At 32.4% G+C, this 72,089-nt stretch overlaps 2 long non-coding RNA genes and 1 other non-coding gene across 3 annotated transcripts; all 3 read right to left on the minus strand.

Annotated features, from left to right (window-relative positions):
- Window positions 1–17,681: 17,681 nt before the first annotated feature.
- LOC133182787 (uncharacterized) lies at window positions 17,682–18,413 on the minus strand. Its single transcript, XR_009720559.1, has 3 exons — window positions 18,334–18,413; window positions 17,977–18,081; window positions 17,682–17,756 (listed from the first exon to the last, which is right to left on the minus strand). It is a non-coding gene; the product is annotated as an uncharacterized LOC133182787 (long non-coding RNA).
- Window positions 18,414–27,298: 8,885 nt separating this feature from the next.
- On the minus strand, window positions 27,299–27,371 carry Trnas-gga (transfer RNA serine (anticodon GGA)). Its single transcript has one exon. It is a non-coding gene; the product is annotated as a tRNA-Ser (tRNA).
- A 38,908-nt stretch (window positions 27,372–66,279) lies between these two features.
- On the minus strand, window positions 66,280–67,066 carry LOC133182854 (uncharacterized). Its single transcript, XR_009720561.1, has 3 exons — window positions 66,935–67,066; window positions 66,588–66,720; window positions 66,280–66,322 (listed from the first exon to the last, which is right to left on the minus strand). It is a non-coding gene; the product is annotated as an uncharacterized LOC133182854 (long non-coding RNA).
- Between the last annotated feature and the right edge of the window lie 5,023 nt (window positions 67,067–72,089).

Consider the following 72,089-nt stretch of genomic DNA (forward strand, 5'->3'; position numbering starts at 1 on the left):
GAATAACACAATTGCAAGGTGAGTAGATAATGCTATTTTATCGAAATTATCGGGAAATTACGTAGTAAAGTAATTTGTTTTAAGGTGTCCTTGTATAATTATATAAAAATGTTGTTTAAACTAAGTTGTGATGAGGTATACGTATCAGCTGTTGTACACTGTTGTATAGCATGCCAAATTTGTTCTGGACGACATTTTATGATTCCACTTAAGTTGAATTAGCTAAATTAATATCACAACAGAAAGAAAAAGTATTCATTTAATCTAGCACTGTACTTTTATTCTGTAAATTTTAGCGTAAATAATACGTATTGTTTGAGAAAGAAATCATTCGAATTTTTTGACAGTTGTCATGGTTATTATGGTAATTTGCTTCGTAAAACGTGAATTGGGAGCATTAAGAATGTGTTTTTATTCTCCATATGTCATAGGGAGCCATAATCAAACTTTTACACTTTTATTTTTATTTAATTTCAATGTGTTTTATTTTCTTTAATTTCATATGGAAACTTCGTTCGAATTTCCTCGAAACGAAATTATTGTTCAAACCTTCAAGGACAGCATTGCATAGGTAGATAAAAGTTTTCACCAAATATTACACATGTATATTAGAATACATTCAAATCACAGTTGGATTTCCACAAGTGTAAGGTTAAGGTTTTACTTTATAACTTATTAATAAACATTTAATTTTTACTTTCACTTTGATTTGATCAACTTAGGACAGAAGTCACAGAATTAAAGAATCTTTTTTTTTTAATTAAATTTTAAAGAGTATAAAAATATTTTAAAAACAACTACTATATGTACATGTACCTAAAGAATTGTAGTTGATATAGAATAAAAGGAAACTTGTGTCATTTAAGCTGAGTAATAAGCTAACACAAATGAGAAGCAAACATTGTCAATTTTGTGCAAATAGAAACACTAATCATGTTAATAGTATAAATTCATTTTATTTAAGTAATCTCTTTTTTTTCTATAAATTTATTCTATAATTAAGAATATCGGGGGTAAAACTTATTACAAATAAATGTTTGAAAATGCCCATTTAGATTTTACATGGTTAACAGTTATATATACTACCATATTAATTTTTGTTTATACATTTGCATACTTATTTTTTATTTTAAATTTCATTGAGTTTCTAAAGCTGAAAATTAGAAGGAAAAAGTTTGATTTACAATTCAAAATTAAAACATTTTTAAGGGGAAAAAAATTAAGCAATTGAAGCCCTAATAATGATTAACTTTTGATTTCTGTTTTTATGATTATTAATTTTCCTTATACAATATTTTAGAGTGATAGCTTGTACCATACTCTACTTTGATCTTATTAGTATCGAGTGGTTAAGTTCCAATCACTTGTTCACCCCCCCCCCCCCCCCCCCCCCGTGGAAACAGCCTAAGTGGTTTCGTCCCACACAACGCACAGGTATATGGTTGCTGTCTTACGAGAACAAATGACTTTAGATACATTGTCAATATGTAATTTTCATGTATGCATATAGTCATTAGCATGATCAGTGAAGAACTTTCTTAAAAAAATTATTTTATTTTCTTGACATCATTGATTTGAAAAAAATGTGAATTAATTTTTTTTCGTAAGATTGAGATTGAGCTTGCACTATTTGTTTGGAAAGAATTTATTACAATGAACAGACGTGAGAACTAGGATTGTAAAGAATAATTAGATTAAAAATAAAAGAAAATAAAATAAATTGACAATTACAGCCCTCTTTAAAGATAAAATGAATTCTTCATTATAGAAACTGGATTTCTCTACAATAACATTAATATGTAGAGTATAAACATTATTGTTCTAAATTAAAATTGCATACTCTGGAATCATCATTGTTAGTGCGGGACCAATGTACTTGGATTTCGTGGGTCACCTAGCTAACACGAATTTGCATCCCCATGAACAATTATTTTCTCAATATATATATTCTTTGAGTCATTTGAATATAGGAGTTATCCACGAAATTCTGTCCCCAGAACCAACAAAATTTTACTTACCCACAACCCCACAAATTAAAATGATTCTACAATACATTAAAATATTTTATAATTATTTAATATGAGAGACATAAACAACATAATGTAACAAAATGTAATGTCTCTGATAAAAGTTCATACGTTAAAATGAAATATCCTGTGAAGACAAAAAATTTACGATTATTTTAAAGTTATTTATTCTATTCGAAATAAAACCACTCAGTTGAACAGGTATTTGGAGCAATAACCACTCTTGACGAACACCTACATTGGAATGTTACCACCAGTATTCATCATATTCAATAATATTGTTAGCAAAATGTGGCAATATTGTAAAGACATGTACAGATTTATTTATAAGACGAGTCTTTAAGTCTTGTATAGACTTTGATATCATATTGATCTATTGTAGGATAATAATGTAGTACAATCAGGAGCCGTGCACGTGAATATGTATGTACAGTGGCGCCTCGTTAATCCGGACACCTCCGTCCCCAACGAAATCGTCCGGATAAATGAATCATCCGGATAAGTGAATCACTTCTTAAAAGACGTGTCCTCTTAAAGCATGTACATTTGAACATAGTGGTATCAAATGTCAAGGCAAAGAAAACACCTTTACTTTACCTTGACTTATTGATTTTATTTTCATAGTTTTAAAAGAAATGAGAAATATTTAAAAAAGAAAATAATTAAAATGTAATTTACACGATGAAAAATGGATAGACAGTTTTATGTTGAGACTTCCTTTTCTATCACAGGAAACTTTACTCGCCTTCTGTTTGACGTGTAGTTACATGGGCTGACCAATTTTGATCTGTTACTGTTTTATTTCGGCACCTTTTTTTTTTTTTATATTTATTCAAACTTATATTAAGTAGAACTGTTCATTATCACCATTGAAAATGTTCAAATGACTAACAGCGTATATTCACTACAAAGGGAATTAAGTAACTAAATACTGTAATCAGTGTACGTATTGCAAACATTCAACGTAAACACCAGCCAGGATTATCAGTTCTTTTTCTATAAACTCTAAGTTATATATCTTGAAAAGACGTGATCGGCATCTATAACTAACGCCAGTTACGTATTTCTTAGTGCATTAATAGAAATATATTTTCTTGAATTATGTATCATAATAAATTGCCTTATGAAAAGAAAAAAAAACGTTTCAAATAATGTACGATCGTATTTTGATAAACTTACGCAACTCGATACAACAACGAAATCTCGTGATTTTATTATTCAGTAAAAATTTTATTTACAACTTCCAAAATTCTCATAAATTTATATGCCGTTAGCAATAATTAATGCACAGTATAAGCTAAATTCTTCGGGCTTTATAATATAAAAGACGTGTGTTTTATCTGAGGTAAACACAAGCTAATTATAGACGCTATTGTTTAGAGGTCACAGGTAACCGCCTTCAAACTGACTCCACGGACAATGTTTTTACAATAATTATCACTACTGCAAGAAAGGTGTGAAAAGTCGTTCCTCAAAAAATTACCGTCCGGATAAACGAGTCATTTTTCAATAAAATATTGCGTTTTGTAGTAGAAATTGAGCGTCCGGATCCGGAACGCGAATTTCCGGATTAATGAGACAAAATAACGTGGAAAAAAATCGGTTCCCAAAAAATATCGTCCGGAAGGTGAAACGTCCGGACTATTGGCGTCCGGATTACCGCGGCGCCACTGTATTCCGGCCTTTAAATTCCTAGTGTCTACCAAAATTTGTGCCAAAATTGGTAAGAGTACCAAATAAAACTTATTTCACCTTATTACCAAACTAACGTTTTAAGACATTTTTTTTAAAAAAAGAAGGTTTGTTTGCCCTTTCGCAGCTCAGAAAAAAAATGGGTTGGTAGGTAATTAGGTAGTAAATTTTAATTTAGGAGAAAAATTCAATATCTATGCTGAATTATCTAAGTTTATTGAAATTAAAGATGTTAATAAAATTAAAGTAGTTGTTAACAGGATGAGAAAATTCCAGAATGAATGAAAAAAATGACAATTTCCTACAGTTATTTTAAAAAAGTTTTGAATGGGGCCATTTTTAGTCTGTCAGTGGGGAGAGGGCAAACAGAATTTTTTTTAAAGATGGCCTAATATGTATTACTATTTTTTTTTTTTCGATTACAAAAAAGAAAAAAAATGATTATAGACAATGTATCCAAAGTGTTCAATTCTTGTTCTTAATTTTTATTTGTTGTTTTGAATAACGTTACCTATCATTATAATCACTGATACAAAGACAATTGTGAAAGATTTTTTATGAAATGTTTTGACTGCAACAGATGGAAATGGTGTATGCTGCATATTTCCAATTTTGCCAGTTAATGTTCCGCGGTCTTAATGCCGAGCAACTGATATTGACTGCTGACAATAGCAGTCTTGCTTCGGATGCTGCGTTTTCCTTCATTATCAGCAAAAGTGACCATTTAGGTGCTTAGCTTTTTTCGTAACTTTAACAAGCATTTTGAGAGTATTGCATATGCAATGCTAGCAAAAAAATGAAATGCCCGTAATTCCGTCAAAGCTCTTGAAAGCGGAAATTAAAACTTGATCTGTAACTTAGTAAAGGTAGACTCACATACCAAACATCAGTTCAATATTTGCAAGCTGTAGAAAAAGGGCGGAAAACCAAGTGCCATGGGACAGACTTACAGAGGGACAGACAGGCAGACAGTTGAGGAAAGAACCGTTTTTACCAGTAGGGGACTAGTTTTTAGCTTAACGAATCTTGCACAGATGTTACATGGAAAGAAAAGATACAACAAGACATGCTTTGGATACTGCTTGAAATACATTTTCTGAATGAGTGAGAGCATCAAATCAGTTATTCCTCTCCAGTGGCGTAGCGCCCTTTACGCAACAACGCAAATGAATACACAAATTTTCAACAACAAATGATTTCGAAAGCTCAATTATCGATAAAAATAAAAAAATACATGAAATTTGGAAAGAAAAAGACTTAGGCTTTTACAGATTTATTTTATTCATACATATTAACCATAAAATTTTCAGCTTTTTAATGGATTTTTGATACAGTTTCCTTCTCGTTTTATCTAATTTATTTATTTTTATTATTATCTTTTTTTTTGAATATCAAGGACATTTTTTTTAATAAAAACTTAAATTTAAAGCAATTATATAAACTTTTCATTCCCCTGGTATTTTAAAGTACAAATTTACTGCGTTGCACGAGTACGTCATTTTAAAAACAATCAATAATTGAAAATGTAATGGCATTTTAAATGGATATTCGATGTTTGTAGTTGGATATCGCACTCCTGAAATTATAAATATTAAAAAAAAAACTCTCTTGTGAAATATATTCGATTTTTCTGTTTATAATTTTTTATTTATTTTTTCTATTCTCTACTATAACTGTCTCTCTATTAATATTCAAAACAATATTGCGATGAAGGTAAGGTGCATTTGAAATGAAAAAATAAAATAAAATGAAATAAAGGGCTCAGTAAATTTGAACAAATAGCCAATTAATTAAAATTGAACTTTAATGGTATTTTGAACGTTAAAATATGACAGATTTGATATTTTTTTGTACATTGATTTTTAAAAAGGCGAACTTGTGCTGCCACGTAGCACTTTGCATTTCTGATTGTAAAAATAATACCTGGGAAAATATCAGTTTTATTCAACAGATGATACAAGTATGATCTGCAGTATTTCACTGATGAAAATGAAATGCCTTCATCCTAACGGAAATGCTTTTGAAGAAACAGATTTTGTGGATGTCAAAACTCAGCTTTTTTCTTCATACATAGTAAAATTACGATAATAAAAAATAGAAAACCATTATATTACAGGAGCTTCCGGGGGCTTCGCCCCCTGGGCCCCCAACCAGGGCCCTGCTTGCCCTGGACACGCTGAGGGCCTCAAGTCGGACCCAGACCCCTTGCCTTTTTTTTTAATACAGTAATTTACTCGCAAGAATCAATTTAGAGATTGTCTTAAAAAAAAGATTTTTTTTTTCAATTCTTTCATTAAACGAAAGTATCGTTCATTCCATTATTAATAATAAAAAATTAATTGATGATGTCCTTGATTATTAAAAGATATCTTCAATTATCGACTCTGAGATAAATGTTAATTAGAGTTTATGTTAGACCGGCGCTGTACATGCTGTATACATGCATATGTCAACATGGGAACACATTTTTGCCGTATATCCAATCTTTTCCTTTGATCTTATGTACTGCCTTGTACATACATACACCATTTAATTATACCAGTAAATAAAATAAAATAAACGGTGCAATTAAATGATTAAACATGATCACTAGCTGTAGCGATTTTCCTGTGTGTTTATAACCTTGTAGTGAATTGACGGTTGAATTAGCTGTACTGATTTGCACGTGTGTGTTCAATAAGTGTAAAAATGTAGTGAGATTCATGTCGAATTTCAATATACTTAAAGTAAAAGATATCAAAAATTCCTGTAGATACAGAGAAATCCCAAGGTTAACCTCGGTATATTCTGGTCTTACTTTCTCTTTTTCAAGCCTCTAAATCAGTGAAGCGAGATGAAGGTAAAATTTCAAATGTAGTCAGTTGGCTGGATTTACAAACAAGGGTGTGTGTGTGAATGTGTGGTTATGCGAGAGCATAAAATTATCTGATTGCATATTTGACTTATTCATCTAAATCTTTTAAATTATAATTGTTCTTCCACCTCAAACTATCATATAGAACAAAAGTATGCTCTGTAGCAATTTAGATGTGGACTAATTCTTAATAATTTTTTTCCCGATGTCCATCTACACTGAAATAGAAAAGGGGGGGGGGGGGCTCAGTAGTGAGCTTAAGCCAATTATGTGTTATTTTCGGTACGGATTTTCACTTCAATCTAAAGGCTGTAGCACTCATCCTCACAGATTCCGTTAAACTTTGTAAAGTATAATTTTTTTTAAAAAGTTTTTTTTTTTCAAAAAGATTTTCAGGAAATCTGTGAAGTCATGGATCAATTTTGCCATGAAAACGGGGCTTAAATTTGGAAAATTCAAAACTGTGTAAATTCTTAACTCGCAAAACATATTTTTGAGGCAAACATTGCAAACAATGATGTTTAAGGTCAATATCTTGTAAATGAAAGGTGCCTTAAGATTTCTCTAATTTAAAAATTAAATTCTTTTAATGATCCTTTACAAATGCATGTATAGCATGGAAAAATAAGGTGTACATAGATATCTGAACCACTTGTTTAATTTGCTGAATCGATTTATTACTTATAGAAAGACACAGTGGTGAACTGGGGGAGGTTTAGGGGACGGGGGTATCACAATTCAGAAGGGAGTGGGTTTCACGTCATTAACTGTGCTTTAAGCATTCTGTAGTTTACTGTAATTTCAATTTGAGATAAAAAAAAAAATACAATTATTGAAGAGATCGGTAGAATCAATGAGCACCTAATTTTCCTGCGTGGTACAGTTCTGTATCTTCTCGGAGCGCGGCCTTTCCGGAAAACTCGGAAAACATATCCGAGGTTGTTTTTTCTCGAGCTTGACGTAAAACCCACTCCCTTCTGAATTGTGATACCCCAAATTTAAGCCCCGTTTTCATGGCAAAATTGATCCATGACTTCACAGATTTCCTGAAAATCTTTTTGAAAAAAAAAAAAACTTTTTAAAAAAAATTTATACTTTACAAAGTTTAACGGAATCTGTGAGGATGAGTGCTACAGCCTTTAGGTTGAAGTGCAAATCCGTACCGAAAATAACACATAATTGGCTTAAGCTTACTACTGAGCCCCCCCCCCCCCCCTTTCTATTTCAGTGTAGATGGACATCGGGAAAAAAATTATTAAGAATTAGTCCACATCTAAATTGCTACAGAGCATACTTTTGTTTTATATGATAGTTTGAGGTGGAAGAACAATTATAATTTAAAAGATTTAGATGAATAAGTCAAATATGCAATCAGATAATTTTATGCTCTCGCATAACCACACATTCACACACACACACCCTCACACACACACACACCCTCACACACACACACCCTCACACACACACACACACACTAATAAAAATAATAAGATGTTGACTTAATAAACACATATAATTAAATAACTAAATCTTATTTTTTTTTATTGATTTTTTAAGTGTCTAAGTGTCTTACCTTATCAGAAACTCCAATCTTCTTGACTGTATTGAATTACTAACGTTCCACTCTCAGCTCTAACAGCATTGGTCCTTCTTTTTTATCATCACGAATTGGAATTTCAAAATATGAAAATTGTATATTTAACAATATTGTGTGTTATTTTGTGAATCTATTTCCAACAGTGAAACATAGTGACTTAATCTTTCTTTATCCGCGGTATCAAATTATATGTCAGTGATATTGATATGGTATAGTATGCTTTCACCGTACATTTCGTTTTGAATGTGTTTGTTTAAAGCTTTTTTTTTTTTAATTCAGTAAATAAAAGGTACCATTTAATATAACAAATACATGTACTAGTATAATAATTTTGTCTCTTGAAACAAACATTTTTCTATAATTAATTCCTTAGTTTCATTTTTGTTAAACGCAAGAACAAAAACTAGTATTTGCCGAAGAATTGTTTTGTCTAATATTAAATTTAAGAAAAATACTTAGTTTGTAGTGGTCTACATTTCATCAAATTTATAAACTATAACTGGAGAGAAACCAGTTATTTGCACATGTATGTTAATATACTGAAACGCAAAAGAAACGCAACAAGCAGTAATCTACAAATATTTGAATATTTTTATCTAATGATTTTCAAAAATGAAAATTCATATTCAAAAAATACAGTAAGGTTAAACTTAATTTAAAAACATCATAGATTTGATAAAAATGTTAAATGATTATCTTTTAACTTCAGAAAGTAATGCATTAAGTTAAAACACCCCCCACCCCCACCCCAGCCATTCAATTACAGCGTGCGAGACTGCCATATACATGTACAGCAGTTGCAGCTTGATTTCTACGATGCAATAGGTTCATCAATCTAGAGACCTGAGCGAAAGAAATATTCTTTGCCATTTTTAAATGCCTGTTTTTTAGATGATGAGGTCGACTTTTCTCTAGCCAAGCATAGTGTAGTAACCCTTGGACTTCCAGTCCAAAGACTGCCATTCATGCTAATGATACGTAAGAGCATGTTGAGGCGGGATGTGGTGCATATTTGCACCTGCAACTCTCCATCACCTTTATTTTGAGATTTTCCAGCTAGAGCAATGGAAATGCGTACTTCAGTCATTTTTAGGACGCCTTGGCATCGCTTACGGAAAAGAAAGGAAAATTTATTTTTCGGAACATTCCTTCATTACTTATGATGAACAGATACAAATCCTTAAAACCCAATATTATTACCAAATTTTTTGTTAGACATGCAATTTTTTATTTCTGTTAAGCGGACTAAAATTTAACTTCCGGTAATGGTAGGAAAATCATTCATTAAATTACCGATATTTACAAAGTTGAAGATGTCCTTACTTTTTAGATACAAAATTATATCCTATATATAATATTTCCACCTAAAATAGGATGTTGCGTTTCTTTTGCGGTCAGTATATAAATTTGAATGACATAAATAAAATTTATAAAACACAAATATTTCTGTCTTTTCAATAATAACTGCCGAATATTGAGTTATTTCCTTATTAATTATTCGTTTAATGGAACACATCGTCTCTTTTAATTATTCGAGCATTTACAAACACTGATAAGAAGTTCTACAAATTTGGTGTAATGATATATATAGTTAACAAATGTTATTGCAAAATGTTATTTTTTACAGCAAATACAATTTATCATTGAGTCAAATGCTGACTGACGTTTTTCATACTAATTGTTAGGTCATTATTTACACACTAAATTGTCGGCGGATTTTTCCGTTATTCCTGATCATGACAAGGAGCACAAGGCGGATGTGACTGGTCGGCAGGGGATGCTCACTCCTCCATGGCACCTGATCCCACCTCTGATGTTTTGGAGGACCGTGTTTGCTCTGCACCTATTTTGTAATGTTTAATGGACTTTTGAGCTTGAATACTGTTCGTTATCTCCATATATATCATTAATGCTACTAACAATTGCAAACTCGAGTTTCGATTATACTTTTGTTTAACTTTGACATATTGTATATAAAATGCTGGAAAGTTTTGAATTCTTGAAGTGATCATAATTATAAATTGGGTATCACAATAATCTATTAACCTCCGTTTAGAAGTTCAAAAGTACATAAGTAACTTTAGAATTGTAAGGGGAAATGCTTATAAAAGTCAAAAAAGCAAAATGCGCATGTCAACATTTTTTTATCATCAGTTTTATCCATCCATGGTACTAAACGCACCTTTAACAAAATTGGACATCAGAACCACAACATACATACAGTGCATAATAACGATGTTTGCAAGCATGCAGATAACTTTCTTAACTATGCAGAGTTCGCTCGCACAATGTTTTATTGTCATTTTTCTTTCCTGTCTATTTGATCAAGTTGATATGAAATGTTCCCTGACAGATAAAGTGTAATTTGGTGATTTTAACATTTCTTAAACGAAAACATGCATGAGTAACATTGTTATATTGTTCCTTTAAGCACTTTGTTAGGAATGAACTTGATTAAACGAGTCTTCGAAAAAAAAAAGAGGAAATTCCCTGAAATTTCTGTTGGAAAAAATATTGTTTATTCACGTTATCAACTGTTTTATATTTTTTCCGAGAAAAATCCCTAAAGGATGACTGCACTTAACGTTCGTTTTTGGGTCTTTTTCGGTTGCTTCTTTTGCTTGTATATCTAAACCTTATCTCACTTTTGTATGTTTATGAAAGAATACTGTCAATTTGGAACCATATCTAAATCTCAAAATGATTTTAGACTGTGATACAATAAAATTATTCAATGTTTTTTGTCCCTACTGCTTTCCAAATATAGTGAATTTACATTTACCTGCCCTTGATTGAACATTAGATATGCATGAGAGGTGGAGCTAACATTGTAAGAATGGGTCTAAAATTAAACTTGATAAATAACAATGACATGTTTGGAAAAGCGAACGTGATCATTCTTTCCAATCTCTTTCTCCATTCTGTATGGCACAAATACACTTCTGACAAAGGTTTCAAAACGAAATTAACAATATGAGCACGTCAATGTAATTAAAGCAGATTTTATATCAATGCCAGATGACAACGTGTTCGAACACAATGTCCTAGTTAGCACAAAACATGCTACCTTACAAGTCACGTGACGAAATTTAGTATTCACAAAGTTACCTGAGGTAAGAAATCACGTGGTGAATTATAATATTCAACATGTCGCAATCCTTGGTTACAACACAGAGAGCGAATGTAAGAAGAAGCAGTTTTTTCTCTTTTTAACCATGAGCGCATGTTTGTCTCCTTTTGACACATTATTATTTATGCAAATATACAACTACTGTTAAACGTAGAACAATAGGCAAACATGCGCTGACTATGTAAACAGATTCGAACTTCGAAAAGACATACTTTTATTAAACGTAATTACATTAAGTTGTAGATTGGATGTTGACCATTCTTGCAATGAAAAGAAAAATGCTTGCTTTGAAAGTTTATTTTGTCGCAAATTCCGCATGTCCTTAAGTGCAGTCATCCTTTTCTGTGTTCAAATATTGTTAGTGCATAAGATCAACTATTAAATTTGTGTCTTTGCTGTTTTCTTATGTTGTAATTCAAACATAAGGCTTCAAAAAAAGTTAATTCATCTGTTTTGTTTTTGGACAATTTACTAGATAAAGACGTTTATGGCAACTTAAAACATTGCAGTAATGTCATTCCTTTGTTCTTGCAGTCTGAAACTTTACCTGTGGCAGTCCGATATTACTGAGCAGTCTGATATTAAGTGTAATATCAGACTGTTTCAGTACTGATATCCTTCAAAATTGGACTGTTACTGAACAAAATATTTTTTTTAAATGTGATTATATAGCAAACACCAATGTTTGATCTTAGTTATATGTACATAATTTATTTTAAACAGAATATTATTTACTGATCATACAGAATTGGAAAATTAAAAAAAAATTACTCATTCTGAAATAGGTAGGGATAAAATGAAAGATTTAAACACGATATCTCTGAACTTTTAATAAACATGTTTGACTTCAAGTGATGTTTTCATGCAGTGTTAATAATTCAGAAATTCTCTTATTCTGGTTTGAAACCAGACAAACCTGACAAATTTCAGTATTTTTTTTTTTTTAGAAAAGTATACAAAAAAGTAGAAAAAGTTTCAAACCCCCCCCCCCCTTTCTACAGGGATATAGAATTTTCGGGTTTAAACAGTTTAAGTCTTTTTTAGGTCACCTGAGTCACTCGGATGACCTATTGCTATCCGTTTTTGTCGTCCGTCGTGCGTTAACTTTTGAACATTTTCAACTTCTTCTCTAGAACCGCTCAACCAATTTCAACCAATTTTGGCATATAGCATTTTTGGGTGATGGGGAACAAAAATTGTGAACTTCATGGTCCCTGCCCCCCTGGGGCCCCAGGAGTGGGGCTAAAACCACCAAAATTGATGCGATCTTTTGAAATCTTCCTCTTTACTCCTGGACATCAAGCAGTCAAACCCTTGACATGATTGTAATAAGCATTGGGCCCTTTACCTAAATTGTGATATTCATGGCCCCTGGGTCAGGGGTTCTGGTGCTAGGGCGGGGCTATATAGATCATAGAATGAAAGTGCATTATTTCTTTGAAAATCTTCTTCTCTTCTCCTGGCTATTATTTAAACAAACTAAGTGCATGGTTATGACAAGCAATGATGCCTTTTCCAAAATTGTGAAATTCATGGCCCCTGAGTCAGGGTTTCTGGTGTTAGGGCGGGGCTCTATTAATTATATAGTGAAAATGCATTAATTCTTTGAAAATATTCTTCTCTGCTCCTGGGTATTATATAAACAAACTAAGTGCATGGTTATGATAAGAATTGATGCCTTTTCCAAAATTGTGAATTTCATGGCCCCTGGGTCAGGGGTTCTTGTGTTAGGGCGGGGATATATAGATCATATTGTGAAAGTGCATTATTTCTTTGAAAATCTTCTTCTCTACTCCTGGGTATTATTGAAACAAAATGAATGCATAGTTATGATAAGCAAGGGTGACTCTACCAAAATTGTGAAATTCATGGCCCCAGGGTCAGAGGTTCTGGTGCCGGGGTGGGCGGGGCTCTATTGATAATATAGTGAATCTTAATAAAAATGCATTATTTCTTTGAAAATCTTCTCTGCACCTGGGCATATCACGAGGCAAAAAGAGGAAAAGATTTTTGAACATCTGGACCATTTGGTCAAGTGTTCTGGTCCTGACCAGGGCTTTATTAATTTGTATTCAACTGAGAGGATTTATTCCCTTTTGCCATTTACTTTCGATAATTAATCACTGTAAATAACGTACTTGAAAGGTTAATAGAATAGGAGAACTATGTAAGTTTTTTATTGTATGATACAAAAAGTACTTTTATAGTTTAAATGATCAGGTAGACTTGTAAGTAATAGATAAATGAAAATGAGACAAAAATAACTTGTCTTATTCAATGTTCATCAAGACCAAGAGAGTCCAATGTAAGAGATTTCATCAAGGAAATAAAATAGTACAGAATCACTGATAATTTATTAATATACTGTATGGTGACAGTGATAAATGGGGAACAGATTAGAACCTAATTTATGAACTGTTAATGAACACTAGACTAATTATTTTGTTGATCCTGATCACCCTATTTTTCTTGCTTTTGGGCAACAAAGCTTCACCTTTCAGTTCATTTTATACTCTATGGATCCTCTAAATTGTTGAATTATACTCAGGTGACCGTTAAGGCCCTTAGGCCTCTTGTTTATTGTTGCTGTAAGATTATTTTTTTTACCCCCCCCCCCCCTATCTAAAGGCCTGTTAGGTTATTCTAAATGCCCATAATTAAAAATTAACTGACCTTCATCATCAGCTTCATTTGCTCTGTATTTTTTTTTTAGTTCAAGTTCTGTATTTTCCTTTTTATTCACTACACGGTCTGTATTATAATCCAATGCACTGCTCCTAGCTCTGTGCAAACACTTGAGGATATTTCAGTCCTACTCTCCATTCCAAACAATTATATTACTTCAAACACCCTGATACCCATAATTATGTAGCTGAGTCAAAAAAAAAAAAAAAAGAAATACTGAGTACTTTCCATTCAAGCATGCATTCTTGAAAGAATTGCTTCATTAGGCATTAACACTTTCGTCTTTTGTTAAAATATCGGACTGTTTCGGGTAAATCAAAGTGTCATTTAATTTTAATTTAAACAATATTTTATTATGCATAATCATAATAGGATTGTACAGCAGACACTGCCTATATAAGTCCTCTACATAAAGAAATACACGTACAAGTAAATATTAATTACATATCATTGAAAAATACATATATACATGTGTTATTCAAAAGAAATTTAAAAAAAGTAATAAATAGTAAAAAATTAGTTATAAGTGAGCTGATTATACAATTTATGTTGCAGTTTAACATATATGACTCACAAAAATAATACACGTATAGATGTGAAAGTTAATGAGAACACATAAATAGATGTTGGTTCTGTGGTTCGACAATAAAAAAAAAGAAGAAGAAGAGAAACAGAATCACGCAAAGTGTCATTTAAAGAGCAATGTTTTAAAGTACGATATATGCCGAATACAATTCTGTATGAAAAAATATCAGACAGTTTTCGGCCCAAACGGGCCTCAAACTGTCTGATATTTTTTTTTTCATACATATACATGTATCCATTACCAAACAACGGAATTTCGAAGCAATGTTAAGGCTTCCCGAAGCTTAAAATGCATTCAAAACATAACACTGCAATGCAAGGTCGATTTTGATTTGCCAGTTATGTACTTAAGTTCGGCCAATTTATATAAAGAGTCGTCTTAGCTATATAAAATCATATTTGTTATGATATCACAAGACTTCGTTGATCACGTGACGGTCATTTAATTTTTTTTAAGTGTTTCACATTAATCGCTTCGGCGCAGCTGATTAACACAATTATTATTAACTTATCGTCCCATAAATATACCCGTCGGATCCTTGTGAACCCGAAGTGTGCTTGGTAAAAGTTATACTATTACTTTGATACAAAATATTTCACAATAAATTCAACTTACCGACAAATTTGAGTATTTTCCACTCAATATCGTCATCTGTATTAAAACAAAGCCATCGCACATTTTTCCCAAGCAAGATTCAGTTAGAGGGGAAACTCATCTTACAGATTTCCACAAAAAATCTCAAACATATCCTCATTAATCACCTGCGCCAGGCTCTTTTATACCCATTTTATAAATTCTACTTCTATCCACCGGTATAAAAAAGGGTAAATGTCAAACGTATATTTTCGGTTATATTTTGAACAAGCTGACTTTCAAACAAGAGTAATAAAGCAATGTTATCTTAAATATTCGGATATATAAGATTAAAATAAAAAGATTAAAACAAGTTTATTTTACGCTAGCTTTCTGACAGTTTATATGCAGATTGAAATAAGTTGTAAAGTTTATGACACTCTCCCCCTCATAACAGCTCAAATTTACAAGGACTTGACGTCATTTTCAATTATGACGTCATACATTTGTAGTTCAGAGAAGTGAAGGCACATGTACAGAGTACACTGCGATATTCTCTGGGAAGCCTTAACGTACCTGTGTTTATGATAAACGTGATTACTTGAACTTTTCTATGGTCAACTTCCCTTATTCATGTATTGATCCGATACTCAAGAGCATGCTCTACGTACGAGCACCTTCTGAAAGGAGGCAAGGTATTGACAAAGAAGCTGATGAAACAAAGATATCAAAATTCATGTTTAAAGTCAACATTTCGAAAATTCTATGGTCGATACAATGAACTTGTGAACAAATACAATCTATCATTAAGTTGAACATTGACCGACATTTTACATACAAATTTTCACACTGCATTATCTTTGGATTTTTCTGTATACCTTATAACGACAAAGATTACACGGTGGGTTTGACCTGTCGACAGAGGATGCTTACAACTCCAAGGGACCTGATCCCAACTCTGATTTTTTCAGAGGTCCACGTGTGCTCTGGTCCAAATTTGTATTGTTTTGATGGACTTCTGAGTTTGATTACTGTTCGTTATCTTCATATTTCACTCTGGATACTTTGCTGTTAAAGGTACCAAAATGAGAAGTCGCCCGCGTGGCGCAGTGGTAGAGCGTCTGCTCTAGAGTTACGGAGTAAGGAGTTGATCCTTACGTAGCGGGTTCGAATCCCACTGTGGGACGTGGAGACCGGTCCTTCGGATGAGACCTTAAAAACCGAGGTCCCGTGTCGCAGAAGGTGCTGGTACAAAAAAGATCCCTCACTGCTCAATGGCCCTAAGTGCCGAGCATAGGTCAAAATTTACAGCTCTACACCGGCAAGTGGTGGCGTCTCCATATGAGTGAAAAATTCTCGAGAGGGACGTTAAACATACAAACAAACAAAAAACCAAAATGAGGAACCTTTACCATTGTTAATCAGTTGGAACTGCTGAAGAATACTCATTGCCAAGAATACTTTTAGCTTTGAATTTACTATTAAATTCTTCTCTGAGTAGAGAAGTGATTGTTTTGGACATTGAAGACTGGGTCTTATTAAGGCTAATTAAAGCAATATTGTCATGCAGTATGAAACTGAATCTTTTTAATTGACATCACAATTGGAGTCAACTCTAGAAATATACAAAAATCTAAAGACAACTTTATCCTCTCATTATACTGGCCGATGAAAGTACATCCGATTATCTAAAAATAGGAACCACATCAATCGAAGACCAATAGGACTGCTCTATCAGTATACAACCCCAGAATCATAGAATTTATTTACTTCCACTGTAGGAAGAACATTACTCAACTAAACTTATCCAAAATGTATAGCCATATGAGCATATTCTCTCTAACTTCCTTAATTATCCGAAGTTTACGGATGTCCTCTCCAACTAGGAATAACCTAACCCAAATAATTAAAGAAGTCTCACATAGAGTTTGAAAAAAAAAAAATCGTACATCATTTTTTGTATTCAATGCATCTAAATACCATTCAAAGTTCTTTGAAGTCCTAAGTCTTCATACTGAAATGACTGGCAAGTTGATCAATTAGATCGTATCACAACAAGACATAATAATTGGTTAATAAAAGCAATTAGAACGATTCCCTAGACATTATTTTCTGAATTAAAAAAATAATCATGACTTATCTAAGATACTGGGCGGTGTTTTACAAAAGAACGTTTTCAATTATTTCTAGGTTGATATTCTTGTGATGTTAATGTGAATAAGATTAATTCCGTAAAATAAATTTAAATCAAAATAATTACCAAAAAATATTAAGAGAATTTTTTTTTAGACTTTGTCGTACGTTCTTTTGTAAAACAGGGCCCTGTGTTGTTAATTTCATTCCTGTCACATGTTAAGATTCAATCACACAACCGGTCACTTTTAATGAATCTGCTTTACCGAAAGAACCAAAGCAGCAGTATGCATTAGATTGAAAAAACAAAGTTATTAATTTATTTTCAGAATTTATTTTGTCTGCTCAAGATTTTATTTCTTCAAGGGCATAAGGGACTTATCAATAAACCATTAATGAAGAAGCTCTTTAAGTGTCTTTTTTATTTTCTCATTTTTTAATTACATGTACATCTTCTCAGTAGTGTCAACCTCCCTGATCTGAAATGTAACGAATTGCATTCAATAAACAACTATTTCGAACACAATTTTTTTTAATATTAAAAAAAAATCTTATTATAAATAATTTTCGATCAAAAAAAAAAACAACACACATATAAAATGAAATCAAACTTTCAAATCATAAAAAAAATTAAAGTCATACATTAAATCTACATGATGTAGAGTAATAAGATTGATTTTTTAAACATTGCATACTTACATATACAGCATAATCCGCTCCAGATATATCTGTAGTCGCAGTCTGCGTTAATACCACAATTCGTATACTGGTCACAAAATCCGTAGCACTGCTGACCATATCGTGCTAGAAATTATTTTTATCCATTAGTTTTACAATTTTTATTCCTCATTCATCAGAGATACTTTCCTATTTTTTAAATTTGTTTTCCATGAAATCTTTGCTACTTATCATTAAACGAGGAATAAAAATGTATTGAAATATTGTCCTGACTAGAAATACAAGAAATAATGGAACTTTGTTTGCTGCAGTCTATCAAGATATATAAAATGAACTATTTATTATAATGAATTAATTAGAATCATCGTAAAAACTTACCATAAATTATGCTAAGCAGAGAAAAAAGAAGCAATATAACAGCCAACACTTTCCCCATTTTGTTGAAGACCGCTGCAGACCAATCATGCAGTGTTGTTGAGGCCTTTTATTCCATCCTAGATTTTATATGTCGACCAATCATTTCTTTCAATTTAAATTTTAAAAACGGAATTGAAACGTGAGTTTAATTACTAAGCAGGTTCATTCATCATTTGTAACATCAATGAAAAGAATGATTAAATGAACAGATCAATAACTAGAAATAATGCATCAACATGTCAATGCAGATACGAATGTTTTTACATTATAAACAAAAGAAAGCGGATATTCTTTGAAGGCTAGTGACAGTTCTAGAAGAAATTTAACTGTTTGCGACCGACACCTATTTTATATACATTCAAAGAAAAATCAAACTTTATTTTTTTTTTCAACAATGTTACAGAAAAATAGGGGAAAACCTTTTTTCTTCCCTAAATCTTTCCGAAAATTTAATTCCATTTAAAAGTATATGGTAATTCTTGCTACAAATATGAAGGAATGTATTCTATAAAATATATTTCTTTGCGGCTTCTGATTGAGAAAATGTTGAAAATGCTCACCGTTTATCAAATCCAACTCATGCCAAAACCTTTCTTTGGGTATCATCATATTTGACCTTTTGACCTTGACCTATCATACCAGTAATTGCCTTTGCTCCAAATGAATATTTTCTGTAATGTAATTTAATTTTAGATTCGTAAAGTTTTGTTTGGGCTGAAAATTACATATTCATTAAAAGCTTAACTATATACAACAAAGATATTCATATTTGAAATTCAATTCTATCACTCACATATATACACATCAAGAAAACCAAAAGAAAAAAAAGAAGAAAAAAATCCACCGGTTTTCCCATGTAAAATTAAAAATTTTGTTTGGATCATTGCTAATTTAGTATTTTTGTCCGGTATTTGTTATCTTTCTCACACATTTACACTACAATGGTTAGTTTAAAAAATTTTCTAAAAATGGAAAGAAAACGGAGTTGGAACTTGGGAATTAATAATCAACATAGCTGTGTTTAAAAATATTATTTTATATACATTGTGAAAAGATTACGAAAAGAAAGCCTTAACATCTGAATTTCATTAACTGGATATTTGATTTAAGGTTGATTTAATATATTTCGCAAAGGAGATGCATTATGTTCACAAGGTTTGTTTAGTTTATATAGACTTCATTTCAATAGGCAATAACTATCACTTTGAAAATACTATGAAGTTCTTCAGATTTCATTTTGAAATTATTTTTTTAATTTTGGAAAGGACAAGGTATGGTAACAGCCAAATTGGGCCTTTCTTATTTAATAAAAAAAAAAATCGAAACACAGTTAAAATTGTGATAGTTTGCAGTTAAGAACTTTAAATGATGCTTGTTTTAAAATCAGCACAGACTTAAATAATACATGAAGGCCACAGGAGGGTGCCAAAGTAAGAAATTCTTCGAATTTCCTCGATTTTGAATGAATTTCATCAAATTTGATACATTTTACACTTCAGGAAACGTAGAGCACACCCTTGCTTATCTGGGAATTTTTATGCACAAGATGATCCTAGTACTTCTGTATAAAATATATAAATTTGGAAGAAAGGAAAGCTTGTGCTGTGTGTTTTCTGACAATCTCCTATGCAGAGTTGTCGTTCGTTCCTCTCTCAGACACCTCTGCAATGGGCTCGCGTCAAGATTTTTGACATAAGGTATAAAACAAGATATTCCAAGGATTATTTCAAATTAAACAAATAGTTCTAGATAGTTCTAGATCTACTTAGGAAATATATACCTTAAAAGACAAACATTAGTACAGGAATTTAATTATAATGAATTAAAACAAAGGCACTATTTCTTGTGCTTAACACTGTGATATACGCGAGCCAACGACAGAGGTGAATGTATGAGCCGATGGTAGAGTCATTTTCTGAAACAAAATATCCTTTAAAATTGAGGAAATTGATTAAAATAATAAATTCGGAAAGTGACATATTTTGTGCGACCTTCTTGAGACCTTTGAGTATCCCTGTCTTAAAACCAATACTCATTTTGTATCAGGGATGACCACAGTTTTAACTATAGTATCGTTCTTAGAGACAAACAAACCAGAGGCCAGAAAGGGATCTCCTAGATTACCTTGTCTTTTCTATAATTTTAAGCTCGTCTGAGCTGAATACACAGGGAGCTTTTCCGATACGTCGTCCGTCTGTCAGTCTTTCTATCTGTTCACTTTTAACATTTGGATTTCTTCTCAAGAACTGCTTAAGTTTCTAAGAATATAACTGAATTTTGTGTCTAGGATAAAATAATTGTTTTTTACAATTAATTGTTTAATTAATTTGATTAAAAATTCCAACAATCTACATGTATGGTATATCACATTTATATAAAACTTTACCGTAGAACTTAATATTTAAAATAACTGATTATTTAGATTTGTGATAAGCGTAGTGACTTCAATTTTTTCTCTGGTAAACTTCACTTATATATGTAGCAGTAAATCACTGTCACCTGAACATAAAGTTTATGTCTCCAAGTTGATATCATACGCAAGAGCCTGCTCTACGTACGAAAAATTTCTTAAATGAGGCAAGCTTTTGACAAATAAGGATATCATCAATCTCGTTAAAAGTTAACATTCCGCAAATTCTATGGTCGATACAATGTCCTTCTTAGCAAATACAATTTATCGTTAAGTCGAATGTTGACCGAGGTTTTTCATAAAAATTGTTAGGCCAATATTGTCCAAGATTTTTTTCAGTATACCCGATAATGCCAAGGAGCATACGGCGAGTTTGACCGGTCGATAGCTGATGCTCCATGGTATCTGATCCCACCTCTGATGTTTTTAGAGGTCCGTGTTTTTTCTGCTTAATATGTATTGTTCCAATGGACTTTAGAGCTGGATTATTATTTGTTTTCTTCATATTCCATATCGTAAATATGAAACTTTTATGGATATCTATTGTAATGTTTGTTTGTTTGTATGTTGTTTAACGTCCCTCTCGAGAATTTTTCACTCATATTGAGACACCACCACTTGCCGGTGGAGAGCTGCAAATTTTTGTCCTATACTCGGCACTTACGGCCATTGAGCAGTGAGGGATCTTTTCGTGCCAGCATCTATTGCGACACGGGACCTCGGTTTATACGGTCTCATCCGAAGGACCGGTCTCCACGTCCCACAGCGGGATTCGAACCCGCGACGTAAGGATCAACTCCTTATTTCGCGACTCTAGAGCAGACGCTCTAACCACTGCGCCACGCGGGCGACTCTATTGTTATGAATACTTCTTTTCTTTAATAAAAATGAAAAATAATAATAATAATAATAATAATAATAATAATAATAATATGAGGCTATCTTTAAAATAATGTTTGTTTGCTCTCTACCGACTCGGGGTAAAAAGAAAATTGGGTGGTAGGTAGATGGGAATATTTTCCCCCATTTTCAACATCGGTGCGGAAATTTCAAAATCTATTAAAAACTTTAAAGAACTTCACACTGATAAAATTCCAGAATGTATAAAAAAAATAATCGTTTCGTGCATGGATGTTAAAAAAAAGTTGTTTTTTTTTTTTAGTCATTTTGAGCCAGTCGGTCGGTAGAGGGCAAAAAAAAAAAACAACTTTTTCTAAGATGGCCTGATATAGGGTTTTAAGAAGTAGTAGGTATCTCACTAGTCAATACTCTAGCTTGTTATAGAATCCTCAACTATCTAACTCATTATTTCATGTTTATTGTTAAATTTTATTTGTTGCTGTGTACGAGGGGTGATCAAAAAGTTCGCGAACTAATTAAATTACTTCCTTGGAAGAAATAAAATGAGTTTTGAGTCCTCATTATTTTTTAAAGTAGTCCTCTCCGATTATAATGCACATCTGCCACCGTTCTGTCCATGCGAGATTCACGTGATCCAGGCGATCACGTGACATGCCCCATGGCGTTCTGTTCTTAGAAGCTAAAAGATTTTTCCGAGTCTTATATTTCTTACCATGCAAGTTATTTTTTATAACAAAAACAGTCCATCTGTCAGAAATGGCCAAATCTCGGCAATAAGATGGGTGGATAAAGACATCCCTTCCCAGAATTAGCATGGTGATCATCAAAACTCGAGTCCTCTGTCTCGAGAGCGTCGTTTATCCAATGTGGATAAAGTGTGGACGACCTTTTTTTTTTTTTTTTTATAATATCTCATATGTTTAAAGTCTATAGTAAACGATATTTTAGAGATTTAATAATTATATTATTCAAAATGTGAGAAATTAAGCTCTTTTTATATCTCTTTTGTCTTTCAACATATACTAAATACCTTTGCATCATTAATATGTCCTCTTAAAACTATTTCAAAGATTTCATACTTGTCCCCTAAAATTTACTCCTTTAAAAGTTATTGCCCCTTTAACTGAAAACCTTGTTATCGCTACTCCTCCAAAACCGTAAACCGTAGAGGCACAAAACCTTCACTAATGTCTTCAGGGTCTTTAGACACAACTTCAATCTATTCAGTGCGAAAGTATCCGATGACCCCTTATATGAGTTATCACCTTTAAACGTCTTTGCGCTTACTATTAAACCTTATAACTTTAAAACGAAAGGTCGTAGAAGCATGGGGTCAAGTGCAATGTGACCCTTGACCTTTGACCTTGAATATTTGTTCAAGGTCAAAGGTCAAGGTCATTTCTAATTTTTTCAAATTTTCATTTTTTCTATCTTTCAAGCCATTTATGGATTCTTTTTGTATAAAAATTAAATTTAGAGAGTAAAATATAAAAAATATTTGAAATTTAAAGAAGGTGGAAAGACCTCTAATTGTTCGAGAACATTTAGTCTACTAGCTTCTTTTTCAGTTTGGTAAATTAATTCGTTGATGATAACATGTATTAAAATTAGAGTAAAATATTTTGAAAACTTGATTCGAATAAAGTCTTAAATGTTGTTATTATTTATTATTTCAATTTTCGTTCTTCAAAGATAATTATTAATTTATGATTATATAAAATGGGTTTACAATAGGTTCTCCCCGACTTGGTAGAGTGTAAGATATGAACACAATTCGTTATGATTTTCCGGATAATAATTACAATGGTAAAAGTGATAAATAGAAAATGAAAAGATTGTAAAACTAGTAAAAATAATTTTGTATATGCTACAGTTGCGAATGAAACAAGGATATTTTTCTACACTTTGCATTTATTGTGATGTCCATCACCGCGCCATGCTGCATAGTCTGCATCAGAATCATCGGCATGATCACATGACAAAGATCAGGGTATCAGCACGTGGTTCATTTATAGGTTTCATTATATAAATACTCCAACATTATTTTCTTATCGATGAATCAATTTGATGAACAAATGCACTGAAATTCCTTTTTCTTGCATGTTTTAATCTTTCTTTCTTTCTTTTTGGGGGTGGGGTTCTATCCTGAAATAAAAATGTTATCTCTTTCAGCTTTCCGGAAACGCTTACTTGTGAAAACACCTTTTTTTTAATGCTACATTTTGTTTGCGGCCGATTTGATGCTTTGCATCAATTTTACTTGTTCACGTATTGATCCTAGCCTCCAAAGCATGCTCTACGTGCGAACAACTTCTGAAAGGAGGCAAGCTATTGACAAAAAAGTTGATGATACAAAGACAGTCTTGTTTAAAGTCAAAATTTCGCAAATTCTATGGTCGATACAATGAACTTATGCACAAATACAATCTATCATTAAGTCGAACATTGACTGGCGCTTTACATACAAATTTTCAGACTGCATTGTCAACGGATGTTTCTGTTTACCTGATAATGACAAAGAGCACACGGTGGGTGTGACCTGTCGATAGCTTACTACTCCAAGGGACGTGATCCTACCTCTGATGTTTTCAGAGGTCCGCGTGTGTTCTGGTCCAAATTTGTTTTGTTTTGATGGACTTTTGAGTTTCATTAGTGTTCGTTATCTTCATATTTCACTCTGGATACTTTGCTCTTAAAGGTACCAAAATGAGGAACCTTTACCATTGATAATCATTTGGAACTGCTATAGAATACTCATTGTTAAGTATATGCTTAACTTTGAATTTACTATAAAATTATTCCCTGAGTAGAGAAGTGATTCTTTTGGACCTTGAAGGCTGGGTCTTATTAAGGCTAGTTAAAGCAATATTGGCATGCAGTATGAAACTGAATCTTTTTAACTGACATCACAACTGGAGTCAACTCTAGAAATATACATAAATCTTAGGACCACTTTATCCTTTCATTTTACTGGCCAATCAAAGTACATCCAATTATTCGGAAAATAGGAACAACATCAATCGAAGACCAATAGGACTGCTCTATCAGTATACAACCGCAGAATCGAATCCTAGAATTTATTTAATATCACTTTAGAAAGAACATTACTCGACTAAACTTATCCAAAATGTGTAGCCACATGAGCATATTCTCCCTTCCTTCCTTAATTATCCGAATTTTACGGATGTCCTCTCCAGCTAGGAATAACCTAACTCTTAAAATTATTATTCATTTAAACAAGTCTCACATAGACTTGATTTTTTTTTCGTACATCAATTCTTATTCAATGCATCTTAATACCATTCAAAGTTCTTTGAAGTCTTAAGTCTTCATACTGAAATGACTGGCAAGTTGATCAATTAGATCGTATCACAACAAGACATAATAATTGGTTAATAAAAGCAATTAGAACAATTACCTAGACATTATTTTCTGAATAAAAAAATAATCAATACATGACTTATCTAAGATACTGGGCGGTGTTTTACAAAAGAACGTTTTCAATTATTTCTAGGTTGATATTCTTGTGATGATAATGTGAATAAGATTAATTCCGTAAAATAAATTTAAATCAAAATAATTACCAAAAAATATTAAGAGAATTTTTTTTTTAGACTTTGTCGTACGTTCTTTTGTAAAACAGGGCCCTGTGTTGTTAATTTCATTCCTGTCACATGTTAAGATTCAATCACACAACCGGTCACTTTTAATGAATCTGCTTTACCGAAAGAACCAAAGCAGCAGTATGCATTAGATTGAAAAAACAAAGTTATTAATTTATTTTCAGAATTTATTTTGTCTGCTCAAGATTTTATTTCTTCAAGGGCATAAGGGACTTATCAATAAACCAAACAAATGAAGAAGCTCTTTTAGTGTCTTTTTTATTTTCTCATTTTTGTATTACATGTACATCTTCTCAGTAGTGTCAACCTCCCTGATCTGAAATGTAACGAATTGCATTCAATAAACAACTATTTCGAACACAATTTTTTTTTAATATTAAAAAAAATCTTATTATAAATAATTTTCGATCAAAAAAAAAAAAAAAAAAAAAAAAAAAAAAAAAAACCAGATATAAAATGAAATCAAACTTTCAAATCATAAAAAAAAAATTAAAGTCATACATTAAATCTACATGATGTAGAGTAATAAGATTTTAAATTTGTTTTCCATGAAATCTTTGCTACTTATCATTAAACGAGGAATAAAAATGTATTGAAATATTGTCCTGACTAGAAATACAAGAAATAATGGAACTTTGTTTGCTGCAGTCTATCAAGATATATAAAATGAACTATTTATTATAATGAATTAATTAGAATCATCGTAAAAACTTACCATAAATTATGCTAAGCAGAGAAAAAAGAAGCATTATAACAGCCAACACTTTCCCCATTTTGTTGAAGACCGCTGCAGACCAATCATGCAGTGTTGTTGAGGCCTTTTATTCCATCCTAGATTTTATATGTCGACCAATCATTTCTTTCAATTTAAATTTTAAAAACGGAATTGAAACGTGAGTTTAATTACTAAGCAGGTTCATTCATCATTTGTAACATCAAAGAAAAGAATGATTAAATGAACAGATCAATAACTAGAAATAATGCATCAACATGTCAATGCAGATACGAATGTTTTTACATTATAAACAAAAGAAAGCGGATATTCTTTGAAGGCTAGTGACAGTTCTAGAAGAAATTTAACTGTTTGCGACCGACACCTATTTTATATACATTCAAAGAAAAATCAAACTTTATTTTTTTTTTCAACAATGTTACAGAAAAATAGGGGAAAACCTTTTTTCTCCCCTAAATCTTTCCGAAAATTTAATTCCATTTAAAAGTATATGGTAATTCTTGCTACAAATATGAAGGAATGTATTCTATAAAATATATTTCTTTGCGGCTTCTGATTGAGAAAATGTTGAAAATGCTCACCGTTTATCAAATCCAACTCGATCATGCCAAGACCTTTCTTTGGGTATCATCATAATTGACCTTTTGACCTTGACCTATCATACCAGTAATTGCCTTTGCTCCAAATGAATATTTTCTGTAATGTAATTTAATTTTAGATTCGTAAAGTTTTGTTTGGGCTGAAAATTACATATTCATTAAAAGCTTAACTATATACAACAAAGATATTCATATTTGAAATTCAATTCTATCACTCATTTATATACACATCAGGAAAACCAAAAGAAAAAAAAAATCCACCGGTTTTCCCATGTAAAATTAAAAATATTGTTTGGATCATTGCTAATTTAGTATTTTTGTCCGGTATTTGTTATCTTTCTCACACATTTACACTACAATGGTTAGTTTAAAAAAATTTCTAAAAATGGAAAGAAAACGGAGTTGGAACTTGGGAATTAATAATCAACATAGCTGTGTTTAAAAATATTATTTTATATACATTGTGAAAAGATTACGAAAAGAAAGCCTTAACATCTGAATTTCATTAACTGGATATTTGATTTAAGGTTGATTTAATATATTTCGCAAAGGAGATGCATTATGTTCACATTCCTCCCTCCTTAAAGGTCTTCGGCCCCCCGAAGACAACAACCCAGGCTCTTCCCTGGCAGGTCTTTCACCTGTCACTTCCAGGGCATGGCACGGCACCAAATGTAACGGGAAAGGAGAAAAATGCAGCGGACCAGACCGGGATTCGAACCCGGGCCCCCTGAATCTCCAGTCAGGTGCTCTACCAACTGAGCTATCTGGCCACCGGCGATCCCGTCTGACCGCCACAAAATAAAAAATGTTTTTTTCAACATGTTCAAACTTCTAACACATTTAAGAAATAAAAGATCAAATTCTAAAATGCCCAAAGGATGTTATAGTAGATTTGATCACACACCAACTTCATATCATATCCCGATGAAACTCAAAAAACGATATTTTATTTCTTATACCTACATTTTACTTTTTATTCTTGTTACAAAGAAATATAGGCACTATTTAGACTTTGCTATGGAAATGCAACATAACGTACCTACAATACCTATTTTATTAATTTTTTATGAAAATACAACATTTTATAGATTTGTTTAAATGTTAAATATATATAGAATCTCCCATGATATATGGTTGAATATGATTTTTATCCAGCAAGTTGTGTATTTTTTTTTATCCCTGAGCCTTGGCGAGGGGATAAAAACACACAAGCTGGATAAAAATCACATCCAATCACAAATTACGGGACATTCCTTTTATCAAATATCAAAAAAAATATCCAATAAGTGATATCCATGGGATAAAGGGGTAAACATGGGATAAAAACCATTAGTTTTCAAACAAATATTTTCTGCAATGTATTAAGGGATGTTGCTGAAAAATCTAATGAGGCAGTTGCCACAATTGGAGCTACTCCCCTGATATTATTATATTTATCATCTGTAAAATGCATTCAATAAGGAGTAGAACAGAAAAATTTACAATGAAAAGGATTCTGTATGTCCAGTGCCCAGATTGTGGCTCCATGAACAAAGTGTATTAACAGTGATTAAGGAAAGATGCTTTACCCAACAGACAATGTCAAAGGTCGGGGAGTATTTGACATTAATGTCAAGGTTGCTACAGGTTATTGAATATAATTTATAAGGATATTTTTTTTTGTCATTATAGGACTAGAATGCATCATATGAAATGAAATTTTAGTTAATTATCAATAACGAAAAATTTTAGAAAGGGACATACCACTGAGTCACTGAATTTTGTACATGAATGCTTGCCTAGAAAAAGAATTACATGTACATATATATATTTCTGCTTGCAGATTTGGATTTGATAACTATAGCATACTTCTTCTTTCTAAATTATAAAGTCAATTGATTATAAAAACCTTTAGGTTGAAAACCTTTATTCCTTTTCTTTTAATGACTCTAATAATTTTTTCTCAATTAGAATACATGAAATTTTTGAGTAAAGTAACTTTTTATCCCTGATTTCTGTACAATATGATAACACAAACCTGGCACTAAGCAAGATAAGCATACCGGTACTTATGATGTGTTAATTATAAATGTGCGTTATTGTTTACATGTAAAGTACACTCTATATATTATATATACATGCAGTATGCATTTCAATAAAAAAATGAAATATTTGGAGATTATATTTCAAAAGTATGGTGCACGCTGGAATGTGAGAAACACATTTCAATAATCTATTCTCCACCATGAATATATATACACTGTAGTCCTCATAAAACTGAAAAATCATAGATGTTGCATATTCATAAGTTTTATGCTTCCTTTGTTTTCATCCTTTATATGTATGTCATTGATAATGATTCAATTCAAGCAGTCTATATCTAGCTCTAAATCTGGTATATATCTTAATTGACATGACTCAGTCTGTAATACTGTGGAATCATTTAAATTCGTGGGGGTCAATGTTCGTGGGCAAGCAAAATTTTATTGGTTGGTGGGGATTTTATTTCGCGGGCAGCTCGTTTATTTGGTAGGTTTAATTAATCAGTACGTTGACAAAAAAATTGTTCGTGGGGATGTAAATTCGTGGGTAAGGGTGACCCACGAAATCCACGAACATTGATCTCCCACGAACAATGATGATTCCACAGTACATGTACTAGTTGAATATAGTTAATATTTTTATATATTGACTAGTCTTAAAAAATATTCTTATGAAATTAAGTTGATTGAAATACTTATTTACATGCAACTTAGGAATTATTTGTAAAGTATGCAGTGTGTTAAGGGGAATAAATTTTGCTTTAAAGCAATCTGATTATTAGTCCCCTACAAGTGAAATCAGAGGGGACTATAGGTTTCCTCTTCGTCTGTCTGCCCATCTATCTGTCTGTCTGTTTAGTTGTCTAGCTGTCTCTCTGTCTGTCAGTCTGTCCCACTTGGTTTTCCGTACTTTTTTCTAAACGCTTGGAGATATTGAGCTCATTTTTGGTATGTGAATGTATCCTGATGAGTTATAGATCAAGTTTGCATTTGGTTTTGCTTCATTGATTTTTGACGGAATTATGACCTTTTAAATTTTTAATGGTTTTCCACATTTTTTTTAAAAGCTTGAACATTTTGAGCTAATTCTTTTAATAAGACTTTAAATTAATTAATAGATCAAGTTTGAATTTCATTCCGCTTCAGTGATTTTTGACTGAATTAGGACATTTTCAATTTTTCATGGAAACCAGATTTCACTTGCCAATAGGGGACTAGTATTGCTATGGCAATACTCACAGAATGCTTGTTTACCATCGTTCTATTATTTCTATATTTTTTTATACCTGTGACATGCATACATGCATTTTAATTTGATTCTAATCCTACATCAGTATGATCAGTGTTGCTGTATTTTCTACACAGTCTCATAAAATATAAAATATACATGTATATTCTAGACATTCAAGATGAAAAGCAAATGTTTTATTAAAGGTTTTATGCCAACTTTCCTACAATTGGCCTTGACCTGTGGTCTTAAAATTTGGAAAGTTTATTGAAACAATCTTTGCAAGCATGCACATTTCTCGAGATATATGATCATGCATTCTCTCTTGCAATGTGTATAAAACATATGCAAGAAAACCATCCGGTCATGTACTATAAATGCATATTATATTAATTATTATTATAATATACCCCCCAAAAACAAAGTTTGGGGGTTATGTAGGAATCACCTTGTCCATCTGTCTGTTTGTCTAGCTGTCTGTGCATACATGTCTGGTCCATATCTTTCTTGCGTAGGAGCATTAGAATCTTCTACTTCACACAAAGATTGCTCATGACCTAAGGGTGTGTCATGTCCTTAACAGAAGGTCATGACCTGAGGGTGTGTCATGTCCTTAACCCAAGGTCATTTGGGCAAGATCAAGGTCACTGAAAGAAAAAGTTCATAATTCGTGTCCGGTCCATATCTTTCTTTTGCAAAAACTTGAATCCAGGTCATTTGGGAAAGTTCAAGGTCAATGAAAGAAAAAGTTCATAATTCATGTCTGGTCCATATCTTTCTTATGCAAAAACTTGAATCCAGGTCATTTGTGCAAGTTCAAGGTCACTGAAAGAAAAAGTTCATAATTCGTGTCGGGTCCATTTCTTTCTTATGGATAAACTTGGTGAGTTACCATTTTACACAAAGATTGCTTATGACCTAAGGGTGTGTCAAGACTTTGATCCAAGGTCATTTGTGCAAGTTCAAGGTCACTGAAAGGAAAAGTTCATAATTCGTGTTCGGTCCATATCAGTATTGATGTTCAATTAGGCCACGCCTTAGTTTCATTTATTAAAAATTTATAATGATCAATTACCAGTTAATGTTTAAACAAATTCTGAACACCAATCCTAGTATTAGTGACTTGGCACCTTCTCTGAAAAACCTAGCGGGGGTATAAGTACACTTTGGACAGCTCTAGTTAATTTTATTTCATAACCTTGACCTTATCATTATGACCTTGAACATTAAATGATCTATTGTGATGACATAGGTGATTAAAACTAAAAGACAATTAAATGTAAGAAATTGATGTGTACACTTCTGCATTTATTATGAATTCATTCAAAACTTGCATTTCCTGATAAATCAATATCACAGATAAACCAGTAAAAGTTTTTGAACTTTTGTCAATGATAAGAAAATTTAGTCCATAACACCCATTTTTTTTTTATTTTTCAGAAGGTGAATATTTGAGGATGATTTGGTATAAATTTCAAATAAATCTTATGTTTGTGTCTTTTTTAATAGTACAATGAAGAAGGTATTGTCCGTTTTTCCTATATAATCCTATGTAAAATTACACGTAGGACCAATAAAAATGACCATATTTTGAGCGCTGTTACCTGACAAACTAGTCGGGGAATATTTTTCTTTCTTGGCACAGAGTTTACTTATGAACTGACAATTCACCATTCAAAATTTTTCAAAAATCGTATGTTTGGAACTTACACCCACGAGACTCCTTAACCTAGCTGCGTAGGTTTAAAATAAGGTAAAGAAAATAAAATATGTTGCAGCACTAATTATTTTTTTAACAAATCATCGGGGGGGTGTCATTTTTAAACCAAAGTGCATAGCATCGGGGGGGGGGGGGGGGCATAACATGCATACGTAACTAGGCAGTTTCCCTTATTCCTAGCAGAAACATATCACGAATGCTCTAAGTTTCAGTAATTTATCTTCCTAGGTATATCTCAAAGTTGCATGCTATATGCATAAAATCTGAGAATACCCACGGAGACAATATTTTTTCGTAATAAAAATGACAATATACCGGTGTTGAGAGGTCACTGAAACCATAGACCTAAACTTGCAAAATGTCTTTATAGCTCTCATGAATTACGTGTGCCTCACGAATAAATTCCGTATTGTAAACAGACACCTGTGGAAATTTGATAATGAAACCGCGACGTTCATCAAATTATTTCAATTACTCAGCATCCGAGATGAAACTTAATTCATACAGACTGTCTCAAGATACGCACAATAATATGACAATACGCAAAAATTTGATACAAAGTTGGGTGAACTTACTGAAGCGAGTCTATCGAAGCGACCCGAACTTTCCAAGGTCGATTAAGCGGAAGCCAGTATTGTTAAGTCGTACATAAAATTTCAGGGTTTGAAGGTAGTAAAAACGCAATATTTTGAGAAATATTTCACCGATTAATTTGAAAATGAATAGGGTTCGTCCTTTTACAATGCCACATAAGTATGTGGAAGCTGAGAATTGATAGTCTAAAGGTTCTCTTTAACTTTTGCCCACAAGCTGTAACGGACACACTAACACACAAACACAATCACATACGCACAGTAGCGATGCTATATCCCCTCCCCAACTAGTTGCGCGAGGGGATAACAAATTGACCCTCTGGTGTTAAATGGAACAGACTAATCGCGACATGGTAAACTTACATATCTATTAGATTTTTTAGAGGTAACGATTAGCCGTGTTTTAGAGACCGTTAGTAGAGTAGAAATAAATTTCTTGTTGTCGTGAATGATGCAGGATAACCTCCTCGGTCTCAAATTGTTATTTAAAATATAAATAAGCTAACGCCTCCGCTTTTATATTTCAAACAACATGCATTTCTCGACGTCAAAGACTATCCTGGAACATTCAAGAAAAGGCAGAACAAGGACCCCTTGAAACACCAGAGATGGAACCAAGGATTAAGAATTCCACTGGTCAAGGCAATAATACCACTTACACGAGCCTGGTCTCGGATAAGTGAGTTTATTTCAGTTATCCTAGTAAAATTTTTATCTATTCCGGATAAGTTTCGTACATTCAGATATATATAAAGAACAAGTCTCAATAAGGCTTATCTGTGGTCCCCAGTTACTCGTCAAATTTCGAACATTTATTGAAAGATTTAAAAATTAAATTTTATTATTAACCAATGTTTTATTATTTGAATCGTCATTTAAAAATGTCAAACAATAGATATAGGCAGCATACGAAGCTGCGTGTTGAAGATAGAGTCCTTCGATTTTCATGAATATCAAAAGAAATCAGTGACACGTACACACTTCAAAGCTTTCGTAAACACCGAGCACAGGGTTTGTTCAGAGTCGAGTTTGAAATATAATGTGTATATTATATGTGTAAAGGTTCAGTGAAAATATCTTTGTTGAACAACCTTGTGCTCTATGTTTTCTAATTAAAAGTATTGTGATTTTGAATCTTTTCGCTGACTTCATTTACATGCGATTAACCTCTTTATGACCTGTTTAGAATTATAACAAGACACGTTGATTTGTATCGTTACAGGTAATTGCCAACACTATACGTGCTAGTTCTCAGTTGAAACGTACTCAGTTTTATATATCTATCAGTATGGACTTGTTTGGTTCATCTTGTCATAGAGTATTATTTATCAAAGATTTATAAATAGAAAATTGTATTTGTAGTTGATTGTGAATCTTGAGCATATATAATTCGTCTTTGAAAGAAAAATATCATATCAAGATATTCTTTTTATAGTATCTAATCTAAATATCTCCGCCCATTTCTATGTAATAGAGAAACCGTAGTCTGATCGGGGGAAAATGTTCCGGCATTTTTTAGTACGATAGGTTTAAAAAATTGGCTTGTATTTTTTAATACGTTTAATTAGTTATTATAAATACACAATGCATTAATTAGAAATACTTCGCTATACACAATGAAAACAAACAAAATACCGTATGCTAATATTTAATCGGTAAACCAAGGGTGTAAAAAGGGACCAGACTACTATACTTAAGTAGAATACTCCTTTTCTCCCTTAGTCACAAGCTTTCATTCCGGATAATTTAGGTTTATTGGTATATACTCTAATAATAAGTTCTTTTCAACCTCCTTTCTCGAAGAATCGAGTAAACGGTAAGGTCATGGAAAATTTTTGGGAGTTAAATTGTGGCAATGTTTTAAATTTTAAAATTAAATAAGTTTGATTTTTAGTATAACTATTGAGGTTTGTAGTTTCAAAGCAAATTAGACGTACCGATGGCGAAGTTTAACTTTGGATTTGGCCTGATTGGACTTTTTCGTAAACTGAATTGATTTTACGCGATATTGTAATTGATGAGTTACAGGTAACAGGAATAAATTAAGATCAGTTTGGGGGTCAAAGGATTGTTTAACTTGAGTTATTATTTTTAGGAGCGAAATGTTAAACTTCGAGTCCATCATAGCTATAACGGGGGAGAAGGGGGGATAACACACGGAAATTTCTAGTAAGCCGGGCATACTAGACGGATTTTAGTTTGTTTTCTACATAGATTTATCGTGCTCGAAGGAGGTATATTGATTCGCATTTGACAAAATGTAATCGTCGTTAAATCGGAGAAAGCATTCCCGAGAATTTGTGCACTTTCAGTTTTTAAAGTAATCAAAGTACTGTATGTACTGAGAGGAGGTCTATTAAGTTGTATAAGTGTTATGCTCTATTTGCAGACTTGTGTCGCTTCATTTGTTGTTTGTCTTTTGAAAAAGTTTGGAACAGTATTTCCATAGAACATGTTACCAAGAAAAAAAGGTCTAAGGTTTTTATAGGTGATATTGTGTGAACTGATTTTCTTATTACATACTGGGAGGGGAGTTAATTTGTATATTATGTTACACAACATATGGGAACTCATGTGCTCCACTTGGTCAATTACTGCATAAAAATCCAACTAATGAAAGCAAAATCACAGTTTATTGAAATAGGATGAAAACATTTCTTATTAATTTTGCGAGCATTTTCTCATAATGAGCAGCAAAGCTGTAGAAATGTATTCTTCATATGCTTTAGAATAGGTATGCAAATTTGCAGGGTTCAGGCACAAGCAAGGAGCAAATTATATTGGTATAAAAGGCAGTAAGTACAATAAAAAAACTCTAAGTAATTGATAGTGATTACAGATATAGGTTACCATGATTAAGTTCTTTAGCTAAACTGTTTTCCCGTATTTTGAATAATAGATTGCAAAAATGGTCAGTTGACAACAATGTTATATCTGATGCACAATATGGTTTTAAAAAAGGTTGTAGTACTATTGATGCTGCTTATGTATTAAGAAGCACTATTGATTTTAATATTGCAAATGGTAAAAAACTTTTTTGTGCCTTCGTAGATTTTCGTAGAGCATTTGATACGGTTGATAGAAATGCATTGTTCTACAAATTATTAAAGCTAGGTATCGATGGTAAAATGTTAAGAATTATCAAAGCTATGTACGAGGATGTGAAAAGCTGTGTTCGGGTAAATGGTTCCCTCACAAATTTTTTTGATAATGAATTAGGTGTGTTACAAGGGGACATTCTATCACCAATGCTATTTTCCTTATTTCTAGAGGATTTGGAGACAACTCTACAGGAAAATTTTGCATGTGGCATTCAAATTGACCAAATAAACATCTTTCTACTATAATTTGCAGACGATCTAGCCATAATAAGCGAAACACCCAATGGGCTACAAAACCATCTTAATAGCCTACATGCCTATTGTGAAAAGTGGGGCCTTTGTGTAAATGTAGATAAAACGAAAGTAATGATTTTTCAAAAAGGACAGACAAAAAAGGGATACAAATTTACGTATAGCGGTAGTGCCCTGGAAATTGTAGACAGTTTTGCATATCTTGGACTGGTGTTTTCCTCAAACGGACTCTTTAATAAACATGTGAAGATAACGGCAGAAAAAACTCTACAACTATATAATGCATTCATGAGTAATGTTCAAAAAATGTCACTAGATTGTAAAACAGTATGTGAATTGTTCAACGTTGCGTGTGTCTCGAAAATGAACTATGGGGCAGAAGTGTGGGGCTCTATACCGGCAAAAGAAATGGAACGAATAACTTAAAATTTGGTAAAAGAATACTGGGAGTTAAAACCTCAACATGTACCCCGACTGTTTATGGGGAATTAGGAAGAAAACCGTTGATAGTAACGAGAACATTTCGCATTATTAAATATTGGTTTAAAGTCCTTCGATCAGAAAATTGTCTTATAAGGTCAATTTATAATTATGATTTTAAGAATATGTCTACAAATTGGATCATTTTTGTCAAACAGACACTTTTATCACATGGTTTTGGCGATGTATGGTATTTTCCCGAGTCAGTAAATGAAAAGGTATTTTATGTTTATTTTGAACAAAGGCAGGCTGATTGTTTTTTTCAAAAACTAAAAGTAGAGATAGAAAATGTCTATCCTTTAAGATTGTTTAAATATCTAAACCCGACTATGCACCAGGCTGAATATCTCAATTGTATATATTATGAAAACCATAGAAAAGCATTAAGTAGACTCAAATTATCTTCGCATTGTTTACGTATTGAGTCTGGTAGATATGAGCAAAAATGTCTTATAAGTGAACGAAAATGTGTATTTTGTACATCTAACGAAATAGAAGACGAATATCATTTTGTTTTAATATGCAAGTTTTATGTTGAGTTAAGAGAAAAATATATTTAAAAATATTTTTACGCAAGACTTAGTATGGTAAAATTAATTGAATTACTTAATTCCGACTCAGAAAATGTACTTAAAAAACTTGGGAAATACGTGTTTGAATGTTTTAAAAAGAGGGAAAACTTTACTCTAAATCAAGATTAATAATAGGAGATACTGCTGTATAGTTCTTCTTTCATATATGTATATTTCAAGTTATGTTATAAAGCACCTGTGTAACACCTGTTGACCAATGTTTATATTATAAAACTAATGTTATACTTCTGTGGCAATATATGTAATGTATACGCCAATAAAGATACCACTACTACATGATTAATTATTTTCAGCTACATTACCAAAAACAGGTCAACATTTTTTAATTTCGTTTATTTAAGACAGCTTTATCAGCGAGTCAACAGCTGCAATGGGCACAAGATTCCTTTCCATCAAAGCATGACCTTATCACTTCCCCAGTAATTAATTAGAACAGTAATTAAAGATTTGCAAAAAAAAAAGAAATAAGTAGGAAATGTTGCAGTTGTGCTAAAACTAGATATAAAAGTGGAACTGGCTAGTGATATATATCCTAATCCAGTTACAATTAATTGCAGCTATTATATTACATTCTGGGGGAAAGTATAATTGGGCTAAGCGAGTCTTTGGGGGGAGGGGGGCATATTTCAAACAAACTTGTAATTTGAAATAGATGGTCAAAATCAAATTGGTTCCTCATCTGCTTCAGATCGATTGAATTCTGATATTAGTTAGGCTATTAGAGCACTGTGATAGGCAGATTAACAAAGTGATTGGTCAGGAGTCTAACTAGGATAAGCAGCACCCACTACTTGCTCCGTATGTTTTGATCTTTATATTGATGCTTTAAAAAGGAAATTAAAATTCACAAATTGCTAATTCAATAAATCAGCTTGCTGAAATTCAGTTTTCGCTTATCAGGCTATATTGGAATGGCTAGTCTGCTAATGAGTGCTACGAGACGGGGAAACAAAGCTTGTCGAATAATCAGTTAAATAGAAATTATATATGAATCAACGATTATTTTAAGATTTAATAGGTTGATATGAAATTGCAAGATTGAATATCAACTAGTATATTGAACTTTCTAGTATATAAGAAAAGTCAAAACAAGGAGTTAATAACGTGTTGTCAATACAATATTGATCAATTTATTTAAGGTACACTATGATATTCAATTCTACCACAGTTATTGAAGAGATCAAAGAAATGCCGCGGACATTATTCTCCAATAAATCACGAACGTCATCAAAAAATTATCAGATCAGAAACACATGTCAAACTTGTACAGTTGAAATAAATATTTCACTGTAGAATCTAATACGTATTTAGACCATATCGATGTGTCGTCTTAAGCAGTCTAAACAGTGTGTATTGCCTGAAACAGCTGATAAATATCCGTTTTTATAGCCAAGTGGGGCTGATCCACGGATCTCCCCATAACATTTACACTCCGTGATTTTACTATAAAGCAGTGAAACAGACAACTGATTTTGTTATTTTACATTCGTAAATATTAATCAATACATGTTACAAACAAATTTATAGATAATTAAAGGATATTTTTAATCTAACGAAAGCTGAAATCGTCTGCATTTTATGCAATTGATACAAGTAAACAAAAAAACGACCCACTGGTGTTAAATGTAATAGCGAAATGGCGACATGGTGACCTAATTCGTTTTTCCATAGAGGAAACGATCAGCCGTATTTTAGAGCTGTTGGTAGAATAGAAATAAAGTCCTTGTTGTCGTGAATGATGCAGGATAACCTCCTCGGTCTCGAAATGTTGTCTGAAATATAAAAGCCTCGGCTAACGCCTCGGCTTTTATATTTCAGACAACATTTCTCGACCTCGGAGGTTATCCTGCAACATTCACGATAACGCGGACTTTATTTCTTAATTTTAAGCTAATCTGGTAAGGGGTATCCAGGATATGTCCAGAAGTACATGTATGCCTTATCAAGTATACCAGTTTTTTCCAGCGCACATACGCATGGACAAAGAGTTGCAACATACTCAAGATTTTATTTTCTCAGATATTTAATTGCGCTTGTTTATTTTATTGCGCACCTACGTCAGTGTTTAATGGGGATTTAAGCCTTGAGACTAATTTTATCATTCTGTTTAATTATTACCAAATACATGATTGTATAATTGTGTATGATACACAATGGTCCACGCTTATACCTAAATTTCCCAGAGATAAAACTACTCCCTTATAGACATTTTTTTGAATAATCAGAATGCTTGGAACGCAATTACCTCGAATTATATAACTTACTGCCGCTGTTTTGCGATAAAGTCAAGAAAGTTATTAATCTCCCTTCATTTCGGGGCATAACATATTGTTTACATATACTGTTTACTCTTATGACAATTGAATGATACGAACAATAAGTATGCCGAATGTACAATGTAATGCCGATGGTTGCACTTCAGAAAGCAAGTCAAAGTATTCGGAATGTTTAGACTTCCAAAATAACATTTATCGGAAAGAAATGATTAAACTTAATATTAGAATAGTCTACTTAGCCGGAAATATCCACAAAAAAAATTAACACAAGAGAGCTAGCATCTTAATTTCATCAGCGTGGTGCACCGAACATTTAGCATAGTATTTCACCAGGGCTTCTTTCTTATATGTTCCTTAAAAATCTGCAGTGATCGATCTCAGAGTGTAGTCAATAGCACATTGTCCTCAGCTATTAATCAACGTTTCCTACCTTCAACGTAAAAGAGTTTCATTACGTTAAGGTATGTCACTCGTGAAATTTGTTATATCAAGGATTTTTTGAGAAGTATATTTTGGATAAGTACTCATATAGTATGACTCAAAATCGCAAAGAAAATGGGGGGTCAGTGTGCATCTAACTGAGCTACGGTACAATTAAGTTGACCTTTTTGCACTTAAATTGTAACTCTTTGGTTAATCACTTTAACCGTTATCATATTTTATCAGATGTAACCATGGCAATAAACATAATCTTATTTTACGTAAAATAGTTTGAATAATATTTATCATTGAACAAATCATGCAAATTAATGCGCGTAAATTATTGTGTGACCTTTTTGCACTAAAAAAAGTCTCATATTTGGGGTATTAAAAATCTAAATAGGCAATAGAATATTTTCTTGTATCAAACTTTTTACGACTTTAGTGCTGATTGGTCAAAAGTATCGAGTAGTTTAAAATAATGAAAGAAAAAGTTGGGGTCAGTGATGTAAATTTTAAAATATTGGTCAAAATATGCGATTTTCTGGCAAAAAACTGTATAAATTTCATCTCGATTTCCTTAATATATCTTCATTTCTTGGCAAAGTTTGTTGAGCGAAGGTGTAAATTTTGTTATAAAAATATAAATTGAGACCTATATTTAATATTCCAGGCATAGCATAACGGAAAATATTCTCTGAGTAAAAGTATGTGAGGCTAAAGTTCGAAGATATTAAATTTAATAAAATTTAATGTGTAGATTTGTAGAATTTTCTGCTAAATATCCTTCCACCACAAGAAATAGTCCCTTATAAATCTTGCTTCTTTGTGAATTTTTGAGCAGTTTTTTAATTGGATGTTGAACATTTTACATTGTTTAATTTAAATATGTTATAAAGATTGAATTGTAATAAATAGTTTTTAAGTAAGAGGTTCTGACTGAAATTTTCTAAAAGGCTGACGAGTGTCATACCTTAAGTAATAGCGATATCAAGTATTCTTTCTTTTGCTTGAAATAGGTTAAACTACCCTTATGACATGAGGTTATGTAAAACTAAAATTAGTTGTACTTTAAAACACTTAATAGGTGATGATTAAATTAATAAGCATTGCCAGTTATTGGTAATTAAAACAGTTTAACGATTCGAGTGTACTTACAAACTTCCATGACCAGTCATAAAAGGCGTTTATCCTTTTTCAGGGAAAGTGCAAGCAGGTTGAGTCAGTATTGGATACTGTATACCATCCCGATATGTTTTATTATTTGTAGAATAGAAAATTTAAATCTTATTTACTACAATTAGGGAGCAAAAGCATATTTGCCATCAAGATGCAAAAGGGGAGGTTATTTTAGCTTTTAAATGCTAGCTATAAAATGCCAATGTTTATGCATCCATTAAGTAGTTGTTACAAGGCTCACATATTTTAACTTTCTTTCATTCCAATGATTTATTTTTCAAAAAATTTACTTTAGATTATAGTTGTTTGAAAAATTGTGAAGAGGGAATTTGATTTATACAGCTGGGAAAATGAGAAAAGGGGGGAGGGGGAATTAAGGACACACATATAGTTTTAAAAGTATTCTAAAAGTTGAGAGGTGACGTAATGTCTCGTTTATGTTCAATTTGGGTCTGATAAACTCCAAACGTTTTAGTACAACTATAACCAATACTTGCAAAGATAGTTTAAATGTTTAAATGTTTAAATGTTTATAAAAGCCATAAAAATGCGTAACAGGAGTAACAGCCTAGTAGGTAAGTAATACGACAATGTAACGTACCCGAGATTTTCAATGTATAGTCCTGTTGTCAATAAAATAATAACTTTTGCAAGTTTCAATTAATTTATTTGAGAGAATATTATAGAGATAGGTACAATATATTTTAATACCAATAAATCTTAGTTGGTTTGTTATATTTCCATATGATTATGCAGGACGAACTTAAACGGAAGGAAAAAGGGAGGGGGGAGGATAAAAAAAATGACTGGCACCCAACAGACTGTTTATTACAGTTATCTAGTTGTTATGTTTGGTGTCTAATAGAAACTGTTGCCCAAACTTACATTTTCTCTCAATTCTCAACGTGTGTTATTACCACTCGTCCCCCGACTCCAACTGGTAAATCTTGGTATATATATACTATTTTCACCGGAACCCCAATGTTACCAGTATAAATCATGACGTAGTACCCAACTTGACGTCATACCTTTGGTGACTTCTGCACCGGAAGTGTGGCTTTACCAAATGGCGATCCAGTAAACAACACTGATTATGTGAAAATACGTTAATCTATTGAGTGCCAGCGAGAAGAAATAAATCAGAACAAAGTAGAAAACACCAAGGGTCAATTGCAGGTATATATTTTGTCACAAAATGAGTGATGCGCTATTTTATTGTTTATTTTCCTTGCACCATGTCACCAACACGTGTTCCAAATTCTACACGTATCCGTAAGCTGTCATCTTCGTAGTAGATACTAGTCAGCATACAAAGGTGTCATCAATCTTTTTATAATTCATGTTCATTGTATCATCAATAATCTGCACTCGTTCTAATATCACTTACTTAATTCTTGTAAATTACACAAGAACGCAACTCTGGAAACGAAAGTAGACAAAATACAAATGACCACGGACCTGCATATTACAATAATATAAACCAACGGGACGGGAAATACAGTGCAGGTAAGGATCCATGATTTTAGATTAAACGGGGAGTTGTTATATACTGACAAGTCCATAATTTCATTTCAACACATTTGTTAGAACAGTTATAACGGAATTGGTGAATGACCGTCGACGATTTAAATTCATATTTTTGTTTTAATGCATTGAATAATAATTGACTAGTAAGTCACTTCTTATATAAGTTGTATTGGTGAATGAGCAGGCCCTGGTCGACGGTGACCATTTGCGTTGAAGTACTGCCGCCGTCAACATGGTTCTTGGCACCCCCATTGGTGGCGGTTGCAGTTCCATGATTACTGGTTGTAGACAAGAGTATTCATGGCCCTTGCAAGTGACGTATTCTGTCGCACCTCAACGCAACTGGAGGAGTGCAACACATATTCTTAAGCTCATTCATTGTTTATCCTATTGCACATGTAAATTGAAATTCAGGATTTGAATTTGTGCATTGGCTTGTAATTGACAAGCAGTTGACTTGATTGATATTGATTGATTGATGATTGATTGATTGAACTTGATTGATTGATTGATTGAACTTGATTGATAATTGAACTGGTGACGTTCATGCACTTGTGACCTACCCAGTGCATAATCCGCCTGATTTGGGTCGTCACATTTGTTGTATTGATTGTTGATTGTGGGGCAGCCCTGTGGTAGCCCCAGCAAATTGATTACCGCGACCAGAAGCGCCAAATTAAACAAGCAAAATACTATCTCTGTTGGTTGTTTGATTAATAGGGAATCTGCAATAATATGATCTTTATACTCTTTAGTCACAAATGTGATAAGTGCCATGAATCTATGGTAATACTGAATACGAAGAAATAATTTACAGCACTACCAAAACTCAGAATTTTATCTACAAGCTTCTGTTTACCTCATCACACGATGGACCACATTAAACACATTCTAAATATGTTCGGGAAAAGGGGGCGGGGACTACGATCAACCTGCACACGGAATATACGTAGATGGGTTTTTTAAGGTTGTAGGATCCATATGAAATAGTCTGGGGCATCAGTAAATACATATCAATCATCATCTGCTTATTGTTTTTTTTTTTTTATAAAATCACTCATTTAAGCATCCAAAAGGTGTATGATAGAATCCCTAAAGAATTAGATAGATTACACGATCAGCATGTACTGGCCTCAGCTGACAAAGCAGATTATAACATTGTCTTTGTTTTAAGGCTCACTTTTTAAATTGAAATTTAGCAGATCTTAAGTGTAATTCTGCAAGCGGTAATCTTATGCCAATAGCTCCCTTTCTAAGGGGAAAATTCTTCAAAATCATATTTCAGTTTTAACTATTTTTAATATTCCCAACAACCAAAATAAATTTGAATTACCATACATATACTGGATTCCTAAACTTCATAAAAATCCTTACAAACAAAGATATATAGCGGGTTCCAGTGAATATTCTACAAATCCTCTTTCTTGACTCCTCACTGAAATATAAACAGCAGTGAAGAAGAAACGTGAAGGGCTCTGTACAATGTATATATTCAAAATGCTATGTAAATCAGATGTGGATAATTAAAAACTCTAAAAAACTTTAAGAAAATTTGAAATCTCAAAGTTTTACCAAAATCAATAACATCAATTAAGAAATTTAAAAATATGCTTGAGTTTCTAATTAACAATATCTATGTTTTTTATGAGATTAGGTTTTCAAACAATTTGTCGGAATTCCCAAAGGTACTAATTTCGCCCCATTATTAGCAGACCTATTTCTGTATCCATATAAAGCAGAATTTATTCAAAAACTTATACATGAGAAGAAAAGACACTTGCTGTGGCCTTCAACATTTGTAGGGCGCTCGCTTCGTGATCGGGGGGAACGGGTTTGATTTCTCGTTCACCGCGCTGCGTCAAACCTAAGACGTAAACATAGGTAGTGACTGTTTCTTCGCCAAGTGCCTGGCACTAAAAGTGAAAGGCACGAGTCTTTCGAATGAGACCTTAAAAACTGAGGTCAAGGTAGGCGTTGGCACAAAAAGAACCCTCGCTGTTTAATGGCCTGAGTGCTGAGTATAGGTCTAAATTTGAAGCCCTTCACCGACATACAGTAACGTCTCTTATTGAACGAAAAATTCTCGAATGGGAAGTTACACAACTTACAATTAATCAGTCAATCAACGCGACATTTAGATATATCGACGACGTATTAACAATTTACAATACTTACTTCCATTCATACGTCGATTCGATATATCCCACTGGACTTCAAATAAAAAATACCACAGAGTCTGATTTCTCTGTGTTTAACGTGATGACGTCAACTTTTACTTATGTAGCAATATATCCTAATCACCTATATATGGGGTTTACATATTCATATTACATCTAACAGTTGATTCGATACGCTAGAACAATTTCTAAAACGTGGCAAGCTATTGACAACAAGTCGATGCAGAAAAGGATATCAACACTCTCGTTTAAAGTCATCGTTTCGCAAGTCGATACAATGGCCATGTCAACAAATACAATCTATCATTAAGTCGAATGCTGACTGGGGGTTTTCATACTAATTGTTAGGCCATTATTTAAACAAAATTTTCCACGAATTTTTCATTTGCCTGATCCTGAAATCGAGCACACGGCGGACGTGACCGGTCGACAGGAAATACTTAATCCTTCATGGCACCTGATCCCATCTTTGATGCTTTAAGAGGACCTTGTTTGCTCTGCTTCCAGTTTGTTTAATTCAATGGACTTTTGAGCTTGATTACTGTTGTTATATCCATACTTCATGTAGAAGTTAATACTCATCCATCTTCATAAAAGTGTAACAAAAACATTGACAATGATCTACAAGCAATAAAAATCTGTGAACAGGAAATGAAGCACGGATCCCCGGAAATTCAAGTGCCTAGGGGGAGTAAATATCTCCTTTTGACCTGTCACACCCGTCGTGAAACCTATATATGTATCGATGACCTAAGAGAATGTTCTGTAGTCAAATTTAGTATAAAAACAAAGGCCAAACAATTGGTATGAAACATGTCAGCCAAAATACGACCCAATGACAGGTATATTTTAACAAGGTCACTATAACGAAAAAAAATGTTTAAAGTGCATATTTTAAAACCAAGAGTTCCGGCTTCGCATCTAATAAAGTTAAATATATCAAGTCTGTTCATATTTTAACAAAATGTCCTACAGCTTAATTTATTCAAATTTATTAAAGGAAACACATTACAGATAATGACTAGATTTAATTATTTATTCTTTATTTTTTGAATATTGCACCTATAAAATTCTTTATAGTATTTTCATTATATATTCAACAACATCAGTTGGCTCTGTTTTGTGACGACTTCAAAAGGAGACAAGGGAAAAAACTGTATTATTTCGATATACAAAAGGAATGCTTGGAAAAGTTTTGTCAGATTAAGACTTTCGAATACCAACTGGTAGATTTGATGATGATTTCTTTTCATAGTTTGATTTTTAAATAAAAACAAAATGTGTTTGTGAAACACTGATGCCCCCGTATGGCAACTTATCGCAAATGATAAACTTTCCCAAATGCAAATCAAATATGTAGGTACCCAAAGTAAGGTCTTGTCTCGAGGAATATACATGTGAAATATTAAAGCCATAACAGCAACCATTGAATAGATATGAAAAAGGTTTAAGTTTTTCAAAAGTAAGTCAAACATCTAGGTCAAATGGTCAAAATTAATGGTGCCCAAGGAAAGGACTACTCACAAGAAATACACATGTGAAATATGAAAGCCCTAGCACCAAGCGTTCAAAAGTTATGACCAAGGTTAATTTTTTTTCAAAAGTAGGTCAAACTCCAAATTCAAGGTCAATGAGATATAATTGTTGGTATCCAAAGAAAGGGCTTGTCACAAGAATTACACATGTGAAGTTTGAAAACCCTAGCACCAACCGTTCAAATGTTATGGCCAAGGTGAAAGTTTTTCAAAAGTAGGTTAAACTCCTAGGTCAAGGTCAAAGGGTCAAAGTTGTTGGTATCCAAAGGAAGGTCTTGTCACAAGGATTACACATGTGAAGTATGAAAGCCCTAGCACTAATTGTTCAAAAGTTATGGCCAAGTGTAAAGTTGGTTTAAATTTAGCAAAACTGGGTCAAACTCCAAGGCCAATGTCAAAAGGTCAAATATAATGGTATACCCGAAGAAAGTTTTGTCACAATTAAGGAATACATGTACACATGTGAAATGTGAAAGTCATAGCTCCAACCAATCAAAAGTTTTGGGCAATGTTAAAGTTTTTGCGGACAAACAGACAAACAGACAGACAGACGGACGGACAGGGCAAATACTATATACCCCCGAATTTTCGATTACTCTAATAAGATTTTATATAAATTAGCAGTTATTTGAAGCATTTCTCCTGGGCACGTGATACAGCTTCTAAAATACCTGGAAATTTATACGTGTTTTATGCCCTGTTCACAGATTTGTATTGTTTGTTGATTTATTTAGTTCGATCACTGTTCGTTATCTTCGCCTGAGTAAAAACAAATTTTGTTCTCGAACGAGGTATAACCGTGAGATTTGCCTGTTACTTACAAATATTTCTAGCCTCAAACCATTTTCGTACTTCTGCAGAATAATTAATTCCTCGGTAGCAAAAATTTATATCAGCAATAAATTGTAGCAAATACATGTAATAGTTGGTTTACATATACCCGATACATGTATTATACAGGGTGTTTTAACAAACACGTCCCAATTTTAGATGTCTATATTTTTGCACAATAATAAAATATTTACCAAATAACATGGAATTCTGATGAAGAAGTTATCAGATGTGACCCATCTTTCTAGGAAACAGATTTCTCAAATTGTTTCTGAATTTAAACAACATTGGACTTCAGAAACACGTAATTAAATGACGATAAATTGAATACGGCCCCTAATTTCCATGTTCTAAAAATGCCTAAAAATCCCATGTTGATAATGAGATTGGGAGATTATCTCTTATATTTAAGTACATGGTAAATTTTGTCCCATTATGAAGAATTAATGGGATTTTCAAACTTCTATGGGAGAAAAAATCCCATAGGATGCCTTTTCTCCCATAGGATAATGACGGGATATTGGTTTAGAGAAGAAATCCCACCATTATTCCATGGGATTTCCTTATTGCAAGTATAATTTCTTTTTACCTGGAAGATAATCAGGTGTAAATTTGGTTTATGTGTTAAGATTTTAAAAATCCCACCAGATAATATAAATGGTTGACATGTATCTTTTAAAAAGTGTTGGCGAAAGTCCGGACAAATGTCGTACTGTTCTATCTTTAAAAATAAATGATCCAACTTATTTTAACTTTCATTCTGATAAAATTGTACGGTTACTAGTATGTTCTTTACATTTTTTCCCCAAATTTGTTTACATAAATGCCGCCTAACTATTTTACTGAAACCGCAAAGTCGGAACATATTTGCTGAAATACCTTTGACTATGCATGATCAATGATCATGCGAGATACTCGAGTAACCCTTAAATGCAAGACCTTTGGATACCAAATGTTGCAGTGCATAATCCTCCAGTAAATTAAACGAATTCAGTAAAAATGTGTTAATTTTAAATGTCATGGATAAGATATAAATCAAACCCACTCAACAGCTTCTACAGCTTTCATCAGCCAATTAAAGATATACAAAAGGTCATTGATAAACATATCCATATTCTATGGATCAAAATATTAAAAAAAAAAACAGGACGCTTTTGTGAAACACTGATGCCCCCGTATGACAGCTTATGCCGAAGATTAAATTTTCTCAAATGCAAGTCAAACTCCAAGTCAAGAGATAAAAAATTGGTACCCAAAGAAAGGTTTTGTCTTGAAGAATTTACCTGCGAAATTTGAAAGCCCTAGCACCAAGCGTTGAAAAGTTCTGACGAAGGTTAAAGATTTTGAAAAATGAGTAATACGTCAAGATCAAGGTCAAATGGAGCCCAAGGTAAGGTCTTATCACAAGTGATACATATGTTCGTGAGATGTGAAAGCCCTAGAACCAAAAATTAAATTTTATGGTCAATGTTAAACTTTTTTAAAAGTAGGTCAAACTTTAAGGTCAAGGTCAATGCCAAAATTGTTGGTATTCAAAGGAAGGTCTAACCACAAGGAATATACATAAGAAATATGAAAGCCCTAGGTCCAACTGTTCAAAAGTTATGGCAGATATTAATTTTTTTCAAAAGTAGGTCGAACTCCATGGTCAGGGTCAAAGGATCGATCATGGTTGTTGGTATCTGAAGGAAGGTCTTGTCAAAAGGAATGCAGGATGAAAGCCCTAGCACAAACTGTTTAAAAGTTATGGCCAAGGTTAAAGTTTTTCAAAAGTAGGTCAAACTTCCGGGTCAAAGTCAAAGGATCAAAGATGTTGGTATCCAAATAAGGTTTTTTCACAAGGAATACTCATGTAAAGTATGAAAACCCTGTTCACAAGTCATGGCCAAGGTTAATGGTTTTTTTTTCCAGAATTAAAGTAGGTCAAACTCCAAGGTCAAGGTCAAAAGGTCAAAGTTGGTGGTATGCAAAGGAAGGTCTTGTCACAAGGAATACAAATGTGAAGTTTGAAAACCAAAGCACCAACTGTTTTAAAGTTATGAGCAAGGTTAAGGTCTCATAAAATTTTGCAAAAGTGGGTCAAACTCCAAGGTCAATGTCAAAAGGTCAAATATGATGGCACCCAAATGAATTGGTATTTTTATGTTGTCCAAGCCATCCTTTCAGTGTTGTAAAATTGTTTTTTGAATATTAATTGAAAAAAAAAAACACTTGTTTATTTTTCTCCAGATAGCAGAATCTGTTCATAAGTATGGACACAACGTTCGCCATATTGTTCAGGACCAGAAGAAGCCTGTGGTGTTTTATGATTGGAAAACGTCAGCGAGATCTCTTCAGAATTTTTTCCAGACCTTTGAAACTTTTAATTAAATGCCACCATATCACAGAGAGAAGACTTGATATTGGAAGACACAAAAAACTTGTTTGAAAGTGTCAGAGAATTCTGCTCATCAGACGCTGCAAAAAATGCTGTTTCTTCAAGGCCTGTGCAACCCTAACTTGAGGTTATTACTATTAAAGATAAAAAAGGGCAGGTCTGCTAATGCAAGACGGAAGCAATCCTTACTACATAACTTATATCTGAAGACCAATCACTAAAATCATTACCTGTTTGATATAACAGGATACCATTCAGTGAACTTTCAACACAACATTATTGTCGAACATGTAGTAATACTACATTGTACAACTTTTATTACCTGTATTTGACATACACATTTTTTAAATTGTGTGCTTATGTATGTTTATTGTTCTATCAAAATATACCTTGTATATTTCTTTTGAAAATATGAAAAAATGTACAAATGTTTATTATATGTTTTTATATCATCCATTTCTTATTTATGAAATTATCACCAGTATGATAGTGTTCTCTTTTAAAAAGAAAACATTAAAAGTCTTTAATTAGCATGATTCTGTTAGTGTTACCATGGCAATATACTTTTGAAATATACTAAACTAAGAAATCAAAGCAGTATTTATTTGATATGCTTCATTCATTTAAGTTCTTATGAAAAAAAACATATATATAAATATAAAACAAACGAATATCAGTACTTTGTTTAGAAATGTAAAAAAAATGTCTGCTAAATTCTTGCAAGAAAGAAAATACTCCAAAAATTGTTGACAAATTTAAATTGGCATTGTTTCCTTTAGGGTTGGATTTTTTCGAACACATTTTGGATCTTTGTTCTAGACTTTCATACAAACCAAATAAGAAGAAAAAGTGAAAATGTGAATTTTCCTCATCTGGGCCCATTTTGCCAGTCACGGTCACATTTCTTATTCTTTCTTCAATTTTTGTTTGTTTGTTTCTTTTTGTTTTTATGAAAGTTTCATAAATATTGACTCGCTTTTTAGCTCACCTGAGCCGAAGGCTCAAGTGAGCTTTTCTGATCGAAATTTGTCCGTTGTCTGTCGTCGTCGTTGTTGTCGTTGTCGTCAACTTTTCACATTTGCATCTTCTTCTCAAGAACTACTGGGCCAATTTCAACCTAACTTTCCACAAAATATCCTTGGGTAAAGGGGATTCAAGTTTGTTCAAATGAAGGGCCACGCCTTCTTCCAAGGGGAGATAATTATGAATTCGTGAAAAATTAATGGCATCATTTAAAAAATTTCTTCTCAAGAACCACTGGGCTTGAAAATATGAAACTAATATGGAATCATCTTCAGGTAGTGTAGATTCAAGTTTGTTCAAATCATGACCCCCGGGGGTTGGATGGGGCCACAATGGGCGGTCAAAGTTTTACATAGGAATACAGAGGAAAAATCTGTAAATATCTTCTTCTCAAGAACAGCAAAGCCATGGTTGGTCATATTTAAATGGAAGCATCCTCAGGTAGTGTACATGTAGATTCAAGTTTGTTCAAATCATAACCCCTTGGGGTAGGGTGGGGCCACAATGGGCTATTAAAGTTTTACATAGGAATACATAGGAAAAAATCTTTAAAAATTTTCTTTTCAAGAACAGCAAAGCCATAATTAGTCATATTTAAATGGAAGCATCCTCAGGTAATGTAGATTCAAATTTTTTTTCAAATCATGAACCCCCAGGAGAATAGATGGGCCATAACAGGGGATCATAGTCAAACAAAGGAATACACATGATATATCAATTAAAATTGTCTTAATAAGAACAGCAAAGCCATTATTTGTCATATTAATTCAAAAGCATCCCTATGAAGTATAGATTCCAATCAACACCCAGCACCCCCCCCCCCCTCTCGAACCGCTTTTATATCAAAACTTTTCAAGACTGAACTGCTTTCTGCTTTTTCCTAGCCAGAGTGCTCAGATGAGCGATGTGGCCCCTGGGCCTCTTGTTTGGACATAACTTCTTAAGAAATACTTTCACTCTTAATTCATACATTGTTCTTCTTTATATCTATTTGCAACAGGAAATGGGGAATGCTTGAAATATATTTTCAAACTGAAACATGTGAATAGCTTTAGTGGGCGGTAGATCTGGAAAAAAAAAATAATTATAAACACCTCATCCCACCCCTGGGATTTCAAGGGGTCCGTGTTTTATGCTCTCTTCCCATATTTGTATTATTTATTTATTTTGAGATCGATCACTGTTCGTTATCTTCATCTTTTTCATTTATTTAAAGAAAATAATTATGTATTTTCGTAAATACAATTTTCAATCAGGAATACTACAACATAAGTTCATGATTTTCTTTTTTCATCTCATTTTAATTCAAGATAACATGTTGAATGAAGACTCAGCAACCCTGCTTAATACATAAATTATTTAAATTTAAAAATATAAACTTAGGATTTCATGAGTAGACGAAATATTCTGAAGTCAAATTTAGTATGAAAGCAAAGGTCTAAAAATTGGTAAGAAACACTTTTGTGCACACAACAATACTAGGACAGAAGCAGCTTATACACGATAACTCATATATCAACAATTTGTTGATCGTTTTGCACACTTGAGAGTTACGTTTCCTTAAAACAAACATCGTACAATTCAATTAATGATAATTCAATTTTCTTATGTATAGACTATGTGCTATTAATGAGAATTCTAAATATCTATAATATTGCATATTAAATGTTTTTTACCATAGGTGCAACTTGAAAAATTAGTTGAAAGAGCTACAATGGTTGTAGTTCTCAATCTATTATATGTCACCTTTTCAAATTTTGAGGAAAAGCAGTTGCATATCTATCACTTTTCGTCAGAGTCTTTAACTTTCAGAAAACATAGTACTGTTCTGCGATGATTGATTGATTGTATGTTGTTTTACTTCCCATTCGAGAATTTTTCACCAATATAGAGATGTAACCATATACCGGCGAAGGGCTTCAAATTTGGACCTTTACACGGCACTCGAGGACATTGAGCAGTGAGGGATCTTTATCGTGCCAACGTCTGCCATGACACGGGGCCTCGGTCTTTAAGGTCTCATCCGAATGACCCGCAACTTTCACTTCAAAGTGCTGAGTGCATGGCGAAGGTACAGTTGCTACCCATTTTTTACCGACTTAGGTCAGTCGCGACCTCGCGATCACGAAGCGAGCGCTCTATCGACTGAGCTACCGTGAACGGTGCCTGTTCTGCGAGATTGAGACTGGGAGAATAAGCAGGTCAGTTGGCACACCTCGGCCGATTCGTACCTCATCTAACCTCGGCTGTATCATGTAAACCTCCATTGAACCGGAGCTACTTTATACGCAGTATGGCTGCGCCCTATAATTACAAGTGCACAGTGTACTGAATTCGATCCGTTAACAAACATGTGATTATGTAAAGATAATAAAGTGCATGATTCTTGGTAAGTGTTATTTTTAGTGTTACCTAAATGCTTTTGAAAATATTTATCGTATGTCAGATGTATGTTTATTATCGTTTTCAAAGCGTTACGTTTTCCCGAAGCGGTAAACAGACAGCCTTATCACAAATGTTAAGCGGAGACGCAAATCAAGTTTCCTCGGACAGCCGAGGTTTGCCGAATGTAAGTAGGTAAGAAGAAATAATCTACACCAATTATAGTGGGTAGCCAAGTTCTCAGGTGATGAATAGGAGCATTGACTACTAAAAGACTTAACCCCCAGATAGAATGCTCTCTCTGCTTCGTATTTCTCCCATGTAACCTATAATATGTTGGGAATTATTTATTAAACCATCAATAATCGAAACATACAGGATCCCAACGTTTCCAGCGCAAGTGCCCTCATACCTTGTTGATTTGATGTCGTTTGTCGAGTTACTGCGAGATATACAGAGCTCACAGATTTGTTTTGTTTTGTTTTTGTCAACATACATGTACATCAATTAACCTGTGATTTTGATGATTAACTCAATATATTATATCAGTTGGCTATTTAGTCTAATAATTAATTTACTCATTATAATGGCATGGCATGTAACTGAATTATGAGTTTTATGATTGACTCAGTATATTAGTTGCATGAAAATCATAACTACTCAATAAACAGCAAAGTATATCAGTGAACCTATGCGTTTCATCACTAGTCAGTAACATATAGCACGAATGAACTAAATTACAATTGACTATAACGACATAGTCGTTAGGTTAGACATCTTACGATTACTGTGTCATTTAATATGTAAAGCTTATGTCATTCAAGAATAACGGCATAGTCTGTCAGATGACGTAAGAATCTCATCACTTCTCAATCATTTCAACTGAAAATATTATGAAGATTGTCAGTTGATATATGAAGCTATATATATGTAATAACATAATTTTGAAATAGCAATGAGGTGAGTTAGTTGTAACAAATATAGGTAATAATGATTGCAATACAAATATGGTTTGTTAATTGACACATATATACATGTACATGTAATAACGATTGCACTAAAATATGGTCTGTTGTTTTTCATAAATGTAGGTATTTATAATGATTACAATACAAACTTGATCCGTGAGTTATCACATACATGAATGCCTGCAAATTTAATAACGATTACGATAACAATATACTCTGTTAGTTGTCATATAACTTTTCAGTGAAAATGATCTCCAGAAAATCTTAATAAAATCTTAAGGTGGCCAAATAAGTTCGATCTGAAATAGTGTATGCATATTTTGAATTACAATTCAATTAAATACAATGTGTACATAATCAATGGTTCATTTTCCTTGAGCAACCCCCTTTACAAGCATTGGTCCCTCTTTGTGCAGGTAGAGACAGGGCCAAACCAGATATCTATATTCTGTTCCGGTATTTTTATAAGTTCTGTATTTTTCAGTATCAAATTCCCCGCTAGGGATGGTGACGTCCATGTAGAGTGGTGGATCTTCGAAACACTTAAACCAGCAAAAAATTGCACATGCCCCAGCGTACATGGTAGTTGCTTTTCCAAAAGTCTTTCCCGAAGTCTTCTGACTGTGGAAGAATTTCTAAAAAAAAAAAAAATAAATAAATAAAAAAAAAAATAAATAAAAATAAAATTCAGTTTAACGATTATCCAAGTTAACTTTATACAAATAGTCATGTCCATCACGTGTTAAGTACCCAATAAATTTATATAAGCAATATTTGTATCAGTTTTGTTCCACAGTGTATGTAATGATGCTATATTTAATGTGGATAGAATATACATGTTATTGTCATTCAGCATAAAATCCGTGTATTGATAAAGAAAATCAGTTTATTAATAACTATATTTATTCTTTCTAACTGGATCTTCTATTTTAGACCAATTTTGAGAATGGTATCTTGATTTTAAACCTGAATCATCATTGAAAAAAAATTTGAATCATCAAAATTTGGCACCTTCTTTTAAATGCACCATTTACCACGAATCTTAGTACATTTTTTTAGGTCTCATCCAGACCGATTTACTTAAACCGGACTCGCTTCCATGAGAATGCTTGCATTTTGCAGGCTTATAGTACACCAAAGGAGGGATTTATGACCCACACTTTTTCTAAGTAAATTACCAGTATCGTATAGCGAGACTTCCCCCATTGTGAGACTTCCCCCGGAAGGCTGGCTATGTAGTGAGACTTCTCACTATACAGCCAGTCTTCCGAGGGGAAGACTCTTTATGTATCCAGTCTCCCCCCCCCCCCTTCATAGCGAGACTCCTCCCTCAAATATAGTTTCCGGAATAATATTTTTTTTTATTGTAAAACAATGTTTTTATACTAATGTTTTAGTGTTTCAATAAAAGTTCTCAGTCATATGAATTTTAAGATAATTAAAACATCTTAACGATAACATGTTTAATTTTCTTTTTTAATTTCCCTATTTGTTTCATCATTCAAATGATACAATGTATTTTGAATAGTTATGAGAACAGATTCTACATAGGTTATTTCTCAGATTTGTGAAAACAGTATTATGTAAAAGATACATGGTCATGCAATCTAATAACTAATATTTTTAATTTATTTAATTCTACATGTATCTGGCTCCGGGGCCATAAAACTTAGACGAGCTCACTTTTGATCTCAGTCTCACTTTTCTACAGTAACTATTTATTTCTTTGGTAAAAGTGAGACTGAGATCAAAAGTGAGCTCGTCTAAGTTTTATGGCCCCGGGGCCTGTACTTAGTATAGTGTATGCATCATACTTAAAACATTGCCATTTAATTTTAGCGCTTAATTAATTTATACAAGACAGTTAGATTTTGAAGGATAATAGTACTGAAACACTTTGAAATTGATTCTATACTAATATTAATCTCATTGATATCTGACTTCCAGAGGTAAATAAAGAATATAAATACTGTAATGTATATAAAACGGTTCCTAATGCAAATATATATACATCATGGATATAAATAAAATCCAAACAGAAAACGGAAGGGGGGAGTCTCACTATGGTTGTTTAAGGGGGAAAGATTACTATATAGTCATTCTTCCACCTTTGGGGAAGTTTCACTATAAAGACAGACTTCTGGGGGAAGTCTCACTATGGGGGAGTCTCACTATATGACACCGGTATTATATATCTCTATCTTTCTTCTTTTTTTTTGAAAAAAAAACAATGCGACGTGCCTGTATTAACAAATTAAATCATTCCTTTCCCAAAAACTTTGTACAAACATTTTCAAAGAGTTTTGGACCATTTCGCTCATGTTTAAGTTTATACTATTACCAATTTATTTAAAAAAAATATCTCTGCTATTTCTTCCCTAGGAAGCGTCAAAGGTTTTTTTTTTTAATTTTAGCCCGAGGAATAAAGGAATATTTTTTACTAACCATGCCACGTTTCACATATTTCATCCTCAGCAAATATATATATATCTCCTTTAAAGGTTTCTAAATGTTATACATTCGTTTGTTTATCTCAAAGAATGCTTTGTGATAAGTTCGGTTGACATTTTGTGCACGGGTTCTTGCCCCTAGATCATGAAACATCTGAGCTTAAGGAAAAAATCAGTACATTGCGCTGAAATAATTTAAAAGTAAAACAGTCAAAATAAAAATGCAGGCCCGTAGGAAGCAATTTCACTTTAAGGGGACACAACCATACATTTTCAGTTGGGGGGGGGGGCACTATGAACTACCAAAATTACTTGACAAGCAAAGAAAAAGGTCATCAGATATTATTATTTAGGGGGCACAAGCATATAGCAGCTATGTTTTCTATAGTATTCTATATATCGACAAAATTATTGGTGGGGGGCACAGCCCCCCCGTGCCCCCCCCCCCCCCCCCCCGGTTCTTACGGCCATGAAATGATTTTCAATATTAATTATTTTCAAAGTACTGTTTTGTGCAAATTTAGTGTCAGTTCACAGGTAATAAACATCTTTCAGATGATTGACATTTTAAGTCTAGGTCTGTTTCTTGGGCCTGGAGGGGAAAAAAGGAAATTAAGAGACGACAGCTAAAGAGATGGCATATGCTCAGTTACAATGTAAGCTTACGAGATTTGATAAAAATTCTCAGCAAACATACCTCAACGAAAATGTGTGAAAGTGGATCTTTCATACTGTTGTAAATGTTTTTTGCGATGTCTTTAAACTTTTGTACCACTCCTGGAGGCAAATTCTGAAATATTGCAATTGGAATCGGGGTTATCAATTTTTTTTTAAATAATTTATCAGTATATTGCAAATGTACAATTATTAAAGTAGGCATACATGTACATTACACATAAGTTATCTATGATAATAAGTGTAATATTTGTTAGTTTTTAATATGTAGCAAAAAGTAAAATTCTTTTTATTTTATTTTAAATTTATTTTAAATGAACAACTTTGGGTGTACATGTTATGAAATAATTATATTGGTACTGACATTTCCATTCTGAATACCGTATAATCAGAATTTTTAGAGGGGTTTCAAATTTGGCATTATAAGCGAAGGTTCTGAGATCGCTAAAATTTACTCTGTATATGTTGTAGCTTTTTCTCTTGAAATTATAAAATCGCTGTTCAACGGGATAAAAACAAGGACCCTGGTCAAAAAAAAAAAAAAAAAAAAAAAAAAAATAGGATGTGCTTTTGAAACAGGAATGTCCCAGAACGCAGCCGAGTTTAAATGAATCTAAATCTGTGAGTATTTTATTTAAAATTATTTTTCCCTATTAATTTTGAGGATGTCCTAATATATTCTCTGTTCGTTATCTACGTATATTTATATTTAACCTAGGTGTGAGATTCTAATGTTTCTCCACCATAAAGATACGAAACAGACAATAATCCATGTGACCTTCACATTGTCCATATGACCTTGAAACAGGTCATTGCATAACCTTTAAGTATGTAGTTGAAACTTCTGAATCATCGTTTCTAACATTTCTTGAATAAAATAACCATAGAGTAATCAGGTATTTTGCACTTAATTCCAGTTCTATTGACCTGTTTACTCTGACTATCGATCTTAGGATTAAAGCAAACTCCCTGATTACAAGCTACCTTTGTTACAAAATTCTATGTCTCCAATTTTTTTAATTTCAAAAATTATGAATTTCGTTAAAGTTGGAAACAGTCAATGAAATTTAAAAAATAAAATAAAAGAGACAGGCGCACTATTAGTATGTCTCCGATATTTTGGTTTCAGGGGCTTAAAAATACAACCATAATAGAAATATGAAAGATAACTATAAGAAAAAACCTTTTCATTTGGTATCCCACGGCCTGCTGTTAACGGTGACATGGAATTCTGAAACTCGATTACTTGCGAGCTCGAAAATAAATTTGCATCCTAAAAAACATCAGTTTAAGTCCATAAATGCATATATTATGTTTATATTAGGTAACACATCATTTCTTTTAACTATATTCAAAGGTACATGTACATTCATTATATTTAAGTCATGAACATAGCTGGTCTCATTAATTAAATCAGCAAATCAAATTAATTTTCATAGTATTCTCAAGTTTAAATACCCAGAAATTTCTGATACATGTTAATCATATTTATTTTGGAATTTTTTTTTAAATACCTGCTGACCAAATACTAATTAGGTGTATGGGTATGGCACACCCACATCCAATGTAGTAAGAAATACTACTTAAGACAGCACCTTTTTGTGGTAAGTAGTACTCAGCTTTTGCCTTTATTATAGTAAGAAAAACTAAGATAGTACCTTTTTTGTAGTAATTAGTACTAAGCTTTGCCTTTATTATAGTAAGGAATACTAAGATAGTACCTTTAGTATAGTAAGGAGAAAATCGATTCCATCTTCCTCACTCTTTCCTTCATTGTCAATTTGCTCCTTTAAAGCATCCTTCCATATAATGTCGTAGAGTTCAGAGAATTTTGTTGCACAATTAATCTTTTTTGGCCCTTTGCTTAGGTCTGCACTATTAAGTTCAAACATGAGACAATAAAGGTTTTACAAACAGGGCAGGAAATTTTCTGTCATTAATATAGCAAATTATCTTCTGATATGTTATAATAGATATTATTCAAATTCAACCTCGTTTCATTTCAGAGACCATAATTTCTAACCGTTTCAATCAAGAACATTCCATTTCGAAGAGAGAAATATATTTTATACACATGTAATATAATAAGTTAAACTGTATAAGAAGTGACGCTTCTTTACTTTTTACTTGTCACTCACTTTTCTGTTTGCCCCTTTTTTGCCAATGTTAGTTGCCTGCAAAAGAGGAAACACCGAAAGCTAGTGATAATTTAATCTTACTTCAAAATCAACTTCTGACTTGAGGTTATATATGTTTCATCATTTTTTAGTTGTGATACCTTTTTTCACTCCATTACTTTTTGTAATACCTTTCCAATCCCATTACTTTTGTGATACCTTTCTAACTCATTACATTTTTATAATGTAATACCTTTCTACATGTAACTCTGTTGTTTTTTTGTATAACATTTCTAATTCCATTTCTTTTGTTATATTTTTCTAACTCCATCACTTTTGTAATAATTTGTAACTCCATTACATTTATTCTGTTACTTTTGTAATACTTTCTAACTTCATTACATTTATAATACCTTTCTAACTCCGTTACTTTTGTAATACCTTTCTAACTCCGTTACTTTTGTAATACCTTTCTAACTCTGTTACTTTTGTAATACCTTTCTAACTCCGTTACTTTGCTTTCCAGATCTTCTACCTTGGCTTCATGCCTGTAAATTTATAAACAAAGAACTAAGTGAAATTTAGTTCATTTTGTACTTTACTTCATCTCTTTTATAGTTCAAGATTAGATGAAGTTGTACTTTTGTATCTCACGGATCATTTCATATATCTTAGCATGTAATCATTCTTGTTCATCTTTTTTTTTAGCTGAAGAGATCTTTTTGGAGGTGGGCCCTAATGATTTTCTCCTGCCTTTCACAATCTAAACTTTATCTTTAAAATTAGGTAATAAATCAATTGTCAAGACATCTGCTTTTCATATTATCAAGTTGAAATATATATATATATATATATATATATATATATATATATATATATATATATATATATATATATATATATATATATATATATATATATGTTTACCTTATTATTTTGTCCATTTTGATAGAGAACAACTTGCTTCATGAATACAAGCATACAAGTAAATAATCTTTTAAAGCATTCTCATTTTGCCTGGAGTGAAGTCGAATATACAAGATACAATGCCCAAATGAACTTGGCATCGAGACGCAGAGTGCATCCATCCTTTTAAATTTCCCGGGTTTTTTTTATCTTTGCTAGGTGTATCTTATTTCATCATCCCAAAAGTAAAAGATCTAATGTTATAGCTCAGTAGTTCAATGGTACCCAGTTTTCATTATGTAAATCTGAGCAATTAAACCAACATTTTTTTTAAGAAAAAAGCGTATTTCCATGCAGGCTACGCTCTATAAAACCTTTCTTAAACATGTAATTTCAATTCACAATGTAGATTACATCGTACGACACAAGAACAGTTATATAAATAATTATATATTCCTTACTGCTATTAAAGGAGTTACATATTTATACCCGACCTGTCAAATACTTACCTTTGAAGCTTATGATCTTTGAGTTTTTGAAGCTCGTTTTTTAAAAAGACATTCTCAGTAGAAAGTCTGCAATATATAAGAGACAAGGATGTAATTACACTTGTACGAAAAAAACATGACACAAAAATGTATTACTTAATCATTCTAGAAATAAAGCTTATTGAAGCTGTTTACATAAATCAATTTATCAGTATCGGTAATTGTGGAATTTAGAGGGTCGTGCATTTTTCTGAGTGAAAGAGGTAAAAATAAGTGAAGATTTTAGCAATTATAGGCTTTAAATTACCTTTCAATCTTGTTGTTCAAATCTTCAATTTCAGCACTAGATCTAGATTGAAAATAAAACAAACGTTGCTGGGTTATTCATGGTATATATCTAATTATATATATATTATCAATCATATAGAGGTGGCATACTGTACTTCCTCTTCATTTATAACTACCCCTCCCCTTTCTACGCCTACTTAAATTACTGTAGACTGGCAAATAATCACTACGGTTTTAATTTCACTATGTTCGCGATTCATCATTTTTCCGCGAAATTAACCCATCGTGAATGCTATCATTAGCTTATAAGAACGTTTAAATGCTTATATTTAAATAAAATTCTTGCAGCGTGAAATCAAAACCATCGCAATTGGTACTTTTTAAAAATATCGTGAAATTTTAATACCGTGGAATTAAAACGACTTAGAGTATTCAGAATGCAAAAATCGTTTTTTATTCACCAAGTAATGGTTTCATCACAAAGCCAATGAAATACTCGTAAATCAGGGATTAAGAAAAAGGATTCAAAACAATGGCAATGACAATTTAATTTGGAATGACAACACTACATATAGTAAGTTTGTATTTACAGATGAATTGTTTATTGGATATATTGTGAATTAGGCTATAGTAGTCTGCATCTTTGTATCTCATGCTAAGAACTCAAATTTCAAAAACGTGTTATTTAAAATAATTAAAAAAAGAAAATTTTGGTCTGATTTTATTATCACTTTGAAAATATAAATTTTGACGAAAGGAATAAATTAACCTGTATTTAAGCTGATTGTAATTACTTTTTCAGCTGATCATCATACAGTCCTACGAGGAAGTTGCTTTCGTCTTCACTGAAATTATTAAAGGTAAGTAAGACAGTAACTGATAATAAAATTTCTCTACTTAATATAAATTCAATGAATACAGTTATAGCAATATTTTTCATTTTATTATACCTCTACTGATTAAACTGGATTGTTAAATGTGAATAATTCCCTAGAAATCTTGTGAATGGACTAATTCCCGCATTGACGTGCATATTCCCAGCTTCGAATGCTTATTCGGTAATCCTCTCGAATTTACCTTTGTAGCGGTATAATAAAACAGTTTTAAAGTATCTCATTGAGGGAGTAAGCAAATTCTAGTCCCCCTCGACCAGGACAATATCCCTCCGCTTCGCCTTGGGAAATAGCCCTGGCCTCGGGGGAACTGGAATCTTGCTAATTCCCTCAATGACAAACTTTAATTGTATAATACATTACTTTAAAGCAATGATGATATTATCTTCGGAAGAATAAAGTTACGTACACTAAATGTAATTTACATAATATTAAAAAAATTGAATTTACCGTTGAAGTGGCGGTGTAGCTTTTGGCTTACAGTCTGCTGGTCCAGATTTTATTGAATTACTCTTCCTGTTGGATTTAGTAGCCATGCTTTAAGTTTACACCTACTAAGGTAAGAAAATTTAAGACACTATTAGATCTAGAAGCAAAAATTGAAAACGAATCTCTATAGTCAGGTACTAGTATTTGGACTTGAAACCAAATTATTAGGGCTTATTAGGGCATTTGCAGATACGTCATGTGGATGTGTATGAAGGCTATAGAATGTTTTAACTAGAGTGAAATAAGTTAAAGTTTCTGTAACATTTTGTGTCTGAACAGTTGAATTCCCGGAATAATCCGACATTGTTCTGCATTACCAAGCCTTCAAATATTCCAAATTATACAATGGACACAAGGAATAGAAAATGAGCGATTAAAATAAAAAGATTTTTTTTCTTCCCATCAACTCAATTGAAAATTAATTTACAGCACTCATAAGGAGATATAAAAGTTGCAAAAAAAAAAAATTAAAAAAGTGTACAATGCATATTGAAAAACTAATGTTAATATAGAAAAATTTTGGTTTACTCAAAATGAACAAAAGCAAGAAATCAATATTCCTCCTCCATTTTTAAAGATGATATAAAATATACTAATATAAATGATACAAGTAAAATATTGAATATTTTTTAACATAATCAAGCCGTTATGTTGTTGAACGTGTTCATGAATGCAATTCCCTAAATTTTTCAATTTGTTAAATACTCTCATGGCCGTAATCTGATATTTTATGCGTTTCAGAGTAAAAAAAAATCCGTCTCTTATATTGCCAGAGTCCAGCAGCTTCTGCATGGACTTTGCCCCTAGGCCCTGGCTTGACCCACTTGAAGTTTCTGGACCCCCCCCCCCCCCAATCGATCCACTGGAAGCCTCCAGACTTCGCCCTCTAGGCCCCGCTTGAACCACTGGAAGCATCAAGGTGGCCCAGACGTGTGTCATTTTCTTTATTCAGCGAGTGTTCCTTTATTTTCAACATTGTTAAGCATTTCCTTTCAAAGCCTATACTGTGGTTTGTGTACCATGCAAAAACCCAGTCCCCTTTTTTAAATTCTCTAGATCCGCGCCTGAATAAAACAAGTTTAATGTATGTCAGTCTTAAATTATAATCATACAATATTTTCTTTATTCATGAACAAAGTAAGGTCTTACCCTGAATTACTCCTCGGCTTGTTTACAAACACCATAACAACACGAAAGCAATAAAACGAAAGTAGAAATAGCCTAGGTCACGCTGTCCACCACATTCTGACCACGACGCTGTTAGGTTTTCCTAAAAATAGAATAGCAACAAGCTATTTAATTAAGTTATTTAAATAAGACAGCGGCGCATGATCAACATGTGTACACTCTCTCTCTCTCTCTCTCTCTCTCTCTCTCTCTCTCTCTGAAGAAAAAACGTTTTTTATAATTGATATTTTCAGTATATTCTACATGATCAAGGTTGGTCTGAACGATTTCCAAATATGGAAGTCAAGAACGGTAACTGCAAGTTGCTATAAATATATTTCCTAAACCTGTCCAGTCAGATTAAAACAGGATTTTGACACATCTACGAATAAACGTAAACACAGAACTTAAACCCACGTGGATTTTCATTTTTTGTAAAAAGAATTTTTTTGACAATTTTTTAAAATCAAATTAGATATATTGGAAAAAAGGTATATTTACTACTAACAGTTCCGTGAACAAGTCAAACTATTATTTTTGAACATTTTACATCATATTGACAGCATCATATATTAAGTATAGCAATAGGCATATATTGGATACATATTCGAATTTTAATGTGTAATATACAATAGAAACAAAGCGTTATTTTCGTCCTTTATTTCACCTGAAAAGGTACATCGAAGCCATTGAATGCAACAAAGAAAGAAAAAAATCAATTAAGCATTCATTTATGCTGCATACGAATCTTGACAAATAAAAAAAAGACCATATGATAAAAGATGAATGTATACAGACATATTTGCACAGGTACATATATGCAGACATACAAAATCAATTAAATTATTCCATCGATTGGAGCATTTTCAACTCTTAGTACATAACAAATAGTAGAGCAAGGTAGTTTGTCCTTCATTGCCTCGACTTCAAATGATGCATATTCGATAGGAATTGATTGAAGAAGGAGAAGTAAAAGTTTTTTCGTACTGTTTTTTTATATACACATATTTTGGATATTAGTGTGAAAAGAAGACCTTTCGCTTTTTGAAATAATCGGATTAGATAACAAAGATTCAATTTCTTTTCGAATTTCAGTTTTAGTTTTCTTTTCATCAGAATTCAAATAAGCTGATTCGTTTTCTGTCATGGGATTTTTTTTAACGGATTCATATTTTCTATGCTAAGGATAACAGATCATTTTGGTGGTTTCAGTTAAGTTTTTTTCCTGCGTGCGATGGAAAAAATACTGATGTCATAAAATGATTGTGAAAGTTGCATACTAAATAAAAATATATCTGAAGACAAAATTGTATTGTTATTTCCAAATAAAAAATTGCGGGATCTGATAATAAGCCGAAATGCATCTCGCTCTTGTAAGAAAGGGGGTAGCATTTTAGGGCCAGAATTAGCATTTAAGTTACTAGAGATTGAAATACGGACTTTAATCCCGACAAATGATGATAACCTTCTCCCATTTATCATATGAAGCAGCTCCTGAAATCCAGTTTTTCACGGAATTGTTATTAATATTATGGCATTCCTAAGAAATTCAGGTGTGAAACATATTCCATATTACTTAAGACGGAGCACAACTATTAACATGTAATCATAATAAAAAATATATCAATGTCAAACTCGAAACTTTCATGTAAAAAGAGTGCACGCTTTAAAAACAAATCTTTCAAATTCCAATAATTACCCTCATAAAGGAATAATAGGGTTACCGCATTTCCAATATATTAAATATTTTATTTGATTCATATTGGTGGAAGAAATTCGTGGATTTCGTATAAATTAGCAGTTCTACGTCATATAATTAACGATTTATTGAACAGATAGTAATACGTGTTAGAATTTATCCTGTGTTTTAATGCGTTTAATATGATTTTCCTTTAAATTGAAAACAAAACAAAATCGGTAATTGAAGAATTTTAAATGAACATTATAATGTACTAGAAAATTTTTATATTTCATCCTCCAAAGTGGTAATTTTTGATCTTGTAACTTTCAGGCATAAAGAGTGATCTACATTAAGACCAGATTCTAATGAGCGCCAACCTGGGACAAAGACTGAGTGTCAATTGATGTCAAAGGGACATATTTTGCTAAAATTTTAACGGGCACATTACACATATTCTTCGACATTGCGGAAACAGTAACAAAGATTTCATCTGCTCAGTGTAGCCACAGTCATTATATAGAGGAAGCTTATTGGAAAATTTATTTTTGAAAATGGTAAAAGAACCAAATGAATATATAAATACATCTCTCATCATGTATGTATGCTTTTTTTCAATTTTTTTTTTCTTAAATATATTACAATTTAAAAAAGCCATTCAAATGTAAAAGTACATGTATGAATATGTTGTAGCATAACATATTTGTCTTGTGATCATTGACATTCATTTGGACACTTGACACTGGTATTGTCTATGATCATTAACACTGAATACTATGTAGTTTGATTTATATAACTGTTTATAAAAACGAAAAACAATATTTATTGTGAAATATGTTTAAATTGTGCATTTATATATGTTGAAATGCCTTTCGGGGCCCTTGATTGGTAAATAAGATTTCATGTACAATGGATCTTGTGTAGTATCTGCAGCCATGACAATGCTTTAACTTTGTGTTTATTGACTTGCAAGTACCTTAAGTTTGTTGTTTTAAATAGTTCAATTGTTGTACAAAATGTGTTCAAAAGTATCGTATTTTCTGTTTCAAAATAAGTTAACACTGTCACTGTCAGTAATATAAGTAAAAAAACTTGAAGATTTATATCTTGATATTTGATGTAAATCCCCCACCCCCTCCCCCTTTGAAAAAAAAATATTGCTGCAATGGAGCTGTTCAACTTTTCAAAGATTCGATTAGGCCAGAGTTTTTTTATTTTCTGTTTAACGGGAATTTTTAAGAAAAAGTCGGGTCGAGGGGGCAAAATAAAATAAAAATAAAAAGTTCAAAATTTGTCGAGTCGAGACCATAAAAAAAATAAAACCCAAAATTGGTATGATTTTTTTTTTATATATAAAATGTTGAAAAATGAAAGAAAACACCATAAAATTTTGTTCATCATTTATTTGGATTTCAAATATGGAAAAATAGATACAATGTACAACTAACTATATCCATGTGTCATCCTATTGTGGTTAATTACACTTCTAAATTCTAGTATGAAAGCAAAACAATAAAATCTTATACAGTGTAGTTTGAATTATTATACAGCAAAATAATATTGGATACATGGATAACAGAAAAATCCACACTGCTTAAAAATTTATAGATGTATTCTGGTGGTCATCTCCTACTGTATAAAATTTATAAAAGTAATGATAAGAAATGTTTTAAACTACATGTATTATGATTATGATTTAACAAAAGTCTCGAGAAAGAGATAGGGTTGATAGCTAACTTGACAATGTGTTCCTAGTATAGGGCTAACACATTCTTGGGGTTCAGAATGGAATTTGTCAGCAGAAATTATTTGATGAACAACAGCAAAGTCATCTTGGAAGTCTTCTGCACTCTTCACAAATGGTTGGGTCTCCATCAAGAAATCAAACTGCACAAAAATTAAATTGTTCCTTTAAGATACTTTATAAATAAAATCAAATACATGTAGTAAATCTTAGAAAGTAGAAGATAAAAAACAGTATTTACATGAGATTATTTTCTTTTCTTTAAAATAAAGATACAGACATTTTTTAAGAGAGTTTTTGATAATACACATTTCTTTTATAATAAATATAATAATTTTGTTCTTTGTTCAATTTGCATTTAAAATATTCCATTGGACAATTTGTCGACTTAATTCTTTCTATCTCTACCTTTCCACAGGATAATGTGTGCAACTCCAATTAGCTGTCACTTGTCAGTGTTAGTTATATTCTTTTCCAACTCTCGTAATTTTGTTGGAATCCTGGTCTCATTTAATTCAACCAAGCAGACATGGACTTGTATCTAAAATATTTTAATCGTCATTTTAAGTCCCTGATTTAGTTAAACACCATCCATAGTAAAATTATACTTTACCGCGAATTTTACCTCAATTTGTTATGTGATCAAATTAAATATACAATATAAACATCTTTATAAGAAGAAAGAAAACGTATCAAAAAATGTTAACCATCGAACAACTGTAACAGAAAATTTATTAAGACATCTCAAAACTTACTTAACTTGGACATAAGTTCCACAGTTCAGTGTGCATCTGGTGTATTTAGGTTGTTGATGCCATAACTCCGATTTCAGGATCTTTTTTGTCTTAATCATCAATGGATTTAATATTACTATCCCGTCATTTTTATCTATAAATGTCTCGATATGACATTTTTGTTTGTTGATAGAGCCCGCGAAATTGCGATAAACTAGTTCTTCACACTGGTTACGATATCGTAATCAGCAAGACGCTCGTAATAGAGTTTGATTAACACAAGCTATGTCAAACGTTTACATGATTTATAAAAAATATGGTGTACAACAAACCCGATTTTATTTTAAACCATTAAAAAATGACACAGTCGGTGGGCATTTTAAAAATAAAAGTGAGATTGACCTCTTTTATTTTTTTTCGGTATTTTGAAAAAATTGGGTCGGCGCTTCCCGTTAAACAGAAAATAAAAAAAAACTCCGGCCTTATTTGAATACCTTCTGTTTACCCATGGTATAAAATTACATAAACTTTATATTGGGTAATATATGTTGTTATTAATTTTCACCAAAGTACTTTTGATGATTTGTTTAAGGTTTCCAGAGATGTTTTATATCTTTACAAATGATGTTAAAATGAGGTTAAATGATGTGTTACAAATGATGCGTTCCATTATTAATACCACAATGTAAATCAGATAGCGCAGATGTCAAGCAATTCTTTTATACATCTCAGTCGATACCATACCCTATTTCCCTTGCCACCACATATACACTGTATTTTGAATTCCTAGGTATCCACTTCTGGCTGCAACAAATGCTTTTTTATTTTTAGATTCTAATATACAATTTATTGAATTTGAACCTACTTATTTCCCAGATATCAACTACAGGCATAAGTGACTGCATCTATTCTGAATTTTTGCCGCGAGTGCAACAAGAGTGACAGCAATGTTAATTTTCCATTGATGTACTCGCATTGCTGCCCCCCTCCCTCCCCACGCTTTCTTACATTATTCACCTTCGCCGACTCGCATATCTGCTCCCAGCATAGATGTTTGATGTAATGCTATGAAGAATGTCGTTATTGAATTTTAAGAATTTTCATTTAAAATGAAGTAATTCGAACTTTTAATAAAAAATAGAAATTCAAAATTGGAAGCCAAACAGCAATACAATTGTGTCCAGGCCCCTTTGACACTGCGTATGAATGACATAAACCTAAGGCGCATTTGTTTTGGAGTTTGAACAGTTATTAATTTAAAGAATTTGTTCCCGTTTTGCACACATTTGAATTTTAGGTATTGAAAAAATGTGTGCAAAACGGGAATTTGTCCAGGTAATATATTATTTAATTGCTATAGTCTTAGACTAGTATATCATAGTTGTGAATTTGGAGAAAGAGATTCTACGAAAAGAATAAGAAGAAAAAATGTTAATTTTCCACTTGATATTTTGACTTATTTCTTGAAAAAAATTATTTTAAGACTAATCAAAAGATCTTATGCATGCAACTATGATCTTTCGTAGCAACAAATAAAACATCAGTAAAAACGAAGTAATGTTGACGTATTAATTGCAATTGCAGTAGTTGTTTGCTTGCATTTCCTTCCATCAGAAAAAGGGATAAAATATTTTTGAACTAAGAACTTTTTGTACTTCAGATTGATTTTTAAATGTCTAAACATACAATGATCTGATCTTAACTTCCGTAATTCAATACGAATTACAGAAGTTAAATTCCTCAGCTCTTTTCAGGAACCTCGAAGAAAGTCCTTGAAAAGTCACGTTTCATCATTGGGATATATTAATTAATCATTTCATAATTGGAATTCCAAGATATTTATGTTGTATATGTAAGCCAAATTTTCTAGGTGGTTTTGTGAATCTATATGCAACAGTTCCAGAGACATGGTGAGTTTTTTCAATATCCATGTTACAAAAATTATGTACGTCAATAATATTGATATTAAATGTGATAATATTATATTATGCTTTCACCATATATTTTGTTTTGTTTTCATGTTGTTGTTACAGCATATTTGATTCCAAGAGTAAAACCTACGCATTGATATAACACATATGAATTTCATAGTGTTGAATCTATAGAACAAAAGTGGGAAAAATTAATCTTTTTTGCTATAAAACAAATTGACGATCAAATTTAAACCATATAGAAAATAAAATATTTGTATTCATCGAGAGTTTCCCCCCCCCCCCAACATTATCTGAAAATTTTCTATTCGTAATGTAAAATATTAAACTTCGACAACAGTTTACATTTCGTAAAGATGGCAACATATTACTAAAAAAAACCTTTTTGACAAGTGTACTTTAACATGAATTTAAATTACATGAAATGATTTAATGAATAAACATTCAAACTTAAATGTAAAATGTTTTGAATTTTCTGCCATCCGACAAAAATTCAAAACAAGCAAGTTTATTGGTCTGTAGAGACAATTATAAAGGGTTAGGAGATGGATAAAATATACAGGTTGGTAAATGAATGTATCTAGAATTAGGAAATGAAAGATGGTTGATTGTCCAATGTTGAAAAGTGGAGAAATACATCTCCAAAAGTGCGCAGAAAATCTTGCGCCGTAAATTGCACTTTATTTGCATTACGGGATCTGTAGCGTTATGATCAAAGACTAAAATATAAAACCATAACGCTACAGTTCTGCAGCTAAGATAGAGTAAGCGTCCGTGACAAAGCGTCAGCACTCGTATCTAATCGCGTTTACTCTCATCTGTCCGTATCAAATTGTATCTGAGCGGAAATAATTCATGTCAGCTCGTGAGCAGTATAGGACCATGCAAAGCGTCACAGATAGTGAAAGAACGTGAGACACCACAACGAATCGCAAACCAGCGGGGTGTTTGTCCTATCCGAGGTCGATCCTGATGATCACGATATGAAAGCCAGATTAGATGCTCTTACTTACGATGCAGTTGAGGTTAGTTATGATGCAATACGGTCTGATGCGATGATTACGATTAAAATCTAATCGTGTTAATCGTAGAAAAATTTTTGACGGTCAAAAAAAAATTCACAATCCACACCATAGCCACGGTTTGATACGATCACTACGATTTGTCCACTTTTGAGTCCCCGATTTAAATTGTGGCACCAATCGTGATAGTGGGAACATAGCATTATGAAAAGTTCAAAGATTGTTTATTATAACTGAGTACAATGATCTAACTGTGAATAATATTTATGAATTCTGTATTTCTATAATCTGAATCTATATTTTATTCTTGTTGATGTTATAACTCAGAAAATATCTATAGAAATTTTCATTGATTCAAGGCATTGGTAAACAAACTACTAGTAATTTATTTTTATTTTACAAATCTATATTGCCTATATTTCAAACATCTGAAACATTATCCTCCTACCTGGTCATGTTTTCGTCTCCCTACATCTATAGTCCTGCTGGACACGTAATTGCTGGTACTGGTGACGTAAATATAGCTTATAATGAAGACTTAAATTACTAATTTGAAAAAAATACTAATTTGAAAAAAAGCCAAAATTTAGGGAACCCCGATTTTTCTCCTGACGTCCAAATTCCACAAATATTATGAAGATTAAGTCAAGCGATAGGCCAAACATGAAAAAGAAGACGTTGACAGTGTTAGAACTGATTAAAAGTATCAGATGGATATTGAAATCTCTCTTTCAACGGTTGAAGCGCAATATGAAAATTATCTATCTTCTGTCTTCAGTAATTCAGATGTGAAAAAAGAATTAGATAGATACGGCATTTTTAAAACTCTTTACACATTCATTCTCCATGACAGATTAAAGACGGTTGTTAGGCATCATAGACACTGCTTTTTCGATAAAAATTGAACTCATAATTTTACCTTCGTTGTCAATGGGCACCTGCAAATTTATTTTGTTAAAAACATTCTGATTCTACACACAAGTACTCCGATGTTGATAGTAAAAAGATGTTTGAGTTTCTGATTGAAAATATATAATATGTAGTTTTTGGAGATCAAGTTTTTCAACAATTGGTTGGAATTTCCTTTGGTACTAATTTCTCCCCGTTATTAGCAGACTTACCTCTTAAATGTCAAAAATATGCTGTATATTGGCACTATGAACTATTTTGAAAAGTAGGTCTGAGTTCAAGATCAAGGATCACTACTTTGTTATCCATCGTATTTTACAAAAGCCAAGCTAGATATATGTGAAACATCAAATCTATACCTCTTACAATTATCGAGATACGAGGAGTGACAGACAGACACACAGACAGAAAGATACTGATTAAGTGATCCTTGGGTGTCTCTCTGAATAGCAGGCGACACAAAAAGCTATGCGTTATTCAAGGTCGGGCTGATCTCATTAATATGTGATTTTAATATAGATAACTAATTTATAGTTTTGTGTATTGCATGTTACAAAATTTTGCCAATTTTGTTTTGACGTGCCATCATGGTTTTTCTAAAAAAAAAAAAATCTCTTAAAGATATATTTTGTTCAATTTTATGGGGAATCCGACAATGTCCCATTCAACAACATGTAAGGAGCACATGACTCAGTGGTCATACATTGTGTACTAGGTGTTTGGCCAGTAACCCAAAAGTCCCTGGTTCTAGCCCTTCTGTGGGGTACAAAGGATGTACAGGTATATATTGTGTTCGTAAGCAAGGCACTTTATCGGAATTGTCTCAGTCCAGCCAGCTACAATGGGGTACCAGCTTACACCGGCTGTTTTAACCTGCGATAGACTTGTGTCCCACCCAGTGAGAGTCAATTATTCTCTCCCGCTAAGCATTAAGGAAACCGGGTATAAACACCGGTCTTAAGAGCCTCACGGCTTTAACTTTTTTTAACTCAACCTATTTGTAAATTATGATGTGCTTCTGGGTTAGATCCCCTTTTAGTGATTAAAATAGTTTATATTTATACAGTATTGTAATAATTGACATGTTCTTCTCTTTATTACTTATACTGGAATTGATATAAATAATTTGAATGCAGTCTGGTATACTTGTTATTTATCTGAATACCGTGTATTTAATTCTTGTAATGATGCATTTTTGATGCATTTTTGCTTATTAGATGTCCTGGATATTCCTTATGCAGATATTGGCTTATTCCTAATATTCAAACTGTCTTGAATGCTCAGTTTGAAACTACATTGTATTGCAATTGTTGT

The sequence above is a fragment of the Saccostrea echinata genome, unplaced genomic scaffold (genome assembly GCF_033153115.1).
Source record: "Saccostrea echinata isolate AGI-Se365-2 ecotype Australia unplaced genomic scaffold, CSIRO_AGI_Sech_v1 ptg000001l, whole genome shotgun sequence".
Lineage (NCBI taxonomy): Eukaryota > Metazoa > Mollusca > Bivalvia > Ostreida > Ostreidae > Saccostrea > Saccostrea echinata.